Source organism: Agelaius tricolor, unplaced genomic scaffold (genome assembly GCF_023055355.1).
Source record: "Agelaius tricolor isolate 1412-34295 unplaced genomic scaffold, bAgeTri1.0.p SCAF_7, whole genome shotgun sequence".
Classification (NCBI taxonomy): Eukaryota; Metazoa; Chordata; class Aves; order Passeriformes; family Icteridae; genus Agelaius; species Agelaius tricolor.
This window is the reverse complement of record NW_027269267.1, coordinates 43,862,917-43,935,005: the sequence shown is the minus strand read 5'-3', so window position 1 is coordinate 43,935,005 and position 72,089 is coordinate 43,862,917.

Here is a 72,089-nt window from a genome sequence, read left to right as displayed (position 1 = left end):
AAAAGTAGAATGGGGAGGTCAGGAACTTCATCAGTCACTTATAGATCAGAGGCATGCATGTCCAGAGCACCACAACACCTAAAAAACCAACTGTTTCTCCTTCCCCAGATCAGCAAGAGGTTTGTGACTCCAATGGTTTACACACTCAATTGGGATGCTGTTTCACAGTCCTTGTTCAAATTGAAAATATCAGAGATTTGAATCCCTTATTCTCAAGTGAAACCTGAGATTTAATTTTTCATATGATGCTTTTCAGAAGTGTAGAGAAACAGCCAGCTCTCACTAGTGCTGGCATTTCCCTCAGGTCCAGCCTGCTCAGATTCAATTTCTATCTGTACTACACATGGGCATAATTTTTCTGTTTGAGAGAAATTACACTGGCTTGGGAGCCAGGTGAACAAAAAAGCTGTAGTGGGGTACTAAGAGGACTCCGTCTTTTGAAGTGCCACATAAAGGTCTCAGAGGTACCTGGTCAAGAAAACATTTAAACTCTAAATGGCATCTTTGACTACTGCAAAAAAATTAGTAGTTAGAGCACTCAGGACCCTATTTGAATGACTGGCACTGTGAATGCTGACATGATATTTTTATTTAGTTGTCTAAATACAAATTTTATGAGACTAACTTTTGCAATCTGCCTTGAGAAATGTAAAATCAACTCGCATATAAACAAAAATGTGCAGATTTAGAAAAGGGATGCCTCTCTTGTTCATGCAAATGTTATAATTGCAGCCATTCTTACAACAATATTATTATTGCTTTTATTAATAATGATGTTATATCCTGGTAGTGCACACACAAAGAATTGAATGGTGTCCCTTCACATTCTGTGTCCAGTATTTTAAACGCTGCACATGTGCATATTAGCAGACAACCCATGTGCTAAAGAGCTTGGAATTTAAATAAACAAGGCAGATAAAAGCTATGTATACACCAGTTTTACTAAGTGGCATGAACAATATGGTGGCAGCAAATGTCAGGTGTTTGTCCCACAGTGCAGTGATGGGAGTGGGAGGGAGGTGTTAGGCTGGAGTGCAGGATGTGCCAATACTGCTCAGCACCATTGTCCACCCTGCAGGGCTGCAATCTTGTCTTCATTGGGACGGCACAGAGAGGCTGTGCCTCGGAAGGAATTCTTGACAATGTCCTTGCTTAGCTCAGCATAGTGCAGCCACTCTTTCAGTACACAAAAAGGCCTGAAAAGTGAAGTGCACACAACATAATAAATCCTTTTCTTTCACTCTAAATACAATGGAAACTTATGTTGCATTCAGCTAAAGATCTTACTGTAAACTGCACTGAGAGGCAGAGGTGATAATCTGTAATTTACTGTTCTCCAGGATGGATTGCAGCATCTTTATGCACAGAAATTGAAACCCTACAGAGCGCAGATCTAAAAAGTGAGCAAGTCACAAATCCTACTCACAACTACAGCTGGTCACAACAGAGTAAGCAAGAGGTTTGAAAACTGAGGAAGACAGCCAGTAAAGAGAGAAATACATCAATAAATTAGAAGGCTCATTTTCAATATCTTTCTTTGTAGTGAGCCTCAGTCCCAGTGAGCTGGATGAATTCACACAGTACCAGTTGGAGTGAGCAGGGAGGGCACAATCCCTCTCTGAGTCACTACTGCACCCAGGTCTGCTTCTGTGTGGTTTAGGCTTGTGCTTTTGGGAGCCCACACAAGGCCAGAATAAAATCTCTTGTGTGCAAACTGGGGTCCATGCAAGAGATGCATAAGGGACCTTTTGAGCTAATACGCTTGTAAAAAACTCATTCAAATTTCAGTGGTTCTTTAATTTTGCTACTTTTAAAATACAATTTACTTCATTTATCGGACAATGAAGTGCCTCTGTAATAAATCTAACATTAAAAAATCATTTCCAGCAAATTACTCCAATAAAATCAATGGCAGTCAGGCTCAGCTGTAAAAACAAATAAATTACCTACTATTGATAGGGTAGGCAGAGTTAATTGTCATTTAGAAAGGCTAAAAGGGATAAAGAAATCTAATAGAAGGAACACATTTATACAGCAAAAATGAGAAAACTGTGAAAGTTTTAGCCTGACAGCTCCCATCCATAGGATTGACTTGGTCCCTGAGCAGCACAGGCAGTTGTTTTAAGTCTCAATAGGACACTGGTATGTGCTTTGTATCTGTCAATATTTACCTGCTTCAGAGTTGCCTCGTGATCTTTTTACCTTTCATATATTGAAACCCCCAAACAGGATTTCTGGTAATAGGAAATGAAGAATTGATAGAATTGAACAATCCCATCTTTAGACTTTTTCAGGCAGGTTAAAAGCACTCTGACCCAATTCAGGCTTTTCAGTAGTTCTAACTATTAAAGAAATATAAAGCTGGGCATTTACTAGGGGGATTTGTCATTCTCTGATAACACAGTGATGATTTTATTGTTAAGATCCTCTTTCTAAAACAAATGTCTATTTATTTATTTTTAAAACTGTCCAGGTTTTTCTGTGAGGACTCAAAAAATGACATTAACCTGATGTATTTCCATTATTGCAGTGTACTCTTTCTGTTTTCAGCACTTCTCTTTGCAAAGTTTTTTTTTTATAATTCTTATCTGTGTTTATGCCTCCTAGTGGGGGCAAACAAAGGAAAACCAAAATATTGGAACGTCCATATGTTCAATGATTAATTGTCCCTGAACTCTTAAGGGTAGGAAGTTAATTTAATCTTCTGGAATTTTTAAATCTTGCTCTGGACTGCAGAGTAATGCTATATCCAGTGACATAACAGGATACAAGAGCTTATTCACCAGAGAAGGTTTTTTATTCCCCTACGATGAATGCAAAATTTTCTGGGAATGAGCAGTTTCCAAGATTTTGTAGAACTGAACTCTTACTCCTTTGGTGTGGATGCTTCTTCAGTGACCTCAGGAGAGCAGATGACCTTATAGTCATCAATTCTGCATATCAACACTTCTAAGAGGACAAGAATTTCTACCAGGTTACTCTATAAACAAACAAACAAACAAGTGCAAAATAAACTCAGTTTTGAGTGATTCCTAGCTACAATAGGGAATGAAAAACCAGCAAATGTCAGACACAAGCAAATACAACAAAAAGTTCAGGACTCTTTGATAGGAGCTGTTTGGTCCAGAGATGAGCTGCTGCAATGTTTGCAGAATGTAACAGATTTAAACCTGCATCTACTGGCAGAAAACTGGGCTGGACACATCTTTGTAATAATTTACCCCTGAAAACACTGCAGCTTGTGGCCACATGAAGAACAGGCAGTCCAGAAGCTGCGGCAAAAGGAATCTCTGGATCCAGGAAACACAGACATACCCTTAGGAAGGAGGCACACCTGTCCTTGCATCATCAAAACAACCTGTTGAAGCCACATGCTAGTGAAACACACATAGCCAGGCTCTGGGTGGAAACCTAAGGTCTTGGAACTACCACTCTTTCTCTCCTTTGAAGTGGATGGCCCAAGTTTGGAAGTGTTCAAGGCTGTGAATTCAATGACAATGTGAATTTCTTTGTGTCAGGGAATTCTGTTAATGTCTTCTCACTCTTTTCAGCAGCAAATTTTAAAACTTTGAGCCAACAATAAACAGATATCTGCTGCTTTTTTTGCATTCCCTGTAAAAAAATATCAGATTACAATTCCTTTATTTCCTTTTAGGCCCCAAATTAATTAAAATTTAAGATCTTCTAATATAATACATGTTAGCCTAACACATGTTTGCTGGGATGGTGGTCAAGCACTAACACAAGTTCCCCAGAGACATTGAAATCTCCACCTGAGGAGAAACATGATCCTGGGCAAGATGGTCTTGTGAATCTGCTTGAGCAGTGGGTTTTAACCTGGATTTTCTCATGAACTCCCTTCCTACCTAACTGACTGTGTGATTCTGTGATTCTGCTTCTTAGAAGTTTTCAAGGTAAGAGATGGTACCTGGCCAGTACTAGTCAGAAAAATTGGCTTGAAGTTTCTTCCTAAGAGTTCTGCATCACCTGCCACAAAGAGAAATGAGACCCATGTTGCATGGGGGTCGGGCTCAGTTTAGGTTGCCCATACAAGAATTGAAGACAGTCAGGGTTGAATTCCTGCTATCTGAATTTGAAAGTGACTTTTAGTGGCACCTCAGAGCCAGTGGTACAAAAAAGTTACCCCCAGACCTCTGTACATCAGATATTTTTTGGTGCTGGCATTACGATAAAGATAATGACACTGATTTATTTCCATATGTGGGAAGCCTACAGTCCCTGTCTCATATTTATGTATCTGTGGGGTAGGTATCTACTTCTGCTCAGATGAATCTCATTATCAGCACACTTGACTTCATAGTGCTTCCATAACCCCACAGAAAAAATGGAATCCATCCCTGATGGCTGCTCCTTGAAATTGCTGTACTCAACATAAGGAAACCATGGAGATCTCTGTCAGCACATGGAAAGCTCTTCTTTTTGAGTCAATGACTGGGAAGAGAATGGTAGGAAAAGATAAAAAGGTGGTAACCAGACATCCCACAGAACTCTCTCAACGCCCTGCCCATTCTCCCAGGAGAACACTCTGCTTTGTGTTAATCTAAAATTTGTCCTTTACCTGGTATCTGACATTTGAATCTAAGTTCAAATATGTACAAACATGTAATTAATATGCTAGTTTTCATATAGTGAGAAAAGAGAGGTAGAAATAATGGAGGAATGCACCCACAAAGGAACAGAGAGCCATATGTACCTTAGCTTTGGATCAGTGAACAAGCATGAATGTACAATGCAGACAAAGAGCTGAGGAATGAATCTTATGCTCCTCCAACAGGACTTATGACACAATTCACAGAGTGCTTTGGCAAGAGGGCACAATGTGGAGCTGAGGTTACTCTGGAGCTGTCACTGTATAAGGGACAGATAAGGCATTATGCTCAGTGTCACCTGGACAGAAGATTATTGCAGTATACAGAAAGCAAACCAATGGAAAATACACTCATTCATTCCACTATTGATGGAACAGTTTGGTTTTTTCTGTGTAGGAATGTTTGGAGTGGCCATTCTTTGATTTCACCAGAAGTAAGTTCTGTTAGAGCAGTTGTTCCCGCTGTGAACTGGTCCTAAACCACTTTTAAACCACTCCCAGAGGTTCAAAACACAAGCAGTGCAATAAAATTTGCTGTGCAAGGAGAAATAGTGTGTGCACTGATTTGTGTACTCACTGCCAATACCTGTGTGTGATCAGTAGCAGCAGGACAGCTCTCCAGCACTGTGCAGATGCCTTCTGCTTCCTGAACATGAGCAACCAGCACCACTTTAGTCCTTGACCCATGGCACAGCCCCTGTGGCCAGCTGACCTCATGGTGGAGCCTGCCCTCTCAGCAGTGCTCTGCTTAAAGAGAAATGAGCTACAGGGACTACTGCCCAAAACCCAAAACACAGGAGACGCCCACTCCTCCCTTGTGAAGTTTTCTCTGTCCCAGCAAAGATTTTCTCTGCAGCTGCCCTCTCCTGTATTTCCAGATGTGAATGAATGCGGTGAGAGAAAGAGCCTGTCTTTCCTTTTTTCACGGTAAAAAAAATACTTAAAAATAATGAATAAAAAGAAGATGTTTCTATCCTGTACGAAGAGAAAGGAGGATACTGTTTCCATCTGGCTCTGCATGTCTGTTATATAAGTATCTACAAAGTGTCTGAATAAGCTACTCTGGGGCATTGCTTACCTGACCTAATATAGATGTCTTTTTAAGAAAAATTAAATTCACTCTCAAAGTGCCTTTTTTTTCTCTCTCTATTTTCACTGGATCTAGAAAGGACTGTTAGGACGTAGACATCTGTAGTCAGGTAGAGGAATCCAAATTTCTTTTACCAAATTTTCCTTGCTGTCTATCTGCCTAACTGTCCAACTGCTGCCCACCTTCTCCCTCTATTAGCAGATATTAAAAACTAAACACCATTTGGAGTAGAAGTAGTCATTATGCACCACCAGTATTTCAGTGTAATTTTAGTATTTTGAGCTATTGTTTGCTGTGCTGATTCTTACTTACAATTTCCCATGCAGTTAGGTTAAAGAGTATAGAAAAGAAATTAAACATCAAACATTATTTTTCTTAAGACTAGTACTGGAGAAATATAAATGGGAAAACAGCAAGAATGAAACAGATCTGCTAATCTGACAATCATATTAAAGGTGAAATATATTGTGTGCCTAGTTTTACTCATAATATTGTCCATTTTAAATGTTCATTTTTTTATGCCTAAGTTTTCAGATAACTGAATGATGAATTTAACAGATAAGTAGAATCTGATTCTTCACATATCATGCTTGTGTCAAAAGGCACAGGAATAAGATCTATTTTAAAACAGAAGTTCTGAGATAAAAGAATTTTCAAAATCTGTCACTAAATCCGTAGGCAAAGTCAATTCCTGAAGTCATAAATAGTAGTTTGACTTAATAATTCTTACTTATATTCAGTAAACTAACATTGTATTTTCAGTTCTACCGCTAAAGAAATATCTTGATAGAAGAGATCAAATTCTTACATTTATTTCACCATGAAAACCATGAACTGTAGGGGCACTTGAGGCTGGATGTCTCTTCTAAACCAGTGCAGAAATCAACAGAAAGAAAAATCTTTGGTAGGTGTGATTAGAATGGCATAAGCTCTTTCTGATACCATGGATTTCTCTCTTACTCCTTTACTTTTGGTAGGAAAATAACATTTTTACTGCTTTGGGACAAAGATCTGAAGTTTCTATCTACACTAATTTAAACAATGACAAATCAAGCATAAAGTAGGTTTGGATTCTCTATAGAAAATATGTAATTAACTGAACTTTGTGTGTTTGTTTAATCAAGATCCTCAAGTATAGCACAAATATTTGCAGATTGATCTAATTTTGAATTTTTGCACTGCTACTAAAAGAATAATGTGGATTTTTTTATGGGTGATTTGTGAATGGGGAATATGTTAATTCTGTACTCTAAACAAGTCCATTTTGAAGGCTGTTTTCTGCAGTAAGTAAAAATTAAGAAGGAGGTTTGCTTTGCAGCATTCTATGAGAACAAAATTCTAAAATTAATGTCTATGAAAGATTTATTTTAGAATTTCCCAAAAGGTGTTAGACATGTGATTTTAATTTTCACCATCCTTGAGCACCCATGAGAGATCAACTTAATCATTCAAACACAGAAACACAGAAAGGACAGGAACTGATATGACACATTAAATGTCTCCTGAATTTAGAACAAAAATGTTAGAATATATATTTAAGAATATTATGACACTTATGCAGTGGATATGGCATTTCTGCAGTGTTTTATGTAAATGTAACATGTTCTGTGTTACTTTAACAAGTCAGTTGAGAAAACATGTAAGTATTTTATATTCTTTTACAAAATATGGTAATGTTAATATACCAGTGTAGTGTACACAGTTATATGACAAATGAGGATCATTTTACACCACTTCTGATTATGATTAATTTGCACCACAGTTTCACATTTCCAAGACAGTGTCTTGCTTTTTTACTGTGTGACTCCCTGCAGCAAAGAACAGTTTGCCACTAACAAATCAAACTGGTAACTCTGGAATAGGTTTTGTCTTTGGGGTGCCTGTAATTCTACAATATTTTATCCACATAGAGACTGTATGCTGTCTTTTCACTTAAGGAAATAAATGTTTTACCAGAGATCCACCAGTCAGACCAGCACTGCTAGTCTTAAAATGTTATTGTCATTCTCATGACAGTCTTTCTTAAAGCCCCTGTTTCAGAAGTCATTAGATGGTAACCTTGATTTTCCTTTTCTAAAATACAGGTTCTCCTAATTATTCCTTTGTGTAAAAAAGTTTGACTATGAGAGCCTCAGACGTTCAAAAACAAGAAGGCAAATAAAAAGAAAATATATTTGTCATTTTCTTCTGCTTTGTGCTAAGTGGCTATTTCAGTAAACTTTGTGCTTTTAATAAAAAGGGATAAGTCAAGATGTTTTAAACTTATTTTTTTGTACTAGTATATGGTTTTGGGTTTTTTTCTGGCATATGCTATGTTATCAAATAAGTCTTTAAATGATCAAAGAAAATAGTTATGGAAACCAGAGACGTATTAGGATATCAAAAATGTAAAGTGTGCTTTCTATATGCAGTTATAAGAAAGAATTTTTTTACAATGCAGGTAGCAGAACACTGGAGCAGATTATCCAGAAGAGTGGTGGGTGCCCCATTGCTGGAAACATTCAAGGCCAGGTTGTGTGTGGCTCTGAGAAAACTGATCCAGCTGAATGTCCCTGCTCATTGCAGGGAGTGGGAAGAGATGCTCTTGAAAGGACCCAGCCCAAACCATTCTATGTTTCTATAACAGTGTGGCAAACTGTTATAGAAGTTTGTTTAGAGTACAAATATTCTTAGAATACAAATATTTAGAATACAAATATTTTTTCTGTTCTTGACTTTGAAAATTGTTTTTGCTGCTAGCATTTACTTCTGTTTTCCCAAAAATTTTAAAATTTGAGCTAAATTGAGATAACATTGGAATACTCTGTCCCATAGTTTTCATGAGTTCTCTGGAGACTGGTTTCATTACAGAGCTGTGATTTTCTCTCTGGAAACATCTCACAGATTTCCCTGTATTTTTTCTCATCTGTCAAAGTGTTATGTACACCTGTAATGTCCAGGAAACTTCATGGTGGGCAGTGATTTCAGTCCTATGTGATGAAATTATATACCATAAGTTCCAACAGACTTGTGCAGAATAGAGTGATCCTTCAGAGCCAAAAAAAAAGAGAAAATTTCATATAAAATATATACATTCTTACCTTTATTCCTTTAATTGCTGCTTCCTCTCTGACTGGAAAATTTACATAAGACTTTCATATCTGCAATTTTTATCACAATTGAGGTACATTTTGAGGTGTATATATATGTTTAATTACATTTTACCCCTTTCTTAGGAAAGATATCCTCTCAAACTCCGACTAGCCACGCTTCCCTTAAGATTATGAGATAACTTGGAAGATAAGAATTAAAAATTAAAATCTTCCTTAAAGGTAATTAATAAGCTTGTTGCTGCCAAAGGCTTCATTAGACACAAACAGCCAGAGTTATGCAGAACTCGATGGGTAGGCAGGGTAAGATGAAGCTGAGAGTGTCACTGATCCTTTACCAACAGGTATGCACAGTGCCACCACAGCTGTCAGTACATCTCCACACCAAACCTTAGAGGAGATCCAGGGACATTTACCAGGAAATGGAAGATAAATTCAGTGAGCAGGGCACTGGGACATCTACAGCTTCACAAGAGTTGGAGTAAAACAATAACCTGACACAATAACCTGACACTTATTTAGTGAAGATTGATATAATAGACTGCAATCTGTACAACAAACAGAGTTTTATAAATGGGTAGGGTACATTTTATTGTATTTTGCTGATAGGTAGGGTTCCCTCTGCAGCAAAAATTTGAAGCCAATTTCATATGTAAATGTGACTTTGTCTTGGAAAACCCTTAAATCTCTTTTTGGTGACTTGAACATCATGAAGTCACGAGCAGTACAAACCTTATCCCAGGATTACCTTGATTAAGGCACAAAACATTAAAAGCAAATTACTGTGAAAGTATCAAACAATTTGCCCTTAATGTTTCAGTCATATCTGTAAAAAATATGACTTAAATCTAGTTTTATTAATAATACATATTTTAATTAAACGGCTAGAGGTGCATCTAGCAGGAAAAATTGAATCTTCACTGGATTTCACATACTTGTATGATTCATGGGCAGTAAATATGCAAAGCTTTATGCCCATAAGGCAATCACACTGCAAAGCTGATATGCATGTTTTTGTCTGAAAGAATGAAGTCTAGTAAGCCTTAGAAATAAAAATAATAGCAATAAAAATAATAACAATAAATGCTTTAAAATTAATCCATTTTTATAGATTTAATGCATTTCTAGATACAATCCTCATTTTTTACCAGCTGCATGATGTTGAAAACATATTTATTGCTATTTTCATTAATCTCATTACACAAATTTTGCCTGCATGGGTATGTGTATATGCACACACACACTATCACAGCTTCAGCAATAAAACCATGGGATAAAAATTATCATGCTACAGTAGCATAGCATGAAAGGCTTTCAATGCAAACTGTGGATTGAGCAGTTCTGCAGTCTGCTGATCTACTAACAAAGCCTGTCCTCATTTACATCAAGATTGTTTTTAAAGGTCTGACTGCATGCCTAGTTTGCTTTATCTTTTGTTCACTTCATCAAACATTCAGCTCGGTTGCATTTAATGGCAGCTACGCCATGCACACCACCAACACCTCTCACCTGGCTGTGTCAAAACACAAAAGCAAACATGAAGTAATTACAGTCTACAATGCTGCTCTGAGGTAACTCTATGGTGCCAAATTGCCACCTCGTACTGAGCAGAGCACAACTGCTGCTCATAACACCCTGCAACAGCATGGAGCAGTAAATGCATGCACGTTAAGGGAATCTTCAAAAAAACTTTGCTGAAAGTACTTGCAGGGTGAAATTGCACTTAAAAACTTGCTTTTCAAATTTCTAACACTTGTCTAAAGGCAGAAGTATCATTGTCATCAGATTTTCCATCACTGCAGTGATCAAATGTTAATGAATTAACATCTCACAATGTCCTTATAAGAATATAAAGACCCCCAGTCATGCTCCCAATTCAGAGACAGAAGACTTCTGAACCCAAAAAATTTAGAAATCCAAATTTCTTCTGATTTAGAATAACCACTCTGAGATGCAGTAATTGTGAGTTCCCAGTCTCTCTGCAATCTGTTGCATAGTGTCTGAGAGAGCACATCCATTAAAAAAATTAAGTTATTTGTAACTCCATCTGAAATGTCTTGTTTAGCTACCACTTACAAAAATCTTGATCATCAGAGGGATGGGTGAGGGTTTTCTTCTGAGCACAGATTCCTCCTAGAAGTCTTGAGATTTTCCTAGACAGTATTTTTTTTTGCTAACAGTTTCCTTGAATCCTGCTGTCCATCTGAAAAATAGTGATGCTAGGAGATAACTCAAACAAGTAGGACTCTATTGGCCTTTACACCAGCTGATATTTGTACCACTGAATTGGGCCACTCTGCTCAGCATACAATGAGTTTAAGGCAGAGTATGAGGAAGGCTGTTGTATGAAAAAGGGGGAAGACTAAAGTAGTCAAGAACTACTGAAGAGAAGGATGCATCAGGCCTGAAAAATTTATGCCTAATTCTAAGGTGAAAAGAGAGATCTATTTCTATCTCTTATTCATAATCCTGAGCTCTCAATTTGGCTGAGGCATGAAATCAGTCATTTTTGGAAGTAAACTGAGGTGAAATGCTGCTATCCTATTCAGTATTTCAGGGATAGTCAAGTCCATATTCTTCCTCCCATCAGAAGCAGTGATTTTTGTCCCCTTCTGAGGGACCATGCTGTGCACTGTTCTGACATTTTCAGATATTGTCTCTCAATTTCACATTTTTCAATTGTCCTACCTCGTTATTTGTATAAATAGACACGTGTGTGCATATATATAGAGAGAGAGAGAGAGAGAGATGTGTGAATTCACTGAACTAGGGAGTAAATCACAAATCCTGATGTTGAATGTTTGAACCAGCAATTAAATATACAAAAATAAAAGCATGAACCACCTGCATGAAGGCTGCATTTAAAAACAGTATATCTGGAAAATAACGGGTGAACTGGATATGGAGGCAGAACCAAATGAAAAGTGCAGCATCCTTGGCACTTTGGGCCTCTTTATCTTCCTTTTACTGTCACATGTGTGAACCTCAGGGCTTGCTCTTAAAGCACACTGGAGCCCTGGAGCCAGTGAATCCTCTAAAATATGTTCATCTTAATTTGAAGAAGGGAGAATGTTGCTAAATTCTACATTAGAGAAACTCTGCCATAACCTATATCATTTCCTTCTTAGCCTGGACCAGTCCAAAGACCTCAGAGATTCCATCCATGAGGGCTGAATTTCTGTTCTTGCCTGGGACAAGGCAATGCTGTCTCCCTGCTCAAGTTAGCCATTCTATTTGTCACAGAGATTTTAAGATAAATAGAAAAGAATTTGACTCTGGGTCTGTCAACTCATCTCTTGCAAATCACTGAAAGAATTTGTGTCTTGTGACACTAAGGTGACAGATGCCAGATGTCAGCACAGTACAGAAGGTTGAGTCCTGGGGGCACATTGAGCCTGAAGTGAACACACCACCACAACCCATCAAAGACCTTCTGGTACTTCTTCTGCCTTGATTTCACCATCCAGACGGGCCCAGCTGTGGTGAGATAATCACAATATGTTGAGTAATGTATTAAGTATCAAATATGAAGTAAGTAATCAAATTGCTTTCCAGTTAAATTTCAGCAGCTGTAACCTCCATAACAATACATGTGAAATTAAACAGCTTAACCATGGGGCATGTGCTGCTAGGATGGTGAAGAGGAGAAAGCTTGTGTACCCACCATGGGCATGAACTCAACTGTTTCACTCTCATTCCACAATTTGACCAACTGACAGCAGCACAGAGCACTTACTTATAAGATTTCTCTGGCAGTTTAGCTCTGGCTATATTTAAACTGTTCTTATTGATTCTCAGGAGACCAATAAAACAAACTTATGGGCTACGAAATAACATTTTCTTTGGGAGGAAGAAATGTGAATGTACCTGAACTGTGTTCAGCTATTTATCAATTAACACAAAAAGTAACACTGCTTTCAGCCCATATTATTTTAATCACTAATACCACTAATGTGGCAGTATTACAGTTTTATTTCCATCATAAGAAAATGAATGCTGCATGTCATCTTGCTTTTAATGTGATGCTACAAGACAAGGGAATGAGTTTTGCAGGACTAGTACTTTAGTGTATCAAGGATTGTTCTTAAGTAGTTGATGCATTCTGATTTTATGCTGGTTTGATTTACAATAGCTCAGTAGTAAGCACTCCAAAGTACGAAGTTCATTTTATATATATATATATATATATATATATATATATACACATATATATGTGTATAAATATATATATATGTATATATGTATGTTTATACACTCAGGAAAGTGACAAAATAAACCAATGGCAAGACATAACATTCTGAGACAGTACAGATTTCAAGCAATAGCAGAAATAATTTATAAATTGTAGTAGTGATAAAAGAACACAGATGTCATTATTTTTTAAATTGTTTTGTTATAATGTTTATAATGTTTCATGGACATAGTAAGTACGTCTTCCCAACTGAAAAAGAAAACTATTGTGAAAATCAAGTTCATGAAGAAGGAGTGGAGGAATTTAAATATGTAGGGTGTGGATTTCAAAAGCACTGAGCTTTGATTTGAGCCCTCTTTCAAGTGAAGTCAACTGTGAAACTGGTAGTGACTTCTACAGGAGCAGAACCATGGCCTCATCCATGCCAGCAATTCCACCTGTGAATCCTGAAATGCATTTAGGTCTTGGTGAGACACATCCAGTAGATCTGACATGAGTGGAACATAATGGAGAAACACTTGGTGATTCTTGCAAACAAGAACCAGAAGAAAGAAAACAGAAGTAGCATCTGTGGTTAGGAAGTGATTCCCGATCAACAGCACTGCACAGCACCTGAAAAAATCTATTGATCTGTGGCTGAACTGCTGATTTTGGACACAATGAACATGATCTGTCTTCTCCAATGTCTGCTAGGAATGACCAGACCTTTTCCAGTCATGCACAGTGGATGGCAGAAGATGAAGGAGGAACACAAGAATGTCTGAGTTCCTTGTCTGAATTGCCTTCAAAGAGATCTATTGCTCTACATGGATTGCAGAATAGAGGAGAGGTTTGGCTTCCTTCTTCCCCCACAGCATGACCCCATCTGTGCAGTCCTAGACATCATTACACCCCACATAGTCCCAGTGCATGCAGTTTCACACTCCACCTGAAAACTGCAACTGAACACTCTCTCACCTGCAAAAAAACCCAAACCACACAAGATTTATAGAAGTGAGACACCACAGAAGCCCAAAGGAGATCCAGGAAAAGCACTGTGTGATGTGGATGTTCAGATTAGTTCCAGAGGTAGCTGGCTTTCAGCACTGTAACACAAATCAGTCTCTGTTACCCATGCTTTGGGCAAGGGTACAGTAATATAAATCTACCTACACTGTCTGCTACACTTTCTGCATAAAAAGAATAACAGAATTGCTTTCATACATCCACAAAGCTCTACTTTATTTTTCAATCTCTTTCACAAATATGATGTTAACTCCCCAAGTCAAGCTTTAGGTTATCCAGGCTGTAATTTATTTTACTATTAATAAGAGACAAATTTTAGAATGAACTCCAACATAGTGAGTCAATGCATTTATAGATCCACAGATATGACTGAAGGCAGGGCTGAATGAATTTTGCTCAATCCCTCCTGACAGTCATTAGTCCAGCCAGCTTTTAAAAATGTCAGAGATGAAGATTTCGTGAATTCCCCAAACAATATATGCCAGTTAAGAATTACTCTGGTTCTTCCATACTTTCTAGTGATCTTATCACCATCAAAACCAACTAGATGTGTGAAGCTGTTGTATGACCTTGAATGTACCACTTAAAATCTTACTGGTTAATAGGACATAGCAGGACACAAGCACTGTGTACTCATGAACTTCTCTGCTTGCACAAATCATCCTGAAGCAGTTTAACCTGCCAAACATCTATTTTCAAAGAACACTTCAGCTGACATCTCAGCAACTCACTTTAGGAAGAAAAGAATTGGTTTTCTCAAGAGTTGTTCAAGATTATGCAGTGCTTGCACAAAGCCAGAGTATTTAATTCCATCACTAAAAGAAAGAGCTAGACCAGGTCCTAGCTGCTCTCCAAAAATGATAATTCATCTCTCTTTGACAGAAATTATTTAAGGACACTGGGGTGATTAGAAACACAAGTACTTCATCTGATTCCCCAAAGTTTGGTATAGTGAAATCCATACAATATTCTTTACTAGAGGTATATGTAGCAGGATATATGGTTTTGTTCCATTTTTTGTTCTCTCATTGATGTTCTGGTAGCTGGACTTGTTCAAAGCATCTGACACTGTCCTGCATAACATTCTAGTCTCTACATTGGAGAGACATGGATTTGATGGAGGAAACACTCAGTGGATAAGGTATTGGTTGGAGGTCACAATTAAAGGACTGCAGCCAATGACTTATGTCCAGGAAGAGACCAGAGAGTACTTTCAATCCCCAGGGATTGGTATTGGGACCATCTCTGTGTAACATCTTTGCCAGTAACAAGGACAGTGGGACTGAGTTCGCTGCCAACAAGTTTTCCATCAACTTTGCCAAAATATGTGGTGTGGCTGACACGCTGGAGGAAAGGGATGACACACAGAAAGACTTTAGCAGCCTTGACAAGGTCCTTTCCAACCCAAACCAGATCACAAAGTATGGCAATGCAAGTAAATAATAGACTGAAATTACAGAGCATGAGGCTTTTATCTCAAAAAAAAATCCAACCCCACAACACATTTGCTTTCAGTGTCTTTCTCAAATGTGTCATGTGTCTCAAATGTGTCATGTCCTATTATATCCAGTCACAGTAACTTAATGTGACCAACTGACTCTAAGCAGGATGGAGAAAAAGCCTGATCTTAAGCCAGATGCAAAATAAAAAGATGAGGCATGAAGAAGACTGTAAGTAGTATGGAGTTCTAGAAAAGAAATAATATTCACTCATAGAAATAAGATACATACACTGACCAAAAAAAGTGTTCAGAGTAAAAGTAAGAATATTCCCTAGCACACATGTAAAACAATTTATTGCATCTTGGAGTTGTGCAAATCTGAATTATAGAGAAGTATGACATCTTAAAAAACCCATACTCTTCAAAATGAATCCTTTTTAAAACAGTATGGAGAAACAAGGACATGTTCGTGCACAAACTGATGTGCACAAAAGTCTCTGAGGCAGTGCACTGAAAGTAGGAATAACTATGTGTTGTGACAGTTTTTACACTTCCTTGTAGTATAGGATTCATCTCACTATTTAAAATCTATTTATTGACTTCTAAGCCAATTCTATAAGATTCTGTCCAAGAAGGAAAGTGAGTACCTCTGGGGTTTAGCTTATGCCACCCATGTTAGAAACCTTAAGTTAGCTGATATTAATTTCACCATACAAATTAGTTCTGTGCCATTACAACTAATTTTGCTTTTTACTAAATGTGGATTCAGATCTCTCTGAGCTGGCAGAAACACTGAAAACTTGGATATATGCCCACCACTGTTCCTCATAACACTCTCTTCTCTTTGCAATTTCCTTCAGAAAAGGGAATGTGCAAAATCATGTGAATAAGGAGAAGCTTTACACTTGTTCTAAGACCCTGCTCTTCAATCTGGTAATAAACAGATGAATAAAATATCATTTTTAAAAGATTTTTCAGACTATGGTTTTTCTGTGAAAATATTAGGAAGGTTGCAAAAAAACACCCAACACCTTTCTTCTTTATGAAGATTATGTGCTATGTAATTAACAATTTAATTCAAAGGGGTTTTAAGAATTCCATGGTAGTATTTAGCAAGCTCATCTATTTTAAGCTGTTTTATGCCAGAACAGGAATGTATTGCTGAAGTGAACTCCCTGGTCATCCTCACCTGCTCTCTTGATTCATTCACACTGTGAGCCACATTGTTTTCAGAAGGAGAAGTTCTTCAGGAACCACCTTACATCCTTTGAGAGCTGAGGTGAGCAACCTTCAGAATAAAAACAGAACCATTCCAAAGTCACCTCCAACCATAAAAAGGTCAGTGTGGCTGTCACTGCAGGTCACTTGCAACCATTTTTCCTGCTGCTCCACACCTCTTCCAAATTAGGTGTAGTCCCAAAGAATACAAAAAGGACAAAGTACTGATCTTATTAAAGTAAATTAAAATGGCTGATTTGTAGAGGACTGCAGAAGCTTGCAAGTATGATTTTATGATTCTACATTTTTAGCCGACTTGGTCAGTGTTTCTCTACTGCAGAAATTAAAACATCACATTGGTCACTTTCGCTGTTTTAACTTGTGGATTAGCATAAATTTTAGTTGTTTTCTTCCATTTGACTTGGGGGTTCAGTTGAAACCCCCAAAGGAGAGGAGATTCAATGCCCACAACAGCAGAATCGTGTATGTCTGCTGCTGGCAAAGAGAAGTGCTGAGCTGCTGACAGCTCTAAGTAAATGGGATAATTTAAAAGATTGCACATACTCTGTGCATTTCTGCTCTTTATCGTTCTTATCTCACCATGAGCAGAGATAGTTACACTGATTCATGGCTGGTGGCACAATGCCACAAACTGACATCTCACAGAAGTAAAAACAAATCAATAATCCTTCTGTAGGAACTAGCAGAGCACTGCCCACGATCAAATTTACTCCAAGTTTACAGATAGCTTATTAACTACCCAAATCAAGTGCATATTTTAAATAATGCATAGCAGTGTGATCAAGATGAGAAGGTTGGTGAAATGATGCCATTTGTTTGCTTCATACAAAAATTGGGTTCCATCAACTTAATGCCTTTTTTCCTCCATCTAAATTTAATATGTTTAATTTCAGAGTGAGTTTTGATCAATGTGTCCAAATGACTTTTAAATGCTTAGATAAGGTTTTATCAGTCTTCATTTTTCTCACTGGAGCCTGGGTAATATGCTCAGTGTTATAAAAAATCAGTAGCTCATTCCTGGTTTTAAAAGAAAGAAAAAAAAAAAGAGAGAGAGACAGGATGAATGGAACAAAAATAAAGGTTTTGTTTAAGTTATCTGCTATTTAAAGATTTTTAAAGTGCCCTGAATGTAATACCACATAAACATTCTTTCCTTACTTCACTTATGACTACTTCCTAGATTAATCCCCTTACCCATCAGTGTAGTCTCTTCCAGTTTATTATGCATCTTTCTTATTGAATAGTCCTTTGTTTCTCAACAGATTGTTTAGGTTTTTAATATTGTTAGTGTTGAGAGATAAACGTTTTGGTACATATTGGAGAGTAATAAATTGTGTTGAACATTGATAAACTAACGCAATTACTAGCAAGGTCACAGAGTCAGCTAATTTAGAAATATCAGTACTTGGATTTTGAGTTGTCCCCTGGAGAACTGCAGCCACTTTATTAAAGCAGGAGGGTGAGGAGAAAATGGTACATTAGGATTGATCTTTTGATCTAATTGTGGACCTCTGCCATTCCTTGTTTGACCAAAAGTGCTTAGCAAGCAAGAGGAAACACAGTTCAACTAATTGAGGAACATCCCTTAAAAGCCAAAGGGATTGTGGGAAAAAGAAACAAATTGCAATTTGTACAGTTTTATGGTGTTAGTTATCAATGAAAAGGTGTAAATACTGTACAATTAATCTTTGCTTTTCACATGGGAATTTTTGAGGTTTGCAGACATATCACAATCATACTTTCAATGTGTTCAAGAATCTAAATTTCTTATACTGCTCAAGTCACAATTAGGCAATATTGAAAAAGAGTAAGATTTTCTATGTTGTGACTTATTTTTAAAGAATTAATGCAAGACCCCTGCTATAACAGTCAGTCACAAGACAACAGGCTATATTGTTGGATAAGTTCAGAAATGCCATAGAATGTTCCTATTGCATGAGAAAAGGGAAAAGTGTCCATCTGCATCAGAGAGTTAAACTGAGGCACACATTCAAACTTAAATGAATTTTCATCTATGTAAGATTATTTCATTTGCCTTTTTTGATCTCTCTAACTGATGTGTATCTGGTTTTTTTTATACTGGAATCACTAGTATGATGCTGTGGTGGTGTATTATCCCCTTGCCCCCCAGGCTGCACTATGATTTGAGGAGTGACCTTAAAACACTAATTTGTGACAAATACAGCTTTCAAAGGTATGTATTAATAGGTGGGTTGGCATGCCAGAACTAAGGGTAATGATAATGGGAGACGTACCATTTTCTCTATAGGACTGTTTTGATTTGGTTCTGGAGAGTAACAACTGGGAACCATCCCTTTCTGAAAGGCAGTTGTCTGCCTAATTCAAATAAACAGAGAAAGTTATTTATTAAAGGACACATAGAAACTACACTGAAACAATATCATCATTATGGATAGTGCATACTCATCATACATGGTGGAAAAATTGTCTTGGCATTCACTCTTTTTCTTTCCTTCTTTCTTCCTTCTCTCCCTCCCTCTCTCTGTCCCCCTTGTCCCCCTCTTTTTTTCCTATGTTGTTTCAGCATAAACAGATGCAGCAACAATGTACTCACATTGATGCTAAAAACTGCAGGAGGAGAATGCTCCAGACCTATTTCAGTTTGGAGATTTTGGGCTTTATCTCTTTTTCATGTTGACATTATTTCATGGACAGTCAGACACTGGGACGCAGCTGCAGATCTTGACATCTACATTTAGACACATCTAGGCACTGCAAGGCATGTGTTCAGGGAGAGATGGGTATCTGAGCTCTTATTGGAGTCAGCTGGGAGCAAGTCACAGTCAGAGGGATCTGGAAAGCTATCCAGCAGCTCATATGAAGATGAGCATAGACTCTATTGACTGCTCCACTGCCTGTGGATACCTAATGCAGCCTGAACGTACCTAATACCATGGCAGTGTGGAACAACTGACTTACTACTACATAATTTACCTGACTTTTCAGCCATTCAGCTCTCCTGCCTGTGTTGGAATGAAACAGGGTAACCACTAACTCAGTATTACTGAAATGCTGAAAGAATTTAAATATAATAGAATAAAAAAAGAAATGAGAATATATTAAACTCTAGGTAAAATTTCGGAGTTCTATCATGCAGCAAGTACCAAAATCAACCTGGGTTTTTCAACTTTTTTCTTTGTATTATCCTGATGTGAAATGAAATCAGATTTTAAAAGTTTAAATTTCCTGATGATTTTTTTAAGTTCCATAATCAGTCACTGTCTTCAGTAGGGGAGTGGTGGTCAGTTATCCTTACAGATTAGAATTCAGTTGAAAACCTGAAAAACATAACCCTTAGTTTAAGACATTCCTATTTAAAAAAGTAATGTTTCATATCATGGGTCTTAAGAAAATCTCTGTGGCTCAGGTGTTAGTATGATCCTATCACAGACAGTCCTCTTAGTGCCACAGGCTTGTGCAGAGGTGTGAGTCACAAGGGTATAATATGCATTCAGACAGAAACACATCTCCTTTCAGTTCCCATGAGAAACACTTTTGTCCTTATGAAATCTACAAAAAATTCCCAATTTACATTTTTTAATTAGAAAGCTTTATTCTAAATAGACTAATTAATTACAGCCACATTTACATTTTAAATTTAAGTGATTATTTTAGAGGATTTTGTAGACTCCTAATTACAAGTGTTGTTGTTCTCATTAGGATTTCAAGTGCTGTCCCAAATGAAAATGGCAATTGATCTCCTAAGCCCTACAGAGTCATCACTAGTTTAACTAGTTCTGTGTACTGCCTCATGCACACACACAGATGCTGCTGTGTGACCCCATGCATTGCAAAGCCAAGTAACTGTGGAAAAATTCCTCTTCCTGACAGAATGCAAGGCAGTCACTCCAGTTCCTGTGGGGTAAGAGTGGAATAAGAGTTGTCCAAGAGGAAAAAGGTCTTGTCAGTCATGCTGCTCAGCTTGAACAGGAGTACAGAGATCACAATCAAAAAAGGACTCTTGGTTGAAGATCAGACTTATTAAAAGTATATAAGACTATTCAGAGACTTCTATAGAAGTTGTGGCTTACATAAACAAGCTGCCAATGTGAACATATCAATCACTGATAGTTCTTTTGTAAAGAATTGGAAAAAGAAGATCACAAAATAGGGAACAATTATACAACAGTATTAAAGTTCATGGGAGAGCTTTTGACCTTATACTGTTCTTCAGGTGCTTATTACTGAAATGGAATTCAGTTATCCAGTTGGTATAAAAAGCAATAGTAATAATTACATTAATAGTAGTAGTGTAGTAAAAATCATCATCATCACCGTCATCATCTACTAATGCAGTGAAATGGAAGTTAAAATTACTTCTTTTTATAGTCTAGGTAACCTGCTATCTGTGTACTGGTTAAAGAATGCAAAAACATCATTTATATCCTTTTAAAATGATGAGTTAAAACACAGCAAAAAAGTTTTGCAGAGGGAGTATGTACTTAACCTGTTATCCAACAGTTTGACTGAGAGATCTGAAAGAATAAGAATGAACCTATCAGACTAATTATTGGGGTGCCTGTGAGGAAGGCTGGGTGCCTCAGCTCCTCCCTGGTGAATGACTAATTAGCCAGCAGAACAGAACTGCCTCGGCAGGAAAGACTCTTTTCCCCCATCACAGTATTTTACAACTTGGTTAATAAGGCCAGGTCACCAGGAACCCTTTGGGAATCTCATCTCCTGCTGGCAGTACTGTTTCTGTCCAGGAAACAGTTGAGTGAAGATCTTCCTTAAAATTACCCAATCCCTTTATTTAGAAATGCATGGACTATTTTAGTTTGAGGGAAAACTACTGCAGCAGAGGGCTTCTTCTGGCCACAAAAAAAATTAAATTATATATAAACTTGATATAGTACAGACCCAAAAATATATTTTAAATTACTCATTTTTTTTTCTGTCAAGCTCGAGAAACAAAGTTTCATACAGCTCTAACAGCTCTGGCTGCTCCAGATATTGTGCTTTCCTGCAGCCTTTTGCCTGATGCCGTGCTTTTGAACACTTCAGTTCACATCAAGGCAGCTTTTATTCATAAAATAAAGCTGAAAATCCAGAAATAACTTACATTCCTTGGGCCAGAGGGAATAGACACAGAGCAGATGAGGAGATCTGACTCTGGAGTCAAGGACACGAGAATGAATAGTCTCCTTCTGAAGAGGATGCAGCACTGGCCAGTTGTGAATGTGTTTTCACAGCAGAATATACTCCTGTCTTCCTCACTCTTGGTGCCCATCCACAATTGACCTATGCAGTTTGGCTATCAACTCATACTGCAGCTGATCTCCCATGGTGCTGGGTAGCTTAGGTGGACTTTGAAATGAAGCTATAGCCAGGGGGTCTTCTCTTTGGATTCAGGCTTCAGTGAGGGAGCTGATCTCACTGTCCAGAATAGCTCCTTTTGTTCCAAGCCAGTTGGAGCTTTGTACATTAACACTGTAGATTAACATTTTACACCATTGCATTGGAGATGAATCTTTACTTTTCTCATTTTACAAAGGACCCATAAGACTGGTGTGTGGGGATCAAGGAAGATGCCCTACCCTGCGTACATAGTATGTCATTGAACACCTATATGTAGGCAACTAAATCCCATTTCAATAGTCATAAATTCCTGTCATGATCAGAACTTAATTTATATTGTGCACAAAGACATTCTGTGATGAGTTGCAAAGAAAGATGGTAAGCACTGCAGGAAAAAAAAATATTATTACTTGCAACACAGTCCAAAGATGCAGAATGGAAGTTCTAATAATCTCAAACCCCATCATTATTCAAATCCAGAAAAATATTAGAGAGAAAGGAAAAAAACACCAACAACCCAAAACATAACTATCAAGCCATTCCTTCAAAACATTAATTTGTACCAAGAAACTAATTATTATCCATCCTAGAGGTTTTGTCTTCATCCTGGGTTTTATTTGCTGTTTAATGAAGTTGGTTTTCTATTTTCTTTCATGAGGCAAATGATGAGGTACAGCAAATGACACTAGAAAATTACAAACTACTCCCTTCAAGATATACAAGGAGGCAGAGAATCCATTCCACATGATCAGAAAGTACAAAGTGATAATAATAGCAGGTTTGATGGAGGTTATGTCTCACAGCTCTTTAGGTCAGATAATAATGTTCTATGTCATTAAGCTGCAGTATCACTTTCCTGACTATTGTAATTGATGGTACATGATATGGATATACTATAAAGAAAGAAGCATGTTTTGAAATCCCCATCTATAAAACTGAGATGTGTTTTCTGTAAGCTCTGCATTTCTCTTTGCTCTTCCTTAGGCTATTTCTTTGCCTTTATGAGTCATGAATAATAAACACAAGCACCTTTATTTGACAGTTCAAAGTAATCTAGCAAATTACACACATGTGCATGCATATACATCAACACTTGCACACACAGTAGCATGCACATAGATGTTATTCCTTATAAATAGCATACAACATAGTTATATACATGTACACACACACTGTCATGTATGTGTAGTCAAAGAGAGCAGGAGAGTGAAAGAAAGTGAAGAGAATTGCTTCTTTTGTTTTTGAAATCTTGACTACTGTGCTGATAAGCTTTGCCAGTACAGCTAAATAAAAGGGGCCTCAGGAACAGAGGTTTGGAGGCACTTTGCTCTAGCTGACCACACTGCTTAAGTGTCACCTCCCAATAATTGTCTCGTTTAGCTGTCTGCCTCCCAGTTTTAACTACTCAATCTACTTCTCTTCCAACCAAAATTTGGGAAATAATTTATCTAGAAATCAAGATATAAACAAAATATTCTGGTTTGTGGCCCAAGGGGCAGCATGTGAAGCCAAGGGAAAACACAGGTATGTATAATGTGGCCATAGCCACATCAGCTGCTCTAGAGGCTGCTATTGGTGAACCATGTGAGTGACATGGTCACTAATTATGAGTGATGTCCAGCTTATGGGTCTTGGCTTTAGAGCTGGGGAGAGGTCCTTTTTTTTGGCCATTTTTTGGTTTCTTGGGGTTTTTTTTAGCAGCATAGGCAAATCACAGAAGGATATTTAGACAGCTTTTTACAGAATGTGCACCAAAAGAGCCCAGTTCATGACTGCACTAGCAGTGTACTCAGTAAAAATGCAATAGATTTGACACATTCAGACGTGGCTTTCTGTAAATTACTTGCATATGCGTAAGAACCATTTTTGCTAGCTTGAGTGCCCCTGAGCTGACGGGCATCCCAATGATATGTCTACCATAAATATGAGAAGAGGTGTGTGCCATCCCATTTCACACAAGGCCACAGAATTCCACCCTGGATGGACCAACCAGCTTTAAGAGAGGCTACATATTTGGGATCCTTTTCATGTCTTGCTTCTGGATACATCTTTTGCAGTGGTCTTATCTATGACCCACAAAATTACTGTACAGCTTGACCTCAGAGACTCAGACAAAGACTACAGAGCTTCTAGTGTGGATTGCAGTGGCACATGACTTAATGATGTATATTTTAGTCTGGTACCTTAGGCCAAGTCTGCATTAAGGTTTCTTAGGCAGTACCAGGACAGTACCAGGATCCCTACCTGGGAAGAGTTGGCCTGTGAATATTATTTATACCAGTGAAATCAGCTTAACAGCATTTTAGTCTTTTATTAAGAAAGTGAACTACATCAAGCTGGAATATGGGCAGTTGTGCTGCCACTACTACCCTAGGTCTTTGCCAGCAGAACTGTGCCAATCAGTGCACAATACCCCAAGGCTGCATCATTCATCGGTTCTGGGAAGATATTCCTCCACTTCTCAAGAGTAATGAATTTTTCTTTGTCATTCCTTGGCTTACCAGCTAAGGATAACAGTGAATATATTAAATGAGAAAGTTAAAAAGAAAAACATTTGTTTTTTCAGATAAAGTTGTAACTTCAATTTATGGACTATTTTGATCAACGTATCTGAATTGTTTTCTTAAGTATTTTAAAGGCATTTCTCAACTGACAGGACCTCAAGCTAGGATTCTTACCTAAATGGAGAAGCTGGGACTTCTTCATCTTTATGTCACTAAAATTCCAAAAGGCCAACATCTCTTCTGTATATTTATCTCTTATGTATAATTATGAAATCCTAAATTTTAAGAGTGACCAATCTAGATAAAAGTTTTAGGCCGTCATGTATTGGAGGTGTATGTGTGTTTATGTATATTTTAAGTATTATTTACCCCACTTAATGTTTCCAGCAGTATTTCTAAGCCAATTATCAGACATTTAAAAGTGAAATTGCAACTTTTAAAACTATTCACTTTAATAATTAGGGTTACTATAAGAGGCTACAGTAATTGTACAGAACTGTTGAATTTCAAAGAGGAGAAATTATAAGTGACAGTAACCCTTTATCAATTCATTCCAAGTCAGTTAATTAAACCTGGAATTATTTAAATAAGGTGACAGTCAAAGGAAAAGGTCAATGTTCCCAACATTTCAATAGGTCTTCCTCATCTCTGGAGTTTAATTAACTCATTTTGAACAGAATGGTCAAAAGTATGCTAAAACTCATAATTCCTTCCCTGTTTTTTAAATGCAAAATCCAATTCTCCCTAGGTCTGCACAGTGGCTTTTCAAACCACCAGCAAGAGAAGGAAAATCTGTCCTTCCTCACTAAACCCACAGACTTACAAACCTGGAATCCAAAGGAGCTGAAGTGGTGCCTCACTAGTCCATGGCTAACATCTACTGCTGCTGCAGAGTCCCCGAGTGCTTGCCTTTAGGTCAGGAGAACATCTGTGCATTGCTTTAGTCTGGGGCTGGAGGAGCTGCTGGCCTCTCCATTGACCTGCTCTCACTCCGACATTCTGGGGTCATGAAGACCAAGCTTCCTTGAACACAGCTGCTGGAGACAGATTCATGTCACTGATTATTTCCCTTTCTCTCTCTCACCTGCACACACTCCATTTCACCAGGTCTGCTCAAGAATTCAATCTCTCAATGTGTGAAATTGTGCTGGGAGTCACCAGTTGAAACATACATGAAGAGCTTGATTCAGGTGCTGAAAAAGAGCACGAGTCCAGAGAGATTTAGAGGAAACCCTAGAAGAAAAAGCCTACAGAGAAAATATTTTGGAGTCTGCTAACCAAAATAAATTGAAAGTTATGAGATGGGGTTTGCTGTTTCTTTCCACTTCAAAGATGGAAAGGATAGAAATATAATAGAGAAACAAGACTCTAAGATTAACAGCCTTCTTATAAGAGCAACCTGAAAGACCCTGGATCTTTGGTTAGTCCCTTTCAAAGGAGCAATGGCAGAGATGTCTCCATTGTAAGTGCTTACAAATAACAATGCAGTGAAAAATTATAGAAAGCAAATGTTTCTCCATGCATCAGGTACGTCATGGTAACTTTTTGTGCTTGTACCTTCTCTCAACAGTAAGCACAGCTTAGTTAGCTAAGCCGTGATTGAATGTACATAACCCGTGCACCATGGGAAAGCGGAGGTGTCATAAATGCATTTGTAACTCTGTGATAATTTGCATTTCTGTTCATACCCTCAAAATTGTAGCAAGGTCAAGGTAAGAACATTAAATGCAGGGAAAAAAAAAAAGCTTGAATTCTTCTATCTACTGCTGCTTCCTCTGAGGAAGATCAGTTGGTCTGGAGAGAATGGAATTGGAGAGTCCAGGTACTACATCAAGGCTGTGCAGAAGGACATGATGAGAAATTAGTATTTAAGATACCATATCTCTCATTATTGCTGTGATTCTCGGAGAATAAAGAATTTTATGCCAACAAAATATTTTTCCTAATTTTCAGACCATATAAAATTGATCTTAAGCATATAGTATAGACTTGAAAGGAGCTGCAAAATATTTTACAAAAAACCCAAGAAATCTGACTCTTCACACTACTGTATTTTTTAATTATTTTGTTGGGAAATGCAATGTAAAGTTGTACAATCTTGGTGACTAAATAATGCCAGTGTGATTTTCCTACCTGAAAAAACAAATTTGTAAAAAAGGTCTTATTTAATTATATCTATGTAATGTTACATTAAATCCTTGATCTTGTTGCACTCTGGTGTCCAGCAGAATCATGAGAGGTAACTTTCACTTGGAGCAGTCTATCTTTTGGTTTAAGGAAAAATATCTTTTGTTTTGAAAAAAATTTTGTGTGATGAAAACTGATTCCACTCTGTGAAGTGTTTACTTGTTTGAAAAAATGACCTGAGCCCTTCTCTCTTGTATAACTTATACCTTATATTTTCCTTTGAATTTTTATGCTTTTTCCTTTGTTTTCTCTTGAAAACATTCTCTTATTCTTTTATTACTCTTTTTTTTCAATCCAGGCAGAGAGTCTGTCTCCAGACAACTTTGTTTTTCCTTGTGCTTTTTGCCTCTTTATGCCTTAGCAAACTGTGAGCAGTCTCATTAGTAAGCCAAACCTTATGCTTCACGGTAGTTTACAATAAAAATTGCAGATGCAGTTTTCTATAGTCTCTCAGAAAATGCAGCCATATCTATGAAGCTATGAAGCACTCTCTTTCAGAGAGTAATTTAAGTGAACAAATGGAGGGTAAATTTAGGCTGGTGAAAATAAACCACTTTTAATTTCTGGAAGCATGAAAGAAACTGCTCAGTTGTTATTCATTGCTGGTTTTATATTGTGAGCCTTGAAACACTTTACCATGACCTCAGGGCAAACAAAACAAGTTGGCTGATTCTTTTCCATCATGGAGTTAGAACAACAAAAAATTGTTTTCTGTTTCTAGTAACAGTGCTAAAATTCATCGTCTCCTTTTTTGTTCAGTGTTATCATAAATGTCATTTGAAAAACCAAATTGCCTTCAGAGGATATATAAAGAAGGTTTATTATCTCTTATCTTATCTTATCTTATCTGGAAAATCTCAGAAATCTTGGGAACAAATGAACATCTGATCCAGAATTATGATCACAGTGATCTTCTGAACACACACTCTGGTAAGACAAGTGCCATCCTGGTGATAAACACAATGATTGCTGCAAGATTATATAATAACTTTCAGGTTATTTGGGAATCAAGTAGCATTCAAGTTTCCCACATTGCACAGGATCAGCAGAAATGAAATATTAGAAGCACAGTCCTACAAACTTTATTCTCTAGAAAAATCCTAATCACAATAAATTTCTATACAGAGCAGGCAAGCTCATGCCCTAATGTGACTGGTTTACTTATGGAAATGTTATATCAGAGCCTCTTCAGCCACATATAAAATACAAATATGAAAGGACTAGAGGGGGTAAGGTACATAGATGTCCTTGCAGAGTGACCATATGTGCCCACAGAAAAAGCACAGCTGAGTGAAAAGCTTTGAGCAAACAGCTTTATCTCAGTTGGTAACTTTATCTTCTCAGTAATTGTGAGCTAGTTCATCTGTCCCCAACAGCTCAAAGAGAGCTGAAACAGGAGAAGTAAAAACTTTATTCTTTTTCCTATTTCTTGAAACACCAGAGGCCTTGACTTCACGTTGATCTAGTTATGTTCCAGAAAAAATAAAGTTAACAGTCACAACTTTAGCCCAGCTTTTCTCCGCCCACAGGAGGGCCAAGAGCCCAGATGGGCATCACATAGTCCTGGCAAAGACATTTATTAATGTGGGTAAGAGCTGAATTGGGGAACACATCTGAGTTTAGATCCAAGCTCTAAAATTAAATTCTTAGCCTCATTGTCTGCTCCCTGCAAAACAACTTTCTGTTGTATTTTCTAGTAAATGAAGATTGTGCTGTGAAAATACAGATATGAGAAAAGACAGCATGGGAGAAATATAACATTTACTGGCTACCAGCTACTTTCCTTCAAATACAAAAGCTTCATAAAAGAAAAGAGAGCTTCTCCTGCTAGGTTTTGTATGAGCTGGCATGTCCTTGTCTTACTGTGTATTTTATCTCATAGGAGACAAATGTTTAGATCTTTGCTGAAGTAAAAAGGCTGGATAGAGCTGAGCTCTGGGTCACTTTGATGTGCTTTATTCTAGTTTAACACACTTATATTTGCAGGTAACAGAAAAACTAGTTGCAACAATAATATGTGCACAATCATTTGATCATTTCCTTCGTGTTACTCCTCTTTCCACCATTTGTATGAGGGGGATTCAAAATGACTAAAGCGGAATCAATTGTTATAAGAAAAAAGATTAGATTTACGTTCCTTCAAATCATTTATTACACACTGAAAATGCAAGGTCTAACATTTCATTAAGGTTAAAAGGCAAAGAGATTAAATCCTCAAATTCTATTACATTTCTTGTATTTTTTTCACTTGTGTAAAATTACTGTTAAACTAGATCCTCTTGAGACTCTTTTGAGAGTTGTTTCTGAGTACTTCTACTGAAATCAATCTAAAAATATTTAGCATTGTGTAAATCCTGTAATAGGAGCATGCATCTTTGTTAGTTCTTGCCAATATGAAAGAGATTTACAAAAATCCGATGTGTTTGGTGTAGTATATTCCTTACACTATTATGATGATTACTAAATTATTTTCAAATCACAAAATTAATCTATCCATCAAATAAAATTATATCATTTTTAACAAATATTTATGATTGCAGCTGGATTTCTAAGGATACATTAAAAAGTATAATTGTTTAGAAAGCTGTGCATCTGTTTGTATGTGTCTATGTTCATATTTATATGTATATAAATATATTTAAAAACTGAAACTAAATTGCTTCCTTCCCCTCAAAAAAAAGCTCTCTTTTTAGATATTTCAGAAATGGTTGCTTTAACACATTTCCAATGCATTTTCATTAATATTTTATTCCACCATCTTATGAACCCATTTCAAGTCACAAACAATAACAAGCACAGTTAGAATGCCTACAAATGTAGCCTCTTTTCAGTGACTTCCAAATACATGGGGATTTAGTTCAATAAGGCAATGCACCTGAATGACAAAGGAACTCAAGTGAACCAAAGTGAAAAGCACAACAGCTGTAGGCTTCTGAGCAGGCAATGTGCCTGTGTATTCTGGCACTGGGCTGTGCTCCACCAAAAGCAACACTTTGCATTCAACTTTTCTTTCACAAAAGTAGGACGCTGAACTTTTCTTGATTGCATATTTTATTTGAGATTTAACAAGCATTAGTTCTAACTGGCCTGACCGTCTCTCTGACTCATTTTCACTCCTTACTATTTTATGGTGCATGCCTTTTCATCTCTTGCATCTTTTTCTCTTACCACTGCTACTCTCCAGCTAATTTGGGCTCCACATATGAGCCTAGTTCAAGTTCTTATTCAGGAATGTCAGCTATCTTTGGATTCTAACAGAATATTCTATTATTTTTCAGAGATAATTTTTACTACAACATACAATGTACATGGCTTTGCCAGTAAATGATAATTGGTGAAAATACCCTGACTTGCAATGCAAGAAAATTTAGGGGTTCTTTTGCAAACAAGTAGTCTTTTCATTTTAGTCCATAGTTTTAGTGAAAGTTGCAGGTCCTTATTAGATCTAACACAGCCATAAAAAAGAAATATTTGAGTTATTTTGACTGAGTTTTCCCTTTTCAAATCGGCCACAGCATAAAACTCTAAAGCAAAGTATGCTTCAAAGTACATATGTATTAGCATGTAAGTGCATATCAAGGTGCATTCACAAGTATATATATATATATACACACCAAAAAAAGGACATTTTTCTTTCTTTTGCAATGTTAAAATTTAAATTTAAAAAGATAGCCATTAATCCTGTTCTTTGGTGTGTCTCTGGACACACTGCCTAGAACGGGGTTCAGAGCACCAGAGCTCATGATGACTGGCATGCCAAGGGAGGCCAATTAGACACAGGAGAAAAATTCAGTCTCAAAATCGGAGTGTGTGATGACATACTGAAGATTCAGTGAGAGATTTCTGCTTGTGAAACTGAGCTCCAAACCCTGATCTCCTCCACACTGACAGGTCCTTTCTATTAAGATCCCAAAATCTGAGCAGTCACCCAAAACAGGATGACCAAAATTCTCCTATTTCTGAGGTCTTTATTCCCGTAAATCACCTCCACTACCAGAAACATACTCTAGTCACAAGCCTGGAGTGGAGAAAGAGAGAACCTGAAGTACATTTTTTGTTCAGAAATGTAATATTCATGGATCCAGAATGAAAGAGAAAAAGAAATTATGATGCAATATTTTTTGATTATAGCATCAATTCTTTGAGAGCCTGTGGAGGAGTTCAAACCTAAAAGAGAATGAATATGCTTCATCTCCAAGAAACTGGGCAACTCCAATGCTTTTTATTTATAATATTCTACAACAACTTGACAAGTGGACATCAATAAAATTAAAAGGTCATTGAACTGTTGACAATTGTTTTATTTCTGGTCTAGGCCAGTTACAAGGTACTCTGCATGAGGTACTTCAGTTTCAAAGATACTGAAGATCAAGAATCATGATTCTTGTCTAGAAATACAACTTGCAATATAATGTTGAAGATAGTGTGGCAGAGTGGAGCTGAATAGCTCTAGACTTATCCCCAGACTGAAAAATTAATTGAGGAAGATATATGCTAATTTCTTCAAGAGCCACCTATTTCCCTTTAATCAATAGTTTAGCAAATGCAGTCTAGTATTTAGAAATAAAGATGGGAATGGTAGATGTGTGATATATATATGTGTGCTTTATGGCAAAGGTCATAGACTTTGCTTTCCACATCCTGGCAGACAAAGTCTGGAGGAGTCTGGGGATCTAACCTGAAGTCAGTAGTTTTCAAAATGGGTAGAAGCTGCACTCAACCTATAGCGTAAAATGTGGAAAAAGGAAACTCCATCATTCTGTTTGTGCATTTCAAAGTTAGGACACATTTCTGTCTTGATTTATGTGAGATGAGACAGGGCAGTGTGAGAGACTTTGGGAGGGGATCTTATCAGAAATGCTCTTGCAATCCGTAGGATTGTAACAATAAAAACCAGCAACTTTATGAATTGAAAATATTTTTGAAGGTAGGAGGGATTTGCATTCATGCTGACAGCTTCTGTATCAAGTTTAGCCCAGTGGGAATTGAAACCGCTGAGATATTAAACCTTGAAAAGAGGGATTTATAATGGAAAGGCTGACAGAACTTTAATTATAGCCAGTAGCACTTTAAGCATACTTAAATGTATTATGTTTTTATAAGGACATTATAAAAACCAAAGGGATAGAGGTCACAGATTAGATTGTGCTGGAGTAACCACTGGAACATCTAAGCCTTTAGGCCACTTTTGGCTCATGTTGACTGACTGGGAGATAAAAAGTCAAGTACCTAGGAATCTAGGCAATATTAGACAACAAAATCTCTTGGTTTTAAAATTATTTCACTAACAATATTCATATATATATATATATATATATATATTCCAATTATTATATAATTGGTAGTCTTTTGCCTTATACAAATAGACAAAAACATGAAGATAAGGATAAATAATCCTTTCCATATTCAGACATTTTTATGCCCAACCCACCTAGTACATTATAATCCTAGCAGGAATATACCATGCCACTAAGAATTTGCTACACTGTAAATTTGTGATTTGTTCATTCCCATGGCTCACATATTTTGGGGCTCTCGTTGTTAAATATTGTACTATATTTTAAAAAACCCTGCCTATAAACATCTGCTATTTAAAGAAAAAAATCTAACATTAGAGAAAGAGGTGAGACAGACACCCTGGTAAATGAACTTGATTGGTTTTGTATGGAGCAGCACTATCCCAAACATCTCAGCCACAGTAGTGCATTTAGGACACACACCTAAAATCTAAAGCCAGCAAATTTTTTCCTGAAGAGGTCACAGTGATCAAAGTCTCATTAGAAATGATTAATTTCACATCTCAAATGACTGAGTTACCTTCTGGTCATGAAGGAACAAAAGGACTGTAAAAATTAGTTTACATTAATCAGTAAATGTCAACAAATCCATGTTTCCCAAGTAAGCACCAACAAGGAGACTTGTAAATGAACATTTATATTATGTGTTGTATTAAAAAGGTTAAAATAATGTAATGCAAGTGATGATTGTTGATAGGTTCAGCTCTTCCACTTTAGCAAAGGCTATCACAGGACAGCTGTTGACTGGGATCATGTAGTCTTTGAGGAATCAGTTTATGGGAAACTGCTGTGAGACAGAAGAAGAATCTGTTTAGGCTTCACCCTGAGCATTCTGAAGTTCAAGGTTAAAAAATGTTTATGAATAATATCAAGATGTAGTATACCCAGCACAACACAAGAAGACTCATTATGAAGCACAGGTCAGCTCTTTCACAGTCTTGGCTTCTGTTTCCAGCCAGGACCAAACCAAGAGTAAGTGACTTCCTGGCTGCCTCATTTCTAAAACAAAGGGAAGACAACTGAAATAGTTCATAAAAAGGCTTAGTTATAAAAGTAGCATAGTTAACAAAAGGCATTTTACAAAACGGAGGGTGTTCAAGCTCTTTGATACTCTAATCTCTGCTTATAAATATCTTCAATAAGTAAAATGCATATTGGAGAGGAGAATATGTTCCACTTTCTCACAGTGTCTCTAATGTCTCTTTCTTGAGACATTTTACAGATAAATGTAACAGGAAAACATAAGCTGAATTTTGTTTTTCTAGAATTAAATGTATTTCTAAAAGTATTTCTAAAAATATTTCTAAAAATAAATGTTTAAAAAATTATACAGAATGAAATCTAGATCTGTTCACAAACATTTGTGAAAGCATGTAAGACAAAAAAATCCTCTGTAATCCAAAGACCTTAAACCAAGACAAGCAAAATCACCATGTAAATCCTTGCTTCGACAAATGCAGATTAAGGATCTCTCGTGATCTAAATAAAAAATTTACCATTGTCCTTAGTAGTGACTGACAGTGGTGAGCTATAGCTCATATCATTAGTATTTGCTAGCCTGCAAGTGCTAAGCTGCTGCATAGTCTCAAGCTCCACCTTGGTTCCCTTCCAAAAAAAGCCATGTCACAGTCATTGTTCATAAGAATTTCGACTTCAAAAAAATAGCCACATAAAAATCAGTGCTTATAAATAAATAAAGTAGTCCATGCTAAGCAGTTTTAATGACTCAGCTTCAAAAAGCAGGAATGTTAATTTGCAACACTGAGGTATTCATCAGTTCAGTTTGGACTTAGGTTGTGTCTACTGTTGTTTCTAACCATTTAGAGATGCCAACTAGATAACACAAAAAGCATAGGAATAGTCAGGAAACAAGGGATCTAATCAACAATGCATCAAGGACCGATTCTTATCTCTTTATTTATTTGTTTATCCATTATTATTACCTTGGAATGGTTGTAAGACTAATTCTTCAACTCTCCTTATTGCCAGTTAAATTTGAGTCTTTGGAATTTGTTTGTTGTTAGAAGCACGGAGAACAGAAAATGGATCTTTGATTTTGACTGCAACTCCCAACTACCATTTCCAACACTAACCAACCTCTCTCTTTCACTGAGCATTGCAGATCACTCCTGCTGTCTCAAGACCATACCAGGAAAACACATGCATAGATGTATTGCATTTTGTAAAAAGTGTGAGCTGAAACATGCAGGATTTTATGCAGGGCTGTGTTCAAAGGACAGGGGAAATGCTAATCGTTTGTAAAAGACTGCAGAATGGAAGAAGGGGTGTATAGTCATGGACAGGCTCTACCAGTGGAACCAAAGATCGACAGGAACATTCCACATACAAAAAATCCCTAAAGGAATATGCAGATGTTCCATTCCAGGTGTACCTATAGGAATCACAGAATTTAACCTTCACAGAGAAGGTGAAGTTGAACCTATTGCTTAGGGTAGAAGCCAGTCACTGACCATATCTGCAGAAGCATGGCAGTGAAGAGATTTATTGTGTGCTCCTGCTGCACAGCTACAGCCAGTTCATATTCTCCAACCCAATATCATCTGAAAACTGTGCTGCTTTTAAAATAGTGACAAATAGTCTCTCTCTTATATTTTTTTTTCTCTTAAAAATACCCATTAACTCACTTTGCAGATATCAAATAACTGTGGCCCACTGTCGTGCTGATGTAGATACAGGAAAAGCAGTAAGCATAATGTATAGACCATGCAGAGTGATTTATTGAACTGGTTGTTTGGTGAAAAACTAAGCAAGGGGCTGATCTGATTTATGGTTCTAATTTTGTTTGGTCACAGTACTACTTGCCTTTTTTTGTAGTATGAAAAGATTACTATGAACGATAAACTTCAAAGAATCATTACCTCTGGCACTTGTAAGTGTGCTCAAATTGAGTACTTAATTACAAAATCTCAAATGCATGTTTTTTACAACTTTCACCTTATTAGGGAAGAGCTGTTAGAATATCTGCCTCATAGAAATGAGCATAATATTCTAAGGCAGCGAGCAAAAATACAAAATCAATTTTTTTCTTTAAAAATAATTAAAATTATTTGTTAAGCACTTTTTACGCTTGCAAAATGTGACGATTCTAGCATATAAAAATATGTGTATTCTGCTCATAACAAATAAAACTCATTGGGAGTTCACTTAAATAAGATAAATATTAATTTATTTTTCTGCAAAATTCAATTATATCAATTGGTGCCACCAAAATCTATTAAGATTTTTTGGTTTCAAAGCATCTATAATGCCAGTACTCTTAGGGAAGGACTGAGACAAAACCCACAATGTTATTATAAATGCAGATATTGAGATTCAATTATATGATTGACTGAAATTGCAAGGAAGAAGCAATAGATTTCATATTTCAGTTGGTAGTCATTTTGTATTTAAAATATGTTGGGTATATCTGTGAGTATCCCATTAAACAGCATTAGACCTGCTATACTAAGCTTCTTGCAGCAAATAGATCCTAAGAAAACTTCTGTCTCTGGGTAGTTAATTATTGCAGTACAAATATCAACTTAATTACTTATTTCTTTTTACTTTCAGTAATTTTGAATCACAATAAACAAGATTACCTGGTATGAGATTAATACTTTTCACCCACAGATTTAAAATACCTATCTTTGCAATAACTAATCAAACACTGCAAGGCCGGCCCTTTGTTTCTGGAATTGTATGTATAAGTAGAGCAGCTAGACGGAAGGGAGCAAAGGTTTGTTCTCTGCCATAACTGATCCCACACCTATTGAAAGATTCCAGCTGCCCCCAGTGGACTTAGAGCCAGGCACGAAGTGGTCCTTGGAGAAACTTTGTGTTCCTCCCACAGATCACTGGGGAGCTCTGTCTGTCTTAAGCCAGTGGGATATTTCACTGATTTGCATCCTGATCAATTGCTCTACATGTAACAATAAATGCCACTCTTAAACAACAGTCTGCCATATGTAAGAAATGAGTAGGGATGTCAGCTGTCAAGGACCATTATCCTGGTGGAAAAAGAAGTTGCACTCTACTTTGTGAATTCAGCCTTGCCTGCGGGAAAATATTTTGCTTGTTTTTCCTGTGCCAGCCTCATATAATTGACCAAAGAGTGTAAAGTAGAGGACCAGAAATTCAAGAAGGAGAGGTAATATGTGTATTAAAAGCAGATGAGAAGATAAGGAGAAGGGCATAAAATAAGAAGATAAGGGCAGGAGGCTGACGGATTAAGCAGGAGTAGAGCAAAAATCTTTACAAGTATTTATGAGAGTCTGGAACCAGCAAGCAGCTGTTTGGCATTAGGCCTAGAATATTGCAAGTATCAAATAATATTGAATGAATGGGCTTTGAATAAATGTGCTAGTCACCAATGCTGAGAAACCAGCTTTGGCATCATGTCCCATTCTTTCGGAAGGCTTGTAAAACATATGTTCACTACAGTGACCCCTTTTAAGTCATAACTGCATGAGCAGCTGAAAAAATACTACTGCTTATGCCATAACTCATAGCAAGTGCAGAAGAAGAGCAAATGGCCTCTGGAAATTCTGTGCCTATCAGAGAAATCACGAAGCAAAACTGCACCTTCAGTGATTTCCTGGTAAGAAGGCTAAAATTTTTAGGAAATTTATCGACTGAGAAGCAGAATTATCAATCTTGTCAACAAGTCAGCACATTGATTACACTGAAAATAAAGAAGTCCTTGTGCTACAGAAAAATGCTACTGTTTCTAGAAAGAAAAAGTGATGATGTTGCCTTCTAGACACTGCATTTCCAGTTTCCTGGGCTGGTGTGTTTCAAAACAACTTTTAACTGTTACTGAACTACAAGGACAGCAGCTTGCCTTCAAGCACAACCTTTGTGACCTTTGATGCCATGCTCTACCTGTTTCTGGCCACCCTGCAGAGATCTAGTGTGGGAGGCTCACAGGCCCACCGCCTGCCTTCGTAAAGGAAATGGATCTTGCAGGCATCATATGTAGCAGGCCTGTTGCATGGCATTTGTGTTCTCTTTCAGATGTGCCACAGCAAAGTGAGGAACTGACTTATCACAGAAACACAGAATGAGTAAGGTTCAAAAGGACCACAGTGGGGCATTTGGTCCAACCTCTTTGCTCAAGGAGGGCCACCCTAGAGCACGAGTCACAGGACTGTGTTCAGAGGGTTCTTGAATAACCCTAACCACTCTAGGCAATGTTTTCCAGAGCAGGTTCAACTGCACCATAAAGTTCCTCCTCACATTCAGGTGGGACTTCCTGTGTTCCAGTTTCTCCTTGTTGCTTGTCCTATTGCTTGGCAGCACTGAGAAGAGCCTGGGTCCGTTGTCTTAGCACCTTCCCTTCAGATACTTGCATAAATTGATGAGGTCCTCTCTCAGTCATCTCTTCTTGAGGCTGAACAGGCCCAGTTCCCTCAGCTTTTCCTCCTAAAAGAGATGCTCCCATCCCTTAACCAACTTTGTACCTTTATTGGAGCTTCATGTCTGGCTCATACAGTCTCACAAAGTTACAATTTTAAAAGCTAATTACAAGCCCTGCAATAAATGATGTGTGTTATAGGTTTGTGTGATCATGCAGCAGATTAAATCAAGCACAGCTTTTGATGTGCTATTGATCATCCTCCTCAGTGTTTTGTGGAAGATGAAAGTGTTCTGTACAGTTGATCGAAACAGTTGGGCTGGTCTTTTCATTTTCATAGAATCATAGACTCATTAAATTTGTAAAAGTCCTTTTAGATCATAGGATCTGACCATTAACCTAACACTGACAGGTCTGCCATGAAACCATGGTACGTCCGCACACCTTTTGAAAATTTCCAGGGATTGTGATTTCACCACTTCTCTACATAGCTTGTTCCAGTGCTTGACCACCATTTCAGTGAAGAATTTCTTCCTAATATTCAGTCTAAATGCCCTCTGGTGCAAGATGGGGTCAGTTCTTCTTGTCCTATACCTTGTTACCCAGGAGAAAAGACCAGTCCTCACTTCACTATAGCCTCTTTTCAGGTAGTAAAGTGCAATAAGGTCTCCCCTGAGCCTCCTTTTCTCCAAGATAAACAATGCCAGCTCCCTCAGCCACTCATCATAAGACCTCCTGTCATAAGACTTGTGCTCTGTTTTTACTTGCAAAACCCAGGAAAGATGTTCACAAACTCCATTGGTTTAAAATTTATGGTGTCTGGGATGCCCTTGGAGAAGACAACACTCCACACACCATTTTAGCCATCAGGAGAGGAAGCAGTGATTGGGAAGGCAAACAGCAAAAAGACAAAGGTTGAAGGGAATCAAAAAGCCAAAGCAAAAGGATGGTAGATAGGATCATAAGCAACAAGGTAGATTGAGGACATCCAGAAAAGTTCCACAACCCTTTCTGAAAAGATGATGCACTGGAACTGAAAAGGAAACTGAAGGATGCAGCAAACTTTGCTGATAAAAACAAAACTCATTATAGTTCTTGCTCATGGCATCAGCAATTCTGTCCCTGATGCTGTATGAACTAACATCCTCCTTTACATCCATCCTCATTAAAATGGAAACTAGTTTCCCATTTTTCAAGGCAGGGCACTAGGATAAATGGTGACTATCTCAGCTGGTATTTTACTCATGTGCTGTAAGTTACCTTGGCCAAAAAATCCCTTACCTAATAATTGTGCCTAGCTTTTTTCCACTGAACAGCAGCATACTGTTTGACTTAAAGGATTGCTCTCTGGAAACTTGTGAGCAAGTAGGCTATGTTTAGAGCTAGTGTCCTTCCCCTTTAGAAGTCCTCTGTGGAGCTTGAATGCTAAAGGCTTCTTTAACATGATGCACATTTTCTCATTTTTAAAAATTTAAATATGCAATTTACAATTCTGTTTTTATGTTCCAATATATATCATAAAATTAATTATTCCACAATCCTTTTTGAATTCTTCTAGTTTGCATATCAAGTGTTTCTCCTACTGGAAAAAAAAAATCCTTGAATTTTGTTCCAATAAAAACAAAGGAATCCTTAATATTGACTGCTCATACCTTTGCACATTTCAAAGTAGCACCTTCCTTTGCAGTGCCTGAACAGCCTTCCTTTAGGATTTTGCTTTTTAAAATGTTAATGACTTCCTCCTCCTAGGAGATGACTGTTTCTGGGCAAGTTTGTCAATCAGCATTATATTTGTATAGATACAGTATTAAACATTATACATTTACATGGCAAATACAAACCATATCAATCAGTCAGTCTAGAGACTTCTCAGCAATCTGTGTCTGTACTTTTCATGGCCCAAGGGAATAATATGAAAGAGATCTGAGAATATTCATTCAAATGCAAATCTGAATTCCACATCACCCTTTCTCATGACCCATTTGTTTTTGCTTTCCTTGAACGTTAAAGCACTCAAGCAAATACATGTGAAATTGTATCCACCAAAGACCAGGCAGAGACATGTCTGACCCAATCCAGCAGTGACCATAATCCCATTTCAAGCAGGGAGCTGGCCGAGATCGTCTCCCAACCACCACTTTTATGGTTGCATGATTCTGTGGTTCTGCAGCTGATTTCCACACAAGAAAGTATGCAAATCCACATCCACAAAACCCAACACTGATCTCTGTGTTACATTCCAGTCAATGATCAAAGCCAACAGCAGGGGAATATGCATAGCTAAATTTCTCAGAACAGCACACTTAGTTTGACCACTAGCAAGTCACTCTGAGCTGACAAGCTACCTACACAAACTGTCCCATCAGAACAATATTTTTCCATTATTTTGGCAATTGAAGAAGTTGCCATGTTTGAGAGAAAAGCAATACAAATTCTTGCATTTTAAGAGGCAAATATGTCACTGAGTAGCTATTTATTTTTGTACTATGTTCATTACTAGGGGAAAAAATTGACAAAAGAGTACCTTTTCACAGAAAACAAACAGTATGTATTTGATAAAATACTGACAAGTCTAGGATTGTGCTACAAGGACTTTTACTGGAATAGCAGGGGAATCTTTCTAGGCTTTCCCAAAATTTTGAGACCAAACTTATTTAATTTTATAATATCTGAGTTAGGCAAAAGATTTACTTGCATTAGGAAGACATTTGCTGGTGACATGAAGTTGCATCACACATCAATAAAAAGAAATGCTGAAATATTTTCTAGAAATGGGTAAATTATTCTGGACATTTTAATAAAGGAAATTGATTAAAAATTAATTTTACAAAGTGCAAAGTGATGCACCAAGAGGTGAAGAGGAACTGCTCTAACACTTATAAATTTGGTAGCTAGAAATGGCAGAAGTGAGACATCTGTATGTAGCAACTGCCTACATTGTGAATATATCACTCTATTACCTACCAGTATCAAGTGTACTATTTCAAATTAACCTCAGTTTACTTTTTAATGAAGTTTTAGAGTTTCATTTCACATGAAAAAGGAATGACTGTTTGAGATTAAGTAAGCAGCCAAAAGAATAATTTAGAAACTGCAAATATTAATAACAAATCAGTTTCTTCTGACAATAGAGGTATTTACCATAAAATACAATATTACCACAGAAAAATGAATAAAATAAATTTTTAAATTGAATAAATCAAATATGCACTGTATTGGAAAATTTTTAATATAGATCTCTAGTTTTAATTTCCCTCAAGAAGATGATCTCATCCTCCTAAAGAAACACTATGCCAAATCTGTGGACAAAAATACAGCCAGGAGATGATATTCATATTCTAGACTAGGAGTTTGTGATGTGCCAGCTGCCCCTTGCATAGAGGAGTTCTAAAGTCACACAATACTGAAAAACTTACTTTTTCTTAACATACATTTTGGTCTTGATGGGAAGTCATCTGTTGGAAAATACACAGAAAGAAAAGGACCTAAAGGCAGAAGTTTGATATTTGTTGTGAATACTTTCCCCAGAATATTTCACTTTCTCACGTTTTCCATCTGGCAATGAATATTCAAGAACTTTCCCAGAATGAGGAAAATTTTGGATGGCTGGGTTTGGAGCGAAGCAGGAAGTGACAGAACAAATGACAAAATGTATTATCCTTGTTTCCACAGTGTGCTGCACTGTCTGTGACCATTGCCTAACACAGGTCTCAGTTCATTCCAGCCTCTCACATGTCTACTTTCAGGTGAACTGAATGTCTCTCTGGGCTCCACTGGCTCTATTGTGTCAAGGTGGCATTCAGCACCTTCGTTTACTCTGTACCACGTGTGATCTCCATACCACGTGTACTAGCTGACAGAACAGGTGTCCTGGAGGCCAGGTAGGTGCTCAGGATGTCCAAAAATGGCACAATATTTAGGTCATCTATTTCCACTGACTTTAGTGCAATATAAATAACAAGCTTACAAATATACACAGATGCCTATGTTTATGTATTGAAGGGCCTGGATGCTCACTAGCAGCTGGAGCAGACAAGGTGCATGTCTGGAGCTCATCTTTCAGACATGTTTCAATCTGAAAAGAGATCTAATTCATGCACAATCATTTCTGTGATTACATTTTCATTTTTTGTGATGGAAACAGAAGTATAGAAAGCGGGGGCTGCAGCAAGCTTTGATTTGGTAGGATGCTCCAACTAAAATGCTGCTCATGTTATGTATCTCAAGTTCCAAAAAATATCTACTTGCAGCAGCCAAAGGCTTTCTGTCTTCTAATTTGTCCCTTCCCTCCAGAGGTAAAAAAGGGTGAAAATTAAAAGAAAGATCTTGTTCTTACTATGTTGAATTAATAAAAATGAGGGTTTTCACTAAAAGAATGCATTGTCAGTGCAACTTTATTTTTCTAGGGGGAAAAACATATCTTAAACCAGTTTTAGCTATTTGCTATATTGCCCTTCTCTGCAGCACTGGAACTGAATTGTTCCCGGTAGCACAGCCCTGAACTTCCATAGGGCAATAGTCCAATCCTCTCTGATAAATGCTCTTCTCCACTGTGGTATATAGCTAAATTCTCCCTGCTCTTAATTAGCTGCACATATCTCATTAATGAGCTTTAAATCAAAGCCAGTCAGAAAGTGGCTACTATCTCCACTTGCAGGAGGGAATATTTCCTCCCTGTTACCCTTAGAGAATCACTAAACAATCAGCAAAGGAGATTTCAGAATAATGTGTCTCCTTGTCCCCTAAAGCTATGCAAATGATCTTTTTTTATAACACTTTTCAATCTAATTGACACTTGTAATAAAATTCTGCCTGTACTGATCAATCTTACCTTAGAGTCATCCCACACCATCTCTTTAAGTAGTGCCCTTCAATTAAAACTTCCACAAGGCTGTGAAGACTGTAATAATCCACTTGTAGGGAGAGGGAGTTACTTGTTGCTCTAAGGATTTCATTATAGAGGTTTAAGACTACACATTTTAGGGCAATGGCTTTGTGAAGGGAGCTTTGTGAGCTTATGAATTCCACATGTTGTTTAATTATGTCCAGGAGTCCATTGCAAGACCTCAATGAAAACCATGCCACGGTTTCAAAAGAATACAGATCTTTTCCTGTTGTCTGTAAGGCAGCTTCAGCTGTATTTATTTGGAGCATTCTGCCACTACAGATCAAAATAACAACAGAAACCACACACCATCAAGAAGTGAAATACTATTTTAAAGCAAATAATTCCAATCACATCATTCTAGATTGATCACTTGAAGATGCCAATTAATTATCCCCTGCAAGATGAATCACCACCTGTCACATATATTTTCAAGAAAACCAGTGAAGTACTCCATAGAGCATTACATAGCTCTTCATATAGCCAAAATAAAATTTGCAAGGGAGATAAACAGTTTGTTTTTAGCGAAAAGCTACAGCAGTTCTCCAGAACTGTGGCACAGCTGTCTGTATCATAGAGCATTTTGTATATCAAATAAGCAGCCCTACACACTGCCAGCCTTGATCTGTGCGCTCTCTTCCCACAGGGAAACTAGGGCAGATCAAGTTTTTGCCACTTTTGCTGGTACTGAGGGCAGAATGGAAGAAAAATGAACAATGTTGTTCACCCTATATTTAAGATAGTCTTAAATTTTTTTTACATATTGTTGGAAAAGATTGTTGTGCATGCTCATTTATGCCTGCAGTTGGGAAGAGGGAAACTTCACTTTACAGGAGGGTTTGATTCATTCAGTGTAATTAGATTCTGTGTAAATTAGTGAAAGAGTACTGTGTTGATCTCAAAAAGCATAACCAGTGCTATGGTTCACTTTTTGTTCCTGTCCAGGAGACTTTTTCAGCCCTTCTCTCTGCATACCAGGACTATACCTCACTCACCAAGCTGCATACAACTGCAGGACAAGATGAATGTCACCTTAAAAGGATGCATCTTCATTCTTCATTCTGATTCTGATGTGCAGAATGGCATATGGGATTTACAAAGGTAGGTGAGAAGAGCAAAAACAGAGAGACAATAGCTTGATAAGCAAGCAAATTCCTCAAAGAGCACTGAGCTGGCCACTGCTTCTAGATTCAAAACCTGAAGCAGGAAAAACAAGCCTATTTTCTGTGAATGAACTTTATGTGGAGGAAGGAACCTTTTCTCTCCATCTTGAGAGGCATCTTCCATCAACTTTCTGCATCCCAGCAGGTGAGGATGCCTCTGTGACATGCATCCAGATTGGTCTTTGATCTGCTCATGCCTGAAAGTAACATCCAGGCTGTTCCAGACTCAGTCTCCTGACACTGAGTCCCTCTTGCAGAGGTGCTTTACATCCCTCTGTGGCTGATGCAAAGGAGTAGAGTTCTGGATTTCTGCCCCTTAACTAGTTTTCAGAAACATTAGCTCCCTCTTTTAACCCTGTAAGCTACCTAGACTTTTCATTCAGAAGGTCTTAATCAGTACAAGGACCAAAAATCCACTCTTGATGTCTGTAATAGGATGCATATGTTTCTACATAGGCCACTGAAGATGTCCCTATGCCTCCAGCCCAAGGAGTTGTTGGATTTCTTTTAAAACCTTGGCACTAATTAGGCATAACTAGCCTAATTGACAGGAGTAGTCAACAAATTAGAATGATCACAGCTTACTGCTATTTTATGGGTGATGAAAGGCAGTAGAAAATGGAGCCCCAAGTCTGCACATTTCCACAGAGCCCAACTTTCAGTGAGCCTGATGTATTTCAAACAAAAGCTGAATATGAGAGTAAACTGCTCTCCTTAGAAGCTCCTGTTCTTCAATTCCTAATGAGAAGACAGAGCAATCAGGAAATTTCTGAGATGTTTAGTGACTGAATATCCCAAAGAAGACACCAAACATTGCACTCATTTATTTCAGCCTAATTTTAGCTCAGAAGCAGCTGAGATGTTGCATCCTGAACAGTTCCTTGCCATTTTCACCACCTACATTAGTGACATTTCCTAAAACATCTCGTTGCTAGCTAACACCAGTTCAGGTCTCCTGGGGCTAGCAATAATTTAAAATATATTTATCTGCTTAAGAAGAGACAGATCAAAGAGCAGCTGGGTTGGGGGTTGGGCTGGGGGGATTAAAGCAACAGCCAAAACTTGAGGGGATTCTTAGGTTTCAAAATAGAAAAGGTTGCTTTTATACTTTTTTGTTTTATATTAAACATTTTTCTAACATCTCCACAAATATGCTGATAGAACAAATGAATGCATTCTGTGTGAAAAAAAAAAATCTGTGACAGTTTGAAGGACAAAGGATTCTTCTGTTCTAAGAGCTCTCTGTGGACACTGCCCAGAAGTGATGGGAATTCCTAGACTCCAAGTGCATACCACTTACATTAATTATTGAAATAAACTTCATATCAGGTTCAGCATTTTAAAATTTATTTATTTGCACAGAAGAAGAAAGAAGTAGGATGCCTCCAATGCTTCTGCCATCTGCTCCTTTGAAAAGAAGACTTGTCTCCTTGTCTCTTGGCATAGATAATTTCTTATTTACAGAGCTGAAAAAGCAACTCCAAAAGCATGTGTTAAGCTGAGGCCTTTAGTATCTTAAAACAACATCTCTCAGTTTTATTTTCCATTTTAGAGTTCAGAAATCCTCATCATGTGTGTTCACTCTTGAAGGGCTGTGTCACAAACAACTTAAGATAAAGCTGACATTGAAAACTCATCCTCCTGGCTTCCCTTCTCTGCTCACCTAACACTCTGTCTAAGGCAGATGAGATCTCAAAGTATTTAAAACTATTAAATTAAACTAAAATCAAGTTAAAAGCTAAAAACCACTCTTTCTGATGTTCCAGATCCTCCCCATCCACCACACCAGGCTTTCATATTCCTTGTTTTTGCACAGTGTTCTTTAGTATGCACTTTCTATACAGTTCACCTCTAAAGAGTGGTTATGTACCTGGGATTCAGGTGTCATTCCCAAAAGTAGGAAACTGACTTATTCCATACTTACAGATTTTTCTACCATGGTTAAATCAGATGCTGGCATCTTAATAGCCAAAAAGAATAAAGGTCCAAAAATATATTCTTTCCATAAGCTTGTACTCAAAACCATTTGGCAAGGAAGTATTGTGAGTTTTGTCATGTTCAGCCAGAAACCATTAGCAGTGAGCTACCATCCACCAAACCCTCAAAACCAGAATACTGAGGCAGCTGCCTTTCCCTGAAGAGCTCATTGATTTTCCTCTAAAAACTCTAAGATATGAGAGATATGCCAATACCAGGAATATTTTCATGGCAGAGCTCATAGCAACCTTCCCAAAACCAAAAACAAAGAACGGAATTTGCGTGATGGTGGTTTGGATGAGGTGGCAGGAACGCTGAGTACCCCCACCTGCAATACAAATTCCCAAAAGCTAGTCACTTATATGTCCTTTATACACATGCCAGCCTTTTTCCCTTTGTCCTTTGATTGCTAAAGTTCAGTCTTTCCAGGGTCTTCCATAACGCTTCTGTCCTTTCACTGATAGTTTGGGACTTACTGTACTGAAGACTATGATTGATTGTGTTCAGCCTTCATCTCAAAATCCCTTTTCATTCCCTTTCTTATCAAATTGACCATTCAAATCAATTTCCTTGCTCCCTGCTAAAAGCCCACATGGTTTTAGAGAGGTATCAGTGAAGCAGGACATTCCCCCTTCTGCAACTGAATCTATATTGCTCGGTTCTGCCTGGTTTTGCTCTCTGCTGTCACTATGTGATTAGCATTTTGCCTCAACACTTCCAGCACACTGGCAATATCTTAGGTCTGTTCAAAATACTACTTCTCACCTAAAACCGGCAGCAATGTTTGTGAATAACATGAATTGATTGTGAATCAACTTGGGAGTAACTGTGAACTAATTAGTACAGGGTATTTTAACATAAATTGGATGGATGAAAAAACCTATTCAATTAAACACCTGTTTGTTGAATGAGGTTTGTCCTACTTGATTAATGAGCCTGAAAAGTTAAATAACCACCCAGGTAAATGTTCTTTTATCTACTAAACTCTTCATCTCTGTCTATTGAGATTCAAACCAGATGTAGAAATTCACACTTTTTAAGAAGTGATTTTGCATTAAACAGAGGAAATAGCTGTACATTAAATGCTTGGCAACACCTTTCTGGGGTCACTTTCATTTATAATTGAGTGATGGACACACAGCTAAGGAGGGAATGTTGTGGTCTGGACTCACCTGCTGATATGGACTGCACTGCTGGACTTCTTTTGGCGAAACTGAGGCAAAATCAGCCTGAGACTAAAGACTGAGAGGTCTTTCTTTGCTACTTAAACTGCACACCTTCAAAATTGAAAAAAAGACTATTATAACCATGAAATGGAATTTGGATTAATACAGGCTTGAGTGCTTTACTCATTAAACTCTATAAAGAGTAGATTACTCCTGTGGGGGATAGCACATCCCTAATAAAGACATCCAGCTCTGATTTTTAAAACAGGCAGAAAGATGTTAGAAGAAAATTTTCTGTCCTGCTGCTGACCTCTGCTTGGAAAGTGATCTTTTAAAATCTAGAGTAATGGTACATTTAATCAGCAGAAGACAGATAAATAAAGTGCTTGGGGAGTTACTTGTGACAGGTATTCATGAACCAAAACAAAGGAAAAGACAACTGAAATCAAATACTTATTGTCAGCACAAGACCAATACCAATAAAAACAAACTGAACATTTAGTTTGAAATCAATTCTGCTGAGCCAGAACTAACAATGGCGGCAATGCAAGATTCCCTAAAACAATGAATTTTAAGACTGCATATATTTTGTTTGTTTGATTTTATTTCTGAGGAATCCAAAAGTTACGTAAAAGCCATGTGGTCACTGGTGATATTTTCTTTCCAAAACTAGCCTAAGAGATTCTGATTCTTGTTTCCCTGCAAAACGCTATTCAAAACACTATTCACTACAAAAGATGCTGGATCAACAAAATATTTCTAGGATGTAGTAATAACATGTTCTAAAAAAATTCTGTCATGGTTATTGCAGTGGGACCTGACATGCTAAGGTAAAGTTATGACCACTGGTGACACGTTTTGCAGTGGAAAGAATTTAAAACTCTGTGAAAAATTTCTTTAAGCATTTAAAGATAAATGGATAAGAAGTCTGTGGGGAATCACTCTGAGGTAAAAATCATTGTGGACTTGACAGGCTTGCTGAGCAGTTATTTCTTTGTAGGGGGATAGAATATAAGAAAATAAAGATAGTATAGAAAGTAATCTCACCCCTAAGGAGTTGCAGCTGGGCCAATTGTCAAAGATTAGGAACAGGCCTGACTTTAACAGGCCACAGCTGTAACCAATGAGAAGAAGAGTGCTATAAAAGTGTGGGGTGGCTGGTTGAGAAGGGAATAGGAGTCAGTTGGCTGCTTTGTGAAGAGGAAAGAGGTAGTACATGGAGGAACAGGCCACAAAAAAACACCAAGAAGGTATGAAATTTTTGTGATAAGGAGACAATACTATGGAACCCTCTGCAATAAGATGATGACATTTCTGATACCACATAATTTTGTTATAAAGTAGTTTGGTAGTATTTTAGTTTTTAAAATGTAATAGCCTTAGCTCTCTTTCCCTCTTTTGTTTCTAGCCCTGAATATTGTAAATTGAGAATATAAATTTTTTTAAGACTAGAAATTATTGGCATGTACAAAGGGCCATATCTTAATCTTACTCATACTTAAAATCAGTTTACTTGTAGAGATGAAAGTGCATAAAAAATTTCAAGAGACTTCTAGAAACATCCAAGTTTTTTAAATTTCCCCAGAAATTAGGGCCTGGTCTAGAAATGTGCTAGCAAGACTTTAAACTTGAAGTTTCAGGAAAAAAATTGAGGATGATCTGTACCTCTTCTCAATGAAGCTGCACAAAAGTCCTCTTCAGTACTGCAACAGAGGCAAAGCAAATTACTTTGTCTTTCATTTAATCTAATTAAGAAGTAGCATGAGAAATGATCAATGACATTGTGCTGGCAGTCCAAGTTTTTCAAGTAAGCAGATAAAACTGTAAAACAGGCATACAGATTGTAAGGGTTTTCCCACCAAAAACAAAAGTGTCTTTTGTTTCCTTCATGGCTTTTTAACTTTCAGACTTGGTTCTTCAAACTTTTCTTTCCAAGCATAATCAGTCAATTAATTTTTAAACTATTATTATTAAGAAAAAAATAACCATATTTTCTATGGGGACTCCTTAAAAAGAAATCCAGGCTTGCTACTAAATGGGGCAGTAGATTTGAATTCAGGTATTTTGCAAAATATAACCCCATTTTAAAGTTTCTCTTTGTTGGCTGGTCAGGACATCTCTCCTCTGTGGGGTCCCATGGGTATCCAGTAAGTCATAAGATCAAACTTGACTCTTCCTCTCTGGGCTACTTTGGTTTGGAAAGCCTTTGCTATGTACAAAGAAAAACTGATTTTGCCCTTGGCTGGCTTTACAACCTTTTATAAGGTTGTAAAACCAAGTGCATGTGATACAGCTGAGCAGTATGAGTGATGGGAGAGTGGGCATGAAGATGCTAGATGTTGGCAGTTGTGAGGTTGGAAGCTCTGGGGTATAATCAAGGTTATGACACTCTCTCAGTGAGAAATGTTAGACAATGGATCCATCTGCTCTTTCATGAATCACCTGACTCAAGGAATGATGATTAGCTGCCTCAAAAGTATAACATAATGTGTAAGTGGTGTTTGAATAGTATTTTAATTGGGTTGTAAAGGCAACCTTTTTTGAAAGAAATTTAATTTAAAATGCTAGACTGGGATTTCTGCTTAACTGGAGGAACAGGCCTTGGAAGGCTATCCTCAAATCAAAGAAGAATCAGCAGGTTGCCAGCACAGATGACATTTGGGTTGGCAGTCAATCCTGGTAAGGTCTCCTGCTTTTTACTGCACTTGGCAGTGACAGGTCCCAAAGTGTTTCATACAAGCTGCAAGAGGCAAAGCCTGTGACTCCCTGGATGAACTGGGATACCTGATTTGCATCTCAGTTGTCCTCACTCAGAGATGCAGGAGTTCCATATCTAGGCCATGCAAGAATGCAACTGAAAGTTCCACAAAGAGAATTAACCTTTAGTGCCCAAGCTAGATGTGTGTTCATCTAGAAAGCCTCAAATCACCTGCTTTTGGGGTGACAACAGCACTGTGCATCTTAGCAGCATCTGATGTACAGAACACAGAATGGTTTGATTTTGGAGTGACCTTAAAGATCATCTAGATCAACTCCCTTGACATGGGCAGAAAGACCTTTACTAGACCAGGTAAGTTAGAGATCCATCCAGCCTGGCCTTTGAACACCTTGGGGGATGAGGAATCCACAACTTCTCCAGAGAACCTGTGCCAGTGTCTCACCACCCTCACAGTAAAGTGCTTCCTCCTAATCTAAACCTATTTTCTTTTAATTTGAATCCTTTGTCCTGTCATTCTTGTAAAAAATGTCTGTCTTCCTGTGGGCTCTCTTCAGTTACTGGAAGGCTGCAGTTATGTCTCCCTGAAGCCTTCTGTTTTCCAGGCTGAACAATCACAATTCTCTCAGTCTTATGAGAAGTACTCCATCCCTCTAATCATCTTGATGGTCCTCCTCTGGACTTGGTCCAATGTGGAGGGATAGAATGTAAGAAAATAAAGATATGCAGAAGGTAGTCTCACACCTGAGAAGTTGCAGCTGCACTAATCACCAAAGATTAGGAACAGGCCTGCCCTTAACAGGCCACAGCTGTGTCCAATAAGATGAGTAGCTACAAAAGAGTGGGTTAGGTGGCTGTGAGGAGAGAGATGGAGTTTGTTGGCTGTGCTGTGAAGAAGAAGGAGCCAGTGCTGTGAGGAGATGCCCATGAGAAATTGCTGAGAAAGGTATGGAACTTTTACAATAAGATGGCAACACTCCAACTGGTCTGTGTCTTTCTTGTGCTGAGGACCCAGAGCTGGGCACACAAGGTGCAGCCGAGGTGATCACTTCTTCCCTGTAACAATGAGGAGAATCTTTCTACATCTGTCCCCTTGGTCTAACAGGGATTTGATAACAGGCAGCACTATACTTCCTCTTATCAAGTCTCTGTACAGTTAAAGCTCTACACTTCTCCCTTCTGGGAACCTACAGCCAACTCAAAGAAGATTACTTGAACTTCTCAGGCTGCAAGAACATGTCTTCTGTATAATGTCATTGATGATTTCCTTGTGTGATTGCATTTGTAACACAAAAATCTTATCATGCTTTCAGAGTTTGGGGGGCAAATTTCTGAACAAACTCCTTCATTTCAAAGAGGCCAAACTTATTTTGGGGATGCACAGTTTAGGCTTTATGGAAACCATTAGCTTTAAATCTGTAGATCCTAGGGGAAAGGTGGGATTAGATGGTGTTGTAACAGACTTTCTTTTGCTGCATACACTTCCAGAAGCTATAGAAAGAAGACTCTGGTTTGTCAGACCTTGCCAGAGGAGAACAACTGTGAAAAGTTGGCTGCTTGCAGACAACTCTACATTTTTGTCTGTATAAATCAATCATCTTCCTACAGACCATATTAAACAGATAATAAAATTCCTTTATATTATCACATTAGTCACTACACAGCATCTTCAATTGCACTAAATTTTACTAGGCAAATTAAACAGTACATATTAGCTTTAATTGCAGCAAACTCCCACTATGTGCTCCAAGCAGTTTTACATCTGGTAGTATCTGTATTGAAAATACAACTTGATGCTTGCAGTTACTAAAATGGTTTTCTTTACATCATAGAGAGACGGGTTTCTTTTTCTCTTAAAAAGACACAACCATGTAAAATTAAATACAGTGTTTCAGCAAACATTAAGTTTTATAGAAAGTGCCTTGTAGTGTTAGTTTAAGTCACAGGGATATACTTATTTTTCTTGATTTCTTTCCTAAGATTTTTAGGTATATGTTCATACGAAAACTGTAAGTTTTAATGTGGTGGGGTTTTATTGGCCATTACCACAACCTCACAGGCAGCACCACTGAATGCTTATCCTATACTGTTCACTGACCTAAATTTCACCTATGTATTTCTATATTCTCCATGCATGTCCTATTGAAAGGCATTGAAAAAATTCCATTAACCTTTTTTACTTACACAGTCTAAGGCTTCTGGAGTTTCTTTTGGGGTTGCCTGCAGAGAAATGTCTGCTTGTTACTGTGGGAGCTGTAGTTTTGTCATCATTCTTATGTGTGGCTTTCTGTCTCACACATCTGTTTCTTTGTCATTAAGCTGACAGTAAGCTTTTCATAACACCAATTGTTTTTGTGATATTTTTAAGAGGATTTTTTAGACATTGCCTTCACAACAGGTCCTGTTACAGACCTGAAGACTTCTGAGGCATAAAATGTTGAGAAGCTGGTGAGTGACAAGGGGAGCTACTCAGGTATCAGAGGGTTGCTTTTCTAGCATGTTTCTCACAAGGACCCTCAGCCAAAATCCTGACATTGTCACCCACAAATTCTGCTAGAGGGTCAAAAAGCACAGGCTGCCCCTGCAGCACAGGACAGAGTGAAGAAGTCCTTAAAATACTTCACATTTTGCTGCTTGGAGTTGAACAAGGGCTTTCAGAGCCTTTTGTGGTGATAACAGACCTGTATGGAGAGAGGGTGCCCTCTCTGGCACAATGCCTCAAGTTTGTTGAGGGTTTGGCTTCTTCTGCCTATCCAGCTGAGGACCCTGCATTTCCTCCAGCAGTAAGCTGAAAGCTATTACATATAGGTTAATTTTTAAAACATGAGCTGAGCAAAATCATCTTTGTGTGCTATCTTCCTGTTGCTCAGGAAGAGCATGTGGTGGTGCCTTGTGTGAGAGTTGCAGTCCCTGTGATTGGAATTCAGCACAGAATTCCTCCTCTGACATTTGGCTGTGCTAGAAGCATGCCAAGACCTGATGTGGCTTTGCCTTAATATCTCTGCTGGCTACCCTGGGCCTGAAAAGGCTGGATGCTTTTGCTGGTGTGAGAATTGAGGAAGAGCACAAAGACTTTGGACCCTTTCACCCCTCACTTCAAACAAAAGGTGTGTTGAAAGAATGAACTTGGGAAATAACTCATGCTTGAGCTTGGGAAACATCTCATGCCTTGCTGCGCTACTCATGTGAAGTTCCCAAAAAGGAAAACGCCTTAGGAAAGTGCGTGATTCTATAAGCAGAGAAGCAAAAAGGCATTGTGTTCTTCCCAAGTGATCCTCTGCTCTGTGGAGATTATCACATTTATCTAAGAATAATACATCTCCTGTCACACCCAGTAGTGGGAAGGCTCCCTGTCTGAGCCATGTGTGCTACAATTTCTTCGATGTCATCCAAAAACCACAATTATTAGTGGAAAGGATGACAGAAGTGAAAGGATTCTGTAAATTTAGGAGGCACCAAACAGCTTTCACATACTTACAGGACTGGACGTTGCAACTGCCCTATACAGGAAAAGGTCATACTGAAACCCGTGGCACAGCACTTTTCTGCAGACACTGAGGGATTTCTTTACAAATTTAAGTGAAGGGTGGGGAAGCAGTGCAGGCCTTTCTCTTTCAAGCAACCTATTTGGTGCCAGTAATTTAAATGATAAGCTTTGGGTGCGAACTCCAAGTGCCTGAAAGCCTCACTCAGCATGAAACAGTCCTTTAATCTCGGGACAAAGACGATCCTTTGGTTGCCTCCAGCCATTAATCAGAAGTTTGGAAATTTTGCTTCTTACACATCTCTATCCCAAGAGCAAAATTAACTTACACCTCTTTCTCACAGAGATAAAACAGCAGAAAATGTAAAAGGCGAGTGATGCTGTGCTAGGGGAATAAGGCAAAGGAAATGTTAAAAACTGATAGCTTATTCCCAAAGAAACAGTATGAGCTCAGCCATGCAGAAAAATGTGCAAATACTACTCTTAATTCTCTTAATTCACTCCAGACAATTTGTCGTTTATAATATTTTCTTTAGAGTCTGTGAAATCACAAACTCAGGGGGTAAACTGCTGCTATTTCTCTTGTTTAGTTGCTTGCCTGGGGAGGAGAATGGGAGCATGGGCAGGGGGCTGTAATGAGCTAATTAAAAATTATCTGGAACCCTAAAAGTTAACATTGAGGTACTAATGGTAGCATTTTCCTCTCATTTGTATATTTAATTTCCTTTTAAAGCTCATATATATGATAGGTAAATCTCAAAAATTTCTTCTAATTTCTTTTTCCCCATAATGTTGTTTTAATATTAATACCTTTATAATAAATTCAGTATAGAGAAATCTGTACACACATGTATGTATAGGAGTTTGGAGGGCAATTTACTAAAATGAAGTGACATAGACTCTTTAAGTCTTATTGACTTTCAGAGAAGCTATATTTTAAGCTATTTTTTCCAAGGAAATTGATGGATAAAGGGTTTTTTTGGGAGGTAATGAAAGCTGTGCACATTAGAGCTAACAAATATACGGCCAGAAATTTAGGAATAAGTTACCTTAATTGTGGCTTTGTAAAACACCGACAAAAGATGTAGTTGAATAGACAGTATAGTGTGGTTGAGAATTTGACAAACAGCTGTGATGTAAATAGAAAAATGATGCAGTCAGTAAATTATCAAGTGAGAAGTTTTCAGTGGTTTTGGGGATGAAATATTTTGGCTTCTTAATTTGAATCTTTTTAGTGAAAGATCTTTTCAAGTCTACCTGTAAGGAAATGTCTTGGTTTTATTTTTCAACATGAAGAAAAATAAGAGGTTTTTAGCTCTTTTTTTCCCCTCCCCACTTATTTGGCATACTAAAACCCTGTCATTCACACTTATTCCATTAATTTTGCTATGATTTTATTTTCTAAATCATTTCTCTTTTTCCCAATATTTGTACATCCAATGTTGAAACTATAATCACTGCAGCAACATGGTTATTCCAAGTAATTATGTGAGTCTGTTTCCTCATGAAGAATGACCCCTCAGGCATGTAAAAGTTAACTGTGGACCCTTAAGTTTCATTATGTACTTCTTGTCTTACTGTCAATTTGGAGGTAAAATTAAGAGCTGAATCAGATCTCCTAAATCCTAACTACAATACCAAATTCCTTTCCATAAGCAAAATATTTGATCACCCCTCTGAGTCTTAATCAAGTAGATATAAATATGGCCTGATGAGCTGATAAGCTGTGACTAATTTTTTTAAATTATTGCTTCACTGCTTTTGAAGATGAGAGTTTGACTCCTAAATCATGTAGGTATCTCAGCAAAATTGTCCAATTATTGCAAAACAATCCAACATACTTTTGTGGATAATTTTTAATGGAAGAAAGAAGTCCACAAAAAAAGTGCTACGGTTCCAAATCATACTTTTAATGGAATTAGTTACATTAGAGTTCTGATGTTCTGTTTATTTCAGTGTTTTCAGTCCTCCACTGAGATATTAGAAGTTAAAAAAGAATTGTCCTTTAGTGAATTCCCAAAGATTAATTAGTAAAAAGTTAAGGTTTTTTTCAAAATATTCTTCTGTCATGTTTTGATTCCAGTTGTCATAGAGATCAACATGAGTTGAGCACCTTTTGCCCATACCTACTCAATGCAAGGTTTCAGCCATAATAATTCTGGCTTGAGTTGTTCCTTTCCTTTAAGTCTAGGTCTGGAAGACATCCATTCATGGACTTGGCAGAAGCCAGGTGGCTGTGCAGGGATAGGCATCTGCCAGGATGAGCCCTTTGTCACACAGGGTTTTCAGTGTCTTGGTTGCTTCAAGCTACCTGCATGCTTTGCTCAAGGCTTTCTGGGTGTTATTAAAAGAAAAATCTAGGCCTTTGCCACTGATCTGTCCTTCTCTGCATGTGTTACCTAATGTCTTACTGTTCTAATAGATGGAAAAAAATTCATTTTTCAGGGAAGCCTTTTATCCATCTGTTATCCAAGGACGATGGTTTTATCCATTAGGGGCCAGGACATAATCTGATATGCATTTTAGAACAAAGTGGAAAAGAATCTCATCCAAAATACCACTTTAAGCTTTCTGTCAGCAGACTTTTCCTGGTCACTTTTGACCAGTGGGTACAGGTACCCACTGGAAGCGGCTCAATGTAATATTAAACCCTAATATTCACAGTCTGTCTCTCAGGGACTAATACAATAAAAAGTAGATAGGAAAAGGTCTGGAGACTTTATCTTGTCCACTGCATTGTTGCAGTACAGGATCAGCTCTGTTCACATCAATCCTGACCACTTTTTCTCTCATATGCTCTACAATGAGAAATAATCCACAACAGATGCACACAGACTATCCCAGTGCTTCAAAATCCCTTTCTGGAAAATATATGAGAATAAAATTTATGTTCTTGGGAATTCCTACCATGTCCCTACTTGAATTTCTGTTCTTTAGACTGAACAATACCAATTATAGAAGTCAAAAAGCTCTCTAAATCTCCTTTAATTCTTGACACTCGCTGTACTTCTTGCCTTAGCCCACATCTGCCTTGCAATACAGTGCCTGGAAGTAGAAAAAGTTTACAGTAGAGGTGTTTTCAAGGCTGTCAAGACCAGAAGGATGTGCTGATGTGTCTTGAAAGCTGTGTTCCTATTGATATATCACATTGTGAGCTTTGTCTCTCTGAAAGATATTTTCAATCACATTTAGTTTGTGATCTATTACAAATCCTAGTTTCTATGTAGTTTTTTAGATCTTATGCAGAATGTTGCTCTTATTCATCAAAATAATTCTGATTCCTTACTCATTCCTGAAAGACTTTTTCTGCAGTAAAGTCACAGGCAGGGTCTCATATACCAGGATACAATTTTTCATGTCCCTTGACAAGTGCAACTGCAGCGTGGGGAGTCCATGCAGTCATGTTAAGCCTTCACAATGCTGTCTTCTTGCTGCTCTAACTGCTCCCTTTGATGCCTGGATTGTGAGGAGCTCAGCTTGATGGCACATCACTCTCTGCTTTCAAACATGTTTTCAAAGGGGCTGTTCCTGCTGTACCATCCTGGAAGAGACACTCTTCAGAGCTGTTGCAAAGGTTTATTGTAAGTGTGGTCACTGTGAGAAAAGCCACACTGTTGCCTAATGTTAGTTGTGTTGTAAGGGAGTGCTGGATGGGCAAGGCTGCTGCTGAGCTTGTCTCCATTCTCTCCATCTTCGATCTAAGAAGCACCAACTAAACCTCACTGGTAATCTGGAAAATAGTGAACATACACTTCACCCTGCTTCAGAGAGCAATAAACAAGGAATGGCAGACTCTGCCTGTGCTGCTCTTCATGTCAGCTGGAACGGGGATGATGTAGGTTCGGGGAAGCAGCTGCAGCATAGAAAACATATTAGCTTCCCCATTGCTTTTCTTTCAGTTTCATCTCTGCATCATGGAGGTGAAAAGTGGCTTCTGGTAATAGCAGAGAAGAAAAAGGAAATAAATCCAGATAAATACAGATTTGGGGTTTGACACAGTTTTAAAAACTACAGTGCTGGACTTGCTTTAGGACAAGATAAGAGAGAATTGCTTTTTGACTATTCCAGATAGTCAAAAAGTTGAGAAAATGTGAAGTTCAGTTAGAAAGTCAATGTTTCATTTCTGAACATTTTACAACTTTAAAGTTAAAATAAAAGTCAATTTTAGGGAGAAGATTGTTTCAAGTGCACGGAACTGAACATTTAAGCTTTTAGAGACCAAGGAGGATTCCTCTCAAATTAAATCATTTTTTGAAAATGAGGCACATTGCAAACAATTTTAGTACCTTAAAATTGTCCTTCATCTCCCTCACCCAAATTGCCCATCATAAAACTTCACTTGTATCTTACAAAGAAGATAGCAAGTATAAGGAGTTAAACACAATAAAAAGCAAAAAATCTTTAGCAAATGGAAAGAAGAGTGGTGTTTCAACTTTTACACCCCAAATAAGGAAGGATGTAGAGTCCTTTGGGAAAATGACTAATGTAGAAGGAGCAAAAGACTCTCTTTCCTGGAATAACAAAAATACACATATATTTTAATCTCTCTTCTGGCTTTCATAATGCAACTACATGCTTTTGACTCTGTGGTGCTGTCAGCAAAAATTAATTTTAAAAGTAGTACACATGAGTGACTTCAGCCTTTGCCTTAATTTAGTTTCTCACTAAGAGCCGAGATAAGACACAGGCGCACAGAAGCAGGATGGACGGCTGTACACTATATTGTAGGAGACGATAGTGCTAAATTAATCATGTTCTAGCTGGAATTTGCAATTCTTTCAGAGATGCTCAAGACAATATAAAAAATTTAGTGGTAACAGTGAAAGTAGGCAGGAGGTTGTGAGGCAGAAAGCTTCAGAGGGCACTTTAAATGTGAAAGATGCATTACAGTTTCTCACACATGAACAAGATAGCATGCCTCACTAAAAATATAATAAATATGGAGTGTGTTCTGCCAGATGCAGCTGTGAAGGGAGTGCTCTCCCAGTCAGATGTACCGAGTGTGATTGACACCCCCCTAGCTTTGCTGTGATATGACTAAATATGAAAACGAACAGCCTCAGAATGATGTTTGCATTAGGAACAACATACATTCTGTTCCTCTCAGAAGCCCAGCAAATATATCAGAAGTTTTGGTACACATACTAGAGGAGTCAGTCTGTTCCTCAGTCAGGATTTCACTTTCCATTTGCTTTTCTGCTTCCCCCACTTCTTTTCTTTATTGTTGCATTGTCTCAATGCTTTCTCCTGCTACAAACATCAGGGGAATGAAGGGAGACGTAAATTACTCCATTAGTGGCTCACTGCTGATCGTCTGCTGTAATTTGAATAAATCAGCACATGCCTGGCTGCAGCAGCAACAGGAGGAAGAGGCAGACGTGCAGGTTCCCCCTCCATCCTTGCCAGGCTTTTCAACTCAAACACAAGCCTGCACAGCTCACTACTACAACAAGAGCACTCACCTTGCAGAAAATAAAATGGAAAAGGAAACTTCCCTTTAAGTTTGGGAATAAATAATTAGTGAATTTTCTTTTCCTTGCAAACCTATCCACTGCAGTCAGTGGATCACAATCAGGTGTTGAAAGCTGCTGTGGGAGTTTCCACAGCAATCAAAAATGCTTCTGAGGAAATAAAAGGTTATGACCCACCTGATCAAAATTAGTGAACAAAGTTCCGTCCTTCCTACCTGAATGCATTAGTGATGGTTTTGAGCCAGGGTGTCTGGTGAGACTTCTGAATGGAAGGAAGGACTTCTCTCTCTCTTTCACATTGTGGGTTCAGAGATGTGAGGGAAATGACAACTTTTCACCAAGGAAACTCTGCACATAACTTTTAATTTTGATTCTAAAGTGAGCTGTGGTTATATAGGCAAATCTAAGAACTATGGGAAAAGCAGCCAAAAATATATGTGAGGGAAACTCCTAGAGAACTTTTCCTGAATATAGAGGATGAGTATACAGTTAATGCAAAGGAGCACTGTGAAATAGTGAAAGTGTGAGTGAGACACACCATACAGTGTTAAGGAAGCAATTTCTGAAATCATTGCCTCATGTTTTGGAAATTACTGAATGTCCAGCAGCATCTTCCTATTTCTAGTTGCAAGACCTTCTTTTGTAATTAATTTTTTCTGAGAGATAACAAAAAAAAAATTGTCACCTCACACTTTAGCTTGAGAGCCAGCGGCCTGGGAATCAAGCAGAGCCTTAAAGGATTCTTTTGGATCTCAAAATATCATTAACAAGCACCTGGGGTATATTGGCCAATCAAAAAGCACCTGTGACACTGCATTGGTGCATTCTGCCAAAAAAAGTAATACCTCTAGGCTGCACTTTTCACTGTACTATTTTTTCTGGGAGACAATGTTCCAAAACCAGTACTCTTAGAAATGGGAGTTTGAAAACACACTAACTTTTTCACATTGACCACTTTTGGCTCTTTCTCTTTTCACCCACCTGCACTATTTCCTGGGAATAAACAACCTGAGAGTCCACAGGTGCCCTAAATGTGTCTTGAATTGCCAGTAGCCCTGTAAGCAGATCATTTAAAGAGCAGAAAGAGGGGAGAAAATGGAACTACTGGGCAAACAAGTTGAGTCTGTGCTGACTGAGTTTAGTAAAATACTTCTATCTATGTTAACTACAAGGGAAGACAATATTTTATTGTGTTACTGCTCATGTCTCAAAGATTCATTTTTGAGTTACCTGAATCTGGTGATTGTAACCATTAATAGAGTGGGTATTACTAACTGTTTCATTATAATTGGCTCATAATTTTTCAAATTCAATTTATGTATGAAATTTCATTTAACTAATGGAATTCATTTAATTATAGATTATGTGAGGCATATATGTTATTCTAAAAAATTGAATAATTTTTAACAAAGATTGATAAGATTCAAAAGATCTCACTGGATTCATTTTCATTATAGTGTTCACAAAGTAACTAATAAATCATGAAAATTCTTTCAAATTCTTTCTTTTCTTGGAGTATGCATACTGTTAAGTATTGCAAAGTCAATCTTGTCTATAAGGTTTTTCCCATTCCAAAAGGGACCTATTTCTGTGGAAAAACAAGCATATTCTCAGCTTCTGACTCTTACTTGTGTCTCAGTAGTTTTCAACTCCTTTCCATGTTTAAAAATATTAATCTGTGTTGGAGTGTATTAGTATTGCTTTATAAGTTTTCAGTTTTTAATAGACAGAATAGCTCTCAACCTGGCAAATTCATGATGTAGCCTGGGTGGTGGTAGGTTATCAAAGCAAGTTTTACCATCTCATTTTAAATGTCCTACACATTATTATTTCCTAATTTCATACTGTTGTTACTAAGGATATACACTGGGGAGGATTTTTTCTGGGTTTGGGTCTTTTTTTTTTTTTTGTAGATAGTTCACCTTGACACATGAACCAATCCCTTTGGTTTTCATGAACTGCAGAAGCAATTTTTTAAGCTGGATTCCTTAGGTCTCTCCTTGTGCAGTAAGAGAAGGTGTGATGGCAGCATGAACAAGCAGCTGCTGTTTATTACAGCTTTTACCTGGTTAGTGTAGACATATTAAAAGAAGGAAGCAAAGCTTTGTGCAAATTCTCATATAAAATGATCTTAAAAGGGTGAGGTGACCTCCAAAGCCAGGCAGTTATGACCGGTTGTTCTTGAAAATGCTCCATTTGAAAATAACTTTCAATATTGCTAATGCTTATAATGAACAGAGGAAAAGTTATCTTTATCCACTGGGGTGGCTTGGAAGGTAGAAGTCTTAGGTCTTACTGAGTAGACAATAATTTGGTGGTTTACTGTGATGGCTGATTTGTGCGTGTGTATATGAGAGAGAGCTGTTTCATATTTTAAAATAATTGCAGAATAAAATATTCTGATGCAGGATCAAATCTTCTGAAGAGCCATTTAAAATAAAATGTTCTAACTCATAAGTATTTCAATATTTCTTTGTAAGTTGCCAGATTTTTTCTTCACACAGCTAAATACCCTTTTATAGGTGGTTCCATTGTTTTCTAATCAATTCAATATTTTGAGGTTCCTTGTAAATCAGTCAGTAGTTGAATTCATTTCTTTAGATGAACAATCAAGTACCCCCTGGAGGTCCTTCTATAAATTAGGGCCTTCTTCCCACCATTAGGGTGAGAATATTTTAAATTAAATGCTGCAAAGCATGTACATGTCATCTAGGCTACAAAACGGAATCAGTGTTGATGGATATTAGTGCATTTTCAAAAACAGAGAGTAAGCATTTCCATCAATTGCTCTTAATAGAATTTTGCTTACTGGGTGATACTAGCTCTCTTCTGTGACTAGGATCCAAGTGGGGAAACAAATTCTTAGTGCTATTTTCTTCTATGTGAAGCAATGCAAATCCATGACTGGTCACCACAAGTTAAATTATTTTCAACTCTAGTAGAATATATGTTTGTATTTATAAAATACATTATTTGTTTGGGACAAGGTCTTAGCTTCTCTGGTCTTGGAGTACACTGAGATAAATCGGCCATATTCCAGAAAGGTTTTATCTGCTAGCATGTGAAAATGGCAAGCTCTCTTTTTTATCTTTATTAGGACTTTACATCATTCTAATTACAATATGGTTGCTAAGTGGAAGTAAAAAGTCGGAGTTTGTGTTGATACACATTAAAACTGAGATTCTTTATCTTTTCTTGCATGAGAGAAACTGTAAGGGCTCAAACAGATCCACTACATTTTCTGTCCTCCCACTGAAACACCTTTCTGAGGAAACAATCCATATATATGTCCCTAAAAAACTATATTGAGCAAAAATTATGTTAACTCTTCAGTTTGGCTGTTGCTCACGTATTATATCAACTTACATTGCAAATTAAACTTTATATGATTTGGAATTAATGCCAAAATATCTTCAGACATAGGTAAATACATTTTAAGCCTTCAAAACCTGGGCAAGGGTAGAAAAAGGCCCCAAATACCTTTCTTGCCAATTTCAGTATTGGTGATATGCAGGGTTTCTACTACTGGGTTGGACTGTGTAGATACTGGTGACAAAGTGGATGATGAAGAAGCCACTTAGTCCTTAAAGACACTAGCAGAGTTTTACTCAGAATGGGGAAAAGATTTCAGCTGGGGCTGGTGTAGTCAAATCTGTGAGAGTCTGAAAATTCTGTTTCCTCTCCATCACAAAGACAATAAACAGATCTTTGAAACTGTGTTGGACTGTGACATCCTCCTCTCAACAGCTTATATCTCAAACAACTAGTTAGAGATGAATCTCTTATGGTGGTTTTACAGTAAGAGTGATTTCTATTAAAGATATCTTCTTGTTACCACTCACTTGCTTTGACATTTCAAAAAATTTCAGATTTTCTATAAGACCGGGGTTCCACCGTCCATATTGTAATTATCACTTTGTCTTTGCAGAGATTACTATCCAGTAAAGATGGGTGACATGCTCAAGGGCACACTTTGTGGAAAAATTCTTTAGCTGAATACATGAAAACATAAAGCAATGGAACAGCAAATAAGGAAATCACCCAGAGAGGATCACTAATCTAACAGTTATACATGCATACAGAAAATCTAACATGATGATGGCAAAGTTAGTTTGGTGGCAGTTCTGCCTCTTTTACTGTTGCTCAGGACTCTTTCCAACTGTTTTTGGCAGGTACTATTTGTGCTTGATTTTGGCTTAAAGAGTAAGTGGTTTTTTATTAAAGTGGAACAGCCATGTTGTCAAAGGGACATATGCCAGCCTGGGAGCAGAGTTTACTTGAGAAGAGTATTCAGCTGAGGCTGTAGAACTCCTCAAAGGATGCCTTGGTCTGGTGACAGTGACAGCAATCCTTCTGTCAGTTCCTGTTAGCCAATGGCAGAGAAACATTCCTCTTACTGTGAGTGGCAGAGGATAGAAACTGTACTTTTTAATTAGGAAATATCATACATGCAGACACAAGTCTGGGCAGGAGCTCTGTTCACAGCTGCTTCATTTATGATGCTGCCCCTCATTTTCCATTCTGTTTGTGTCTACTCTCTCGTCTTGAGTTGACCCTGATTTGAGGTATGGGGGAAGGTGAGGTTCTTTGTGGTGGCAAGAATAAAAATTTAAATTAAACTAAGCTTGAAGTTTAATTTAAGTTTTCCATTAAAGAATAGTGTAAGGACTCGATTTTATGTTGAATACAATAAAATACCTTGATTTTAGGAGCTTAGGAGAAAAACAAGGACATGAAAAGGTACACTTGCAGAGAAAGAATCTGTACTTTTTTGTGGTAACCTATTGATTAGGGCATGCATCCAGAGTGTGAGAGATCTGGACACCAGCTCCTTCTTCCATTAATATTTAATAATTATACAGAAAGAAGAAGCAGCTAAAGAGAAATTAAGAACCTGGCACGATTGCAGAGGCAAGACAGACCCTGGGGCAATGGGAGACTGACAGTCAAATATTGCCACACAGAAGCGTGAATTGAACCTAGGGCTCTTATACCCTGACAGGTCCTAAATGTCAGGTTACTGAGTAAAGGAGGGACATCTTTTCTGCTGACATATCCCACCAAAGTTTACCAACTCTCTTTCTTCACCCTTGTTTACTGCAAGCTGAAAGGTCAGGAGAATGGTTGAAGAATGAGACCTACACATCTGACAAAGAATTAATGAAAAATAATATACAAGGTTTACAACATTACCTCTGCCAGTGCTCAGTACTGCTAGGGAGAGTTTTCAGAGGTGTGTAGACATATTATAACAAAAATAACACCATTGAGATTCAAATTAGTACTGTATGTTTCAAATTAGTTGAAAAGAGTTGGAAAGATCTCAGCTAAATTTAAATAAATCTCTTTAAAAAACTCAATTACACAGAATACAGGCAAAATAACTAAAAGCATTATTAATTTACAATTTAGGAATGATAAGCATTCATCCATTCTTCTGTATAAATATGTGTACCTGTATGTATATATTTCTATGTATTTTATGGCCCATATATGCTTTCAGCTATGGTTATTTTTCTTTTTCTGTTAAGTTTTTCACCAGTAGAAAATATTTTTAGTTTTAGAATGTCTTTCTCTAATATGCAGCATATTCTGTTCTGTATTATCAAGCAGGATTGTAATGAACAAAAAAAAAATAATGTACATATTTAGACTTAAAAACAGACGTGATGAATTGGTTTGAGTGTACCCACAGCAATCCTTCTCCTATTTGCTACCTCCCTAAACTACATTTGACTCCTTTGTCTCAGACACTGAGACTTCAAAACCTAACAGAAGCAAACTGCTCAGAACCTCACTCAGATCCTGAGGCAGAAATCACCTAACCTTGACTTGATAGCAGGGTGCAGAGAAAGAAGTTCCCTTAAGTTAGGCAGCTGTTCCCAGCCTGTTGGAGGAGTTGGGTGCACTGTTTCCTCAGTGGAAAGCAGTGGGTGTATTGCAAGGTCTCAAAAAGAAGATTGTGCCCAAATCTGGGTAAATTTAAGGTTCTTTCCTTTGGGATCCTTTGAAAATATCTCCACTGACATTACTGAGAAATGAAGCTGCTGTGGCTGTAGGATTAAGCTGCTCACACTATGGTTTCAGGAAAAGTTAACTATCTATGTTAAGCAGATTCTTTTTAATGTTTTGTCTCTACAGCTTCTGCAGGTAGAGTCTAGGATACAAATATACACAGTTTTACTACATAATTACTTTTGATTTTGCGGACTGACAGCTGGAGTCAAAGCTGTCTGCATTTTGCCATCACAATACTTTTCAGAGGAGACTATAAATATGCATGAAGATGGCATGAAAATTATCTTCTTTAGGTGAAACATTCATCCAAATTACTTGATTTTGAGATTTTTTTTCTCAGAAATCCACCATGTAAATACACTTTTTGTTTATACAACTAAGGATGTTTATGCAAAAGAAAATATATGTTTTGTGTATTTAAATTTTAGGTATGAGCTGCCATTCTTTATAGGACTTTGCAACAGTGCTTCTACAAACTGGCAGCCTCCCCTACCTCCTCAATGAGTGGACATTTAAAGAAATCTTGGGCAAACAGCAATAAAAGTGAAATTCTTCAGGAAGTACTGCTTTACATGAAGAAAACCAATATACATTAAGGGGTTTCTGATAGCTGTAGTTTGGATTTTGCCCAAACATTGGCCAAGAGGAAGTGCACTGGAAAGCATCCCAAAATTTGGGAGCATGGAGTACAGGACGTTACTCTGTCAGAAATACCTTCTGTATTTGGAACTACAGCTCAGAGGAGGGAATGACTCTCTTATGTTGGTTGAACTCCTAATTTACAAATCTATAGAAATTTGGATCCTGCAAATACTTGTGCTCTTGCCTGCTTGATTTTAAGCACCAGCAGCACAGCTGAAATCAGGCTACCAGCACGCCTGGGGCTCAGGTGACAGAAGTCTTTTGCAGAGCTGGGCACACTTGCTGGCTGTGCCTTTTAAGTGAGCCAGTATATAATGGTGGTGTCAAGGGGGAGGACGTGGGGCACTGGCAGCAGCAAAGGCTGCAAGTAATAAAAAGTGCTTTTCTAATTGGCTGCAATAATGTTTAAATTTTCTAATAAATAACATCCACACACGTCACAAATAAGCCCTAGGTGAATGTTCCAATGGAGGTATTTATTTGGAGCACTGAACAGATTACATTTACAGAGTTATACTGCACAGCAGGGAAATCACTCTACATGGAGTGACAGGGCAATGGCCTTATAGCAGTCCCCTTCACAGCAAAGCACTCAGGCACGTGAGGATCGATTTCAGTGTCGCAGCTCAAGCTTAGTATTATGGATGTCTATGGCTGAATTGGGTTGTGGAGAGGAGCAGAAAGCAAGCAACCTTTAGGAAAATATTTATAGGATCCAGGTGGGGTGTGATAAGCCCAAGTTCAAGAGAAAGAGGAAGACTGATTCCTTTCTTCCTTAATTTTATGCCCTTGCATTACAAGTATAACGGTCCAAATAACTGAGTTTATTTTTTAATGCGTTAACAATTGCATTCTACAGAAGAGAAAATGTGCTTTGTCAGGAGAAATATACTCACAACAATTAATTCATTTTTTAATTAAGAGATGTTATACTATTTTGCACCTTAAGCCATGCAGCTGCTAGTGTTTACTGCATCTCCCTGTGTACGTGTGTTTGGCCCTTCCATCAAAATGTTCTCCTCTGAGTATTTCTTTTTTTCCTGTTCTGAGCTGGGGTGCATGAGGGAACAAGATGAAACCTGACTAATATTGTTTGGTAATATGGTTGTTTGCAGTTTATTTGTTCTCTGGTGGATTTTATTATAGCTGCTGAATTTTTACTCATTAGTTTAATGGTGGTTATTTTGCAGATTTCTTTTATTCTGTATTTTTTATTGAAACCTTATTCACAATACCACAGTGATTTGACTATGCTCTTCATGGTGCAAAATTTAATTAGATACTAACTAAGTAAGTGGTCCATTAAAATATTATTCAGATTGTTCAGGGAAATATTTTGGTAAACATTTTCTTTGGAAGTTGACTTTTTGGTAAGGGAAATGGAAACAGACAAATGAATGCTGCTGTTTATTTTGTCTCTCAGCATGCAAAGGGTGAGATAGTGTGCATCTGAATTACATCTCCATTTGCAGTGGGAAAAAGGACCTTGCCATTAGAGGAATCATAGCAGCCATTTATTATGCAGTTCAGGTCTAGACCGCCTATACTGCAGTCCATCAAAAAGTATTTTAGGGGAAAGATGCTCATAATGAAGCAGGGAGCTCCACTGTTTGAATGATGATGATGATGATGCACTGCAGTTGCCAAAGCCACATAATACGCATTGCTGGAAAATGTCCCATAAAAAATTTGAGCTGGAAATAAAGATATACATTGTGTGTATTTAAGTATGGCTCCGTTTCACTAACAAGAGAGGCTTTAATTATACATGGGTTTTCACAAACAAGTTAGTTCAGAGAGTGTTCAATTCACAAAGGTCTCTTTCTCTATACTCTGGGCTCTCTGTTCTAAGCAGTTTTGCAGCTATTGAAACAGCTGCACAATTTTTGATTTGGTCATGGATGCTTTTAATGTGCACATAAAATGGAGAGGAGAGGGAGGGAACATTTCTTTGCCAGCTCTATGCAGAAGAGTGAGCCAGCTTGGTATCTGAAGAATATTGAAGGGGTCTGTGCTGACCTAATGGAGCCAAAAATCAGATCTCCCTAAGTCACACACACAGCTTTGATGTCAAACAGTTTGCCAAGTGGCAGTACATCCTTCGATGGCAAAAAGGAGGGAGAGAGACTTGTTAAATAGGGAGGTGAATGGGAAAAGGTCAACTGATGGAAGGTGAGGACAGCATGTGAAGTAAAGGAATTGGTAGAAATGTCAGAAATACAAGGGTAGAAAATTTCTCTCTCTAGACAGTGTGTTGAAACATTTCAGACGAGATCTGTGGTCAACACTGTCCCTCACCCTCCAAATAAACTATTTATTTCAGTACCATGAATCTCCTTTCTGCTCTCAAGGACTCCCTAGTCTGAAGCACCAGCTGCTTTCTGCTGAGATGTGGCCACAGAAAAATACAGTCAATGTTGTAGTGCTCGTGCAAATGCACAGTGTGGGAATATTGCTACAGAGCAGGCAGTGCTTCAGATAAAACCAATGCTACAGATAAAGGGGAACCAAAGTAGAAGGCAGAGCTCCAGCACAGAACTCCACCAGGAACTAATATTCTTTGATGCTACCATTTGGCAAATGAATAACCCTGTCCCTTAAGAAGTCCAGCAGGGTGTTGAACTGGGATAAGGGACAGGGTCTTAGGGGAATATGGAAGGAGTGAGCCCTTCAGCATTACTAATGGGATCTTTTTGTCCTATGATAAAGGATATGTTACTAGCTCTAAAAGGAAGCCAAACCCAAGTGCCATTCAGGGTTCTGGATGGAAAAGATGGCCAGGTTCAGGAAAGACAAAATTGTCTTAAGATACTTTATAGCAGGGACTTGCTTCTCAAAGAAGTTATCAATTGGTTTTCTTGTCATTCTAAAACCAGCAGAGTAGATGATATCTCATTTTTTAAGAATTTACATCTACAGGCTCATCTCCTGTGAGAATTACCTGTAGTGTCAGTACTTGCATTGCAGCCTTTCAGTCCTCTGGGGAAGGAATAGAACTCCTGCAGATTTCTATAACCACTTTCTACAACACTCGTAAAATGATAGCAACTTATCAAATACCATCAAAATTGGGTAACATATTTGTTAACTATTATCATGAAGAGTGCAGATAGGTATGCATACATACCTATCTGACAATGTCAACATACATAAATGATAGAGCACAATCATGTGAGTTTCATATCCTTGGGAAACCAGATGAATTATAGTATTTCATTCCAAAGAAAATAATTATGCTTGTTGTTCAGAAAGCCTGAGAGTTCTAGCTGTTTGAAAAGTAGCAATAATGTTGTAATAAATGAAGAATTTTGGAAATTAACTAGATATTTTAATATATTCAGACTTTCTTTTTCCCCAAAGTATTTGCAAGACTACCTTAGTATTGCCAAGTTTGTATTCTCAGCCCATTCCAAAACTCCAGTGTAAAAATTAAATGTAAATCTGAAAAAAACCACACACCCCAAACCCTCCCTAACAAAAAAAAAAAAGAAAAGGAACCTTATCTATGGATGCAGGTTTCTAGACAATATTTTCTCTCTCCCATTCCAGTCTGTGGCACTTAGAGTCTCTGGGAGGTCAGGATACCTTTCTGTCAGAGAGGTGGAACAGATGATGCAGCCTTCCAATGTCCTCTCAATTAGATAGACAAGGCAGCATCATTTCTGGAGAAAGGATTTTCCCCATTTCCCTTCCCTGAAGTGAGCATGGAGACAAACAGCATCTGTGGGAATTTGTGCCTGATAGCTGTGGGAGCTGCTGAAACTGTTACTCAGATCCTAGAACGCATTCCTCCTGTGAGAGCTAGATTGGACAGAGAAAGACAAAAAAGTATTGCAGGAGATGGGGGTGGAATAGGTGACTATGAAGCCCCTGTTATACATGTCAGGGTCATTTCCTCCCTCCCTGTCTCCTCCATGATGGAAGCATGTTTAGTCAAGTGTCACTTTCACTTGCAAAGAGAGAGCATCCGTTTTCTCTATTTTTTCTCTGTTTGTTTTATGTTTCAGCAGTCCTCGGGTTGTGGTGTTTTTAAATGTTTATATTTCATTCACAAAGCTTAACTGGGAGTTTTTCCTATCTTATTGAACCTATGGATAGGAAAGTTGAAAAATGCTAGCAAATTGACACTAAGTAATTTTTAAATTACCAGAAATTGTCTTTTGAGAATCAGCAGTTGAGGACCATGATGCATGGATAATGATATTGTGTTTTCATTGCACTCATCATAACAGTGTCAGAGATAAGGAACACCTGACCTCACTCACTCTCTTTTGATGGAGTTAAAGTGGGTAATATCAATCCTCTTATGCTTTTAAGAGAAACTGAGTAGTTGATGACACTAGAGACGGCGTCTATTGTCATGTGTTTTGGGCAGGTTTATCCCAGCATGGATCTTTGTAAAGCATGTGTGATGCTGAGGTGACACACTGGAGATTCCTGCTCATGATTCATCAATGGCTCAGACAAAATTGTGGGATCCCAATTCCCTCCTTCTCCTTTCTTCTTTCCTCTTCTTTGCTGCCTACCAAAATTCCTTGTTGAAGACACTTTATCCACTGTTTCTGGTATCTAATGCTGCAGATGGGCATTACTCTGTCAAACTTTCATTCACTGAACTGTATAACAAAAGTGTCTTTCCTTTGAGCTATGGCTCAAAGCAAAGAGGTTCAAGAAAGGATGTAGCAGTAATGATCAAATGAGAAATTGTGGAAAACTCAAGGATGTTTCAATTAGAACTGGGCTTCTTTCTTAATAGAGAGGGTCAGGTACCTTTCAAAAAAAAAAAATCCAAATCCATAATGTGTGACTTGGCTTGTACCTATCTCAGTACACTTCACCAGTGAAACACTGGCTGTTGGCTAACATGTTGTCTTCAGAGTCTTGGGGAGATGGTTTCTACCACAGGTTGGCTCAAGACTCTTCTGCAGATGCCACAGCTACACAGACTATGTTGGTCCCTGCTGAGTCTGCCTGGCTCATCCTACCTGAGTAGCTTGGGATGCTATCATAAAATACACTCCCAGTGAAGTCAGTATGAGTTTACAGTAACTTCCAAGTAATTTTGCTGTTTCTACTGTTTCAGTACTTCCCAGTAACACCTCTTCCAAACATTCCTGTGAAAGAAAAGAAAGAAGCATGAATTCATTTGCAAAGTCACTGTACTTCACAGCCAGTTTATTTCTACCTACTTTTGATCTCAAGAGGTGGAGACATGGGAAACTTTTTTCTTACATCAGTAGGTCAGTACTTTTGTGTGGAGTCAGGGAAAGTCGACACTGGCATGTAACCATTTTGGATTGTGGAGCTTTGCAAGCACACACTTGTGGTGTGCCCGTGGATCTCCTTTAAAACAGTGCCACTCAGTGATAGGGATGCAGCACGGCGAGGGAGAGGAACCCAGACTCCATGAAAGGGCAGACATCTGCCATAAACCAGCTCTTTATTTTCACTCTGCTGGGGGCGGGAGCACAGGGATTTGTTTTGGTTTCAGCTGGATTTGGTTTGGTTTTTAACACAGATAGTTTGGAAATAACTTTTTGCTTCCAGTCATCAGAGTTTATAAGGTTATTACTGGTTGAAGTCAACATGCCTCTAAGGTTAGAGCCTTTCACTTGTATATTTACACATCCTCTTCAACATTTCAGACATCTCTCTCTCTCATGTTTTGCCTGCAGCCTATTTTGTGTTTAAAGTTGGACCTGAGATGTAGCTTGTTGAATCTGATCTAATAAAATGAAAATTAGCCTCAGAACTAGGGCACAAGAACTGGGCTCCTAAATTTCTCTTGATTGTATCAAGTCCCAAGATACATTCTCTAAATTTTACATTTGTGAGCTTTCCAAGAGCATGAATATCCCTTGTAGGAGGCACCGCTAGTGATAAGGTTTCCCTTGCATTATATTCCCTGACTGTAGGTTTTATTTTCATTACAAAAATTTAGAAATCCAATTCAATATTACTGATGAGACGGGTAGAATATATTGTCTGTCATGAATTTGACATACTCTACATTAAAACTGTTCCTTCAGGGCCTGTGTCCCCATTTTTCATGTGGGAAAGCTTTCTTATTGTTGCTGTAATCAATAGAAGAAACTATTGTCATCTGTCATGTATGTTTATTATGAGAAAAACTTATTTTATGACATGGCTGAAACTCTCTGATTTCCTCCATAAGTGGCCTGATAGGCTTCTGGACCTTGCTTTACTGCCTTAATTTCCATTCTAAATATAGGCTTAGACTGTCTAATTGTCTCTTATGACAGAAAAATTATATTATCACTTAGAAGAAGATTAATATGGAAAGTTATCTAAACTAATACTACAAGTTACATTTATGTTGTCTCGCTAGTGAATATAATGAAATTAGCGATCAAGTTTTTGGGTAAGTTCTATCTTTTTTAATAGTTTTAGAAATGATAGTAGTTAAAAGATCTCTTCTACTGGTGATTGCTTTGTACTTTCCCACCATTTGCAGTAATAATTGCAAAAGCAAGTGATGGAATGTGAGGTTTTAACCCATATTTTATGGGTCACAAATGGGCTCTAAACCCACTGCAGTCTTGCAATTTCATCTAGAGATAATTATTAGATAATGCCAGCAGTAAATTATTTGCTGCTCATATACTTCCTAATAGTCACTACCCACAGGTAATTATTTCACCATTTTAAAGAGAGAGTACATTTGAAACTATTAGCTATCACTTTTAGGAGCTGTACACACAATGAGCCAGCCATTGTCTCAGCATTGCAATCCAGAAGAATCCTTACCTGCATGGCATTGCTTCCTCATCCGTGATGAATTCATTACATTTGCTCTGGGTTCACACAGGTGTAAGAGAGGCCAGAATTTTTGTCCTAAATGCCTCTATGTCTCCATCAAATACCTGTGAGGCTTTTTGTTCATAAAACCTGTTTTGGTGCAGCTGACTTCTTCAGTCAGACTGATTCTCTTAATTAGTATGGTAAGAACTCCCACAAGATTAAATTTTCTGTCTTAAGGTAGAACTCAAAGGCTGAAAGACAGGTCATGAAGCCATTTTGATGCCATAAGTATAAAGAGTTTAAACGCCCTACTTTTTGGAAGATATTGTAAAAATAAGGAGGATTGTCCGCTTCCCTTTTTAGAAAAACCTAACTCACGTGGTGATGGCTGGTGTTAATAATTTTACTGGAGGATAACCAACCATGTCATCTCTGGTAACTTACATGCAGAGTAGACTGCACTTTACTTCTAATTAAATC